The sequence below is a fragment of the Pempheris klunzingeri genome, chromosome 5 (assembly GCF_042242105.1).
Source record: "Pempheris klunzingeri isolate RE-2024b chromosome 5, fPemKlu1.hap1, whole genome shotgun sequence".
In the NCBI taxonomy this organism is placed as follows: domain Eukaryota; kingdom Metazoa; phylum Chordata; class Actinopteri; order Acropomatiformes; family Pempheridae; genus Pempheris; species Pempheris klunzingeri.
The window spans coordinates 24,689,081-24,750,028 of NC_092016.1; the positions used below are offsets into that span (position 1 = coordinate 24,689,081).

The 60,948-nt window shown below is 41.3% G+C and overlaps 1 protein-coding gene across 1 annotated transcript; it reads right to left on the reverse strand.

Moving 5' to 3' along the window:
- Positions 1–5,494: 5,494 nt before the first annotated feature.
- syt9b (synaptotagmin IXb) lies at positions 5,495–51,016 on the reverse strand. Its single transcript, XM_070830732.1, has 8 exons — positions 50,869–51,016; positions 29,886–30,061; positions 28,194–28,411; positions 27,401–27,941; positions 12,484–12,604; positions 12,178–12,349; positions 11,953–12,082; positions 5,495–5,572 (listed from the first exon to the last, which is right to left on the reverse strand). The coding sequence occupies exons 1-8, from the start codon at positions 51,014–51,016 to the stop codon at positions 5,495–5,497; spliced, it is 1,584 nt and encodes a 527-aa protein (XP_070686833.1).
- Between the last annotated feature and the right edge of the window lie 9,932 nt (positions 51,017–60,948).

Below are 60,948 nucleotides of genomic sequence, written 5' to 3' on the forward strand. Positions count from 1 at the left end.
CTGTATTATTAAACTCAGTAATTAGATGAAGCGCTCACTAGTGGTGCCATTCTTTGTCATACTGCACTTATCTTAGCATCAGAACACCTTCTGTATGAGAAATACTTCCTGTGGTAATGACACAAGTAGCTAACACAATATGTCGGTGTGTGTTTATCACATCGTGATGTCACACATTGCATAAAGTATCTTCTATGTCAGAGCTTGATTGTGTTTCTGGCGTGCTGCACTAATGAGCTGTAACTGGTTAGTTCAGGTTGCTCTTGAGTGCAGCTGCAGACTGTTGATCAGATTGGGCTGAAAACAAATGGGTGCCGCTGGCCAGACCACACAGTTTACCTAGAGGCCAGAGTAGGGAGTGTTTGGTGTGATGCCCCAGCTGCCTGCTGGATGGTCCTCATCTAGTGCTGTAAGATAATATGAGATTATTCGTGCAGCCCTAACTTGGCCAGAAAGTTTGAGAGTGACCAGAAAAAGGACAGAATCAGATGCTTTGAATGACCTACAATTATGTTTACATGACGAGGGATCTCTTGTGGTCATGTGATTAAGAACCGTCCTCTGTCCTCAAGAAAGATCAGACAGACATTAATCCTCAACGGACATTTGCCTCCCACTAATAGACATGCCAACTGCAAGGTGGTTCACACTGTCTGAAACATACTGATGCTTCAGCGCTGAGGCAGGTTAAAATGTTAGCCTCACTGAAGTGGCCATAAGATGGAAAACCTGAGGTCCAAATAGGAAACAGCCCAATGAAGGTTTGTCAAAAGCCTTACCACTTGGATCCACACTCTCGTGGTACGGGGTAGCGGGTGGCAGCATGAATCTACCTGGTACTGCAGAAAGACTCTCATAGCCACCTCCACTCTAAAAGATGAATGAACTCAGCCTGAGTCGCTGTGGCAAACGGGTCACCACCTTAGGAAATGCTAATGCTGCCTGGAGGATCTTGATGATGTTATGATTGTCGCTGCCAGATTGTGCTGCAGCTGCTGGTAAAACTGGATCTGAGAGACTGGAAATGAGACAGCTGCAAAGTCTGGGAGTGACGGAGGCAGCTGCTGAAGCGTGAGGACAAAGAAGAGTGTACTAGATAACTAGATAAGAGTACCTGCATACATTTTACTTACCTGTCGGGGCTGAAATGTCAGGCTTAAAGCTGCACTAATCAGTGGTTTTTTGTAAACAATGCATGAAATGATTGTTTTAATGTGAAAGTGATTGCTTATAATGACGAATCCAAATAGAATGAAGACCTGACTCTTTATTGTAGGGATCCAATGTCCACTTATTTATTACACCAAAGTGACGGTGTGAAAAGCTGTTGAATGATATTCATCTCACAATAAACAAACTTTTGGATCAACACCTGCCCCCTTTGTTTTGGATGTGCATGCCTACTCTAATTTGAATCTCTGGTTTTAATCCTCTCTATGTATTTTTCTGTCTTTAAACTAATTGTTTTGGTTTCACAACCCACAGCTTTACTGTTTTTCACCACTTTCATCATCCTAGTTTCCAGCAGCAGCAGCAGCAGGCAGCTATGTTAAAGAGGAAATATTCTGGTTCATATGTGTATGTTTACATGCTGTAATGTAAAAAGAAAAAAAAAGACTAAAACTATAACAAAAATTACTTTTCTCATACTGTGCATACTCCATGCTGATCTTTTCATTTCCCGTCTCTTAACCCACCCCCCCACAGAGTTTCTCCAGTAATTTTATGTTACATTACATAACTCACACACCACTTTGCGCAACAGGCAGGCTCAGAGGCTTCCAGACCCCAACAGCGAGGAGTCTTTTGGCATCCATGTTGCCTAACAGCATTGCCTAGAAACCCCTTAAACACCAAGCAGAATGTGTGCGTGATTTCCCATGTCGTAACCATAAGCTCAGGATTTCCATTTGAAGGCAGCAACAGTCTGTTGAGCTACCCAAATGAGAGCTATTTTAGCAATATGCTATATTATATACAATAATATATATGTGTGTGTGTGTGTGTATATATATATATATATATATATATATATATATATATACATATATCACCAAGTTCAACAGACTCACCTGTCAAATAAACAGTGAAACAACAGCACAATTTGTACGCTTTGCTCGTACCTTTGACACCTTATTACCAGAACTAGCGTTAGCCACTTAGCAATGGTGAACAGTGAGTGGATTCAGGTTTTCAGTGGGTGGGGCCATCAACCTGCTGAAGGGCTGAGGGACGTCACATGTTCCACAAATCCCCTGGGCACGGTCTTTCCTCATAATCCGAGGGTTCTCTACACACTGGGGACACACATTTATGTTGAAAAGACATTAATAAGTGCATTTTGTATAATATGACAATGCTTTAAGTTAAAAAGCATTGATGAAACTCACTGAGTGCCACCTGCCCAGCACCAAACAGCAGACAGACAGCTACTACCTGGTGAACATCGTGGAGCGTTTAGCTGCTGACGAGGCAGATATTTCACTGTGGAGTCAGATATTTCGTGTTTAAACAGGCAACCCTTTGCCACTCATCCCCCATTTCAACTACAAAAATATGTCACTGCTCCCAAAGTCACCAAAACACCAAGACCCATCACCACTTGTGAGACTAGCTGGTCCGGAAACAGCTGACACATGTTTAATGTCTTTTAATAAGTGAAGTTTCTACATGATTGGGCAAAATCTAAGGAGTATCATACGCATGCACACTTACAGACACGTGGACACTTCGCCTTTTGGCATCTGAGGGTCCTATGGGGTCCTATCTCTGTGTCGGCCTCGTTGAAGGTGTGTATGTGTGTCACAGAAAGAGTGTGCATGCTGCCAGAAGCTCTTCATAGGTCTTTCAATCACAGCGGCCTGTTGGGAGAACTAAAAGCGCAGGTATGAGGTGGGAAAAATGGGCCTGAGGGGGATATGTGTGTGTTTATATCTGTCAGCCTCATTCAGTCTCTCTGACTCTAGCTCACACTCCTCATAAATCAATCAATGCTATATATAGAAATATTTATTAATAACATCTGAATGGACAATTTACACAGTCTGCCTTAGGTTCATAATACATTTGTGTTTACAGTTGGATTAGTATCTCACAACAGGAGAGAGATTTCAAAAATGACTCACAGAAAAATGATGCATGCATTGTACCTACAAACACAGAAGAAATCGTCATTGTTACTTGTGAACAATACAAAGACATAAACAATACTGGTATTAATCTGAATTGCAAAAAACAAACACTGGCTAATTAAAAAGGGTGTGGTCTGAATTAAAGGAACAAACATGAAGTCCCATTCCAGTGGGATAGTGCTGCTGATAGTGTGTTTTCACAATGAAAACTAATCAATACTGATAGTCATCGTCTTCACCATCTGATGGATGTCTCTCTAAATAGGGGCTTTTTACAATGGCGAAGCCCCCATCAGAAAGGCACACATGTTTACCCACTGGTTTGATAAGAATATTGACTGCGCTAATAACTCTCAGGGATAAACAACCAGATATTTAACCAGAATGTCTATACACACTTTAGATAATACACTAGGTTCACCTTTTCAGCCTTGGATCCCCAAATTACCTGTTTTGGCCCTGTCTTATAGAAGCACGCCATTTCAAAATCTAGTTTTAAGGACCTTAAATAAATCTTATTTTGTACTCACATGGAACATGTTCCAAAGTTATGGTTGACCAAGTTGCCTCAAATTAAAACACCAGCCAGGTAGACTTCCAGCATAAGAACAGTGAGTTTCTCACTACTGCCACTAGAAATACAAACATACAGAGGTGGAGGTGACAAATTACATTTCCTCTTGTCACTGTTACAAGGTCATCCTTTGTGTAAATTCTAGGTATTATTTTAAGTAATGTACTTTTCTGCTTTTCAAAGCTCAGTTCCGAGTAAGAACTATAGTCACATGAAAAGTCTGTGTGATAAACTGTGTGAGAATGGAATAAAACGAGTGATTATGGTAAGCGTTGCTGTGCCTTGGCAAAAGTAAAAATATATTGCGTCTGTCTTAATCAATCCCTCGTTTTGCTCTCATATGTGTGTGTTTGTGGGATGCAGTTGCTGTGGAGTTTAGCTCATTCCTAAATGTCTTTGCTGACCGCCGTGCTGATGTTTTATTCTACTGCTGACTTTGTATTTGTATTCTTTACTGCTTGATTCTCGTGAGGCTACACTGAGTACAGTGGTTGGTTATTTATTATTTATAAGACGCTTTTAGCATTGGCTAAATGTCTCTGGTGAGGGAATTTATTGTTGGTTTGGATGTAAAGACTCAGTGGTGTGCTTCACACCTGGGAGTGGTGTGAACTACTGTATACTTTGACATTTAAATGCGCTTCGTTTTGTAACCTAAAGGTATTCTGTAATAATTCCATCATATTATATTGTAATTATCATATACAGTAATATATTGTTCTAGGGTAACACTACGAGTAGGTAGTTTTACTATTACAAATACTTTTTCCATCTCTGCAAATGTATTACTCAAGCTGTAATAAACCAGATTTACCCTTTAAGTGGAAAGGCCAAGACGATCATTGAGTCATTAGCAGTTAGAGATTAGTGATGACACTACCTTGGAGGAGATCAGCAGCCTGCCCCCTGCTGGAAAAACATGCTGCCACCGCCAACACCGGTGTTTCCTTTATTTTGACCACACCCTATTAACGAAGTATGACAATTTAACATGCAGTAAATAAAACACTTTATGTTCCCTCAGTCAGCTGCTTTACGTATTCTTGGAGCAAATCCTCTTCAGTTTACATCTTTACAGGAAGTGTTCTGTGAGAAAGTGGCCCATAGAAGTAGAACTAAGGTTTACAGTAAGAAAGTCTTTGTTGTTCATGTCTGCTTCAGTTGCGTCAACACAAAAAGAGCTTATCTGAACAGGAATGCCCTCTCTGTCATCTCTACACCTGTAGCCTCACCTGTCAAACCTACTGCGTCTTTGACAGCTGATCACTCACGCTGACCGCTAGTTACAGCTTCACACGTTGGCCTACAAATGAATGATTTTGGTCCACAATCTGTGAATTCCTAAAAAAAAAAAAAAAAAAGTTTGCCCTAGTAGATAAACTCAACCTGTTAATACTGTCAGTAACAACTCAAAGCGACGGATGAAAGTACTGTAGTAGTTCAGTTGGAATGTTGTTAAGTGGATTTTGGTTGTGAAGACACAAGACGAAGGAAGAAGTGGAGATTTGCCTTCGCAGCAGTCTAATGAGGCACTCTAAGCCTCGTTCAGTCTACTGACACACCAGTTTAGTAATGGCTTTTAGCTGATGTTACTACTGGAGTCGCTTGTTAGTCACACCTTGTACTGTATGTTTTAACATTTCACTTGGACCACATCCAGGCCCACCATCATCCATCATCATCATCTACCACCCTGAAGCTCTGTGTGTGTGTGTGTGTGTGCGTGTGTGTGTGTGTGCGTGTGTGTGTGTGTGTGTGTGTGCGTGCGTGCATGTGTGTGTGTGCATGGTCATGGCGATGGTGGTGCCTTCAGGGAATTGGTGGATCCTCCTTGGCTTCCAGTCCCCACTGCTCCCTGACCGACCCACTGGACCACAACAGAGAGAGAGAGAGAGAGATGGAGAGAGGAGAAGAAGAAGGTGAGCAGGTTAGTTGCACACACCTCATAGAGCACTAATGTCGACCTGTAGCTTAATGCCCTTCACCAGGGCACCGTCCCTGGTCGCTTCTCTGGGCTGCCTGGTGAGACGTGCGTAAAGCTCGCAAGATTTTTCCAGAATTTGGGGCTTTCGACTGTGTCTGAGAGCACCTGATGTTTAAAAAGCTGAATTTAGACCACATCATGACACTGTGCTGCTGTGACACATCTCATTGTAAAAGCAGAGGAAATGTTCTTGGAGGAGGAGCCAAGGGCCATCGTGAGCTTCACGATCACCAGTGGATTTCAGATTTGTCGTTTTGAAGCAACGAGCAAAAAAACTAATCTTTGCTATGTGTCCAATGGAAGGACACACAGCAAAGTCACCTGTGTTTTTAGCAGCACTCAGAGCCCAGAGTAGACTCAGAGTGTATGCTTTTATTCACATTCATATCTATGCTTGAATGTGTTCAGTAACTTCAGTGGTGAGACATTAATTAGACAGTGATTTTGTTTCAGTGGAGGTCATGATGAGCATCCAAAACAACAAAAACAAATCATAATCTGGGGACACGAACGGACACACAAGCTTTAAAATGCTGCCATTAGTTTTTGAGATAAGTTAACATTGGCTGGTCAAGTGGACATTTTGACATTATTGTGGTGCTGGATTCAAGGGAAGGGGGTCACAAAACCATTGGAATACCACGGATGTCAAAATCATGTGTCATGATGATCTGGAAAGTTGTTAAACTGAAGCGTTAGACAACCAATTAAACAAGTGACGGCATCATGATCCTTAAAATGTAAATCATGTCCCAGTCGTGTGAAATCAAATTTAACCTGGTGTAGACGCACAGGTATATTTAAGCTCAGGGTAAATATGTATGAGCGGCTTACTGTGGCTAAAGGTGGGTGAACCTGTCAGAGCAATTACACACATTCCCAGGTGTCAGCCATTTAGGATTTTCTCTAAACAGATCACAACAGTGACGGAAGCTTGCTCCACTGACCACACACAGGTGTACACGCAGCACGGTATAATGAGATGAAGTCAACTCTGTCTAAAACCTTAATTATGCTCACCTGTGTCAATTCTATATTCAAGGATAATCTGGGCTGCAGTGACAGATTATGACTTTAATAAACCTTTTTTCATGATAGACATTTTGACTTTGTCATTTGTAATTAAAGCAGCTACAAGTGCGAGGAGTCTTTAACTTCTTATGAAACAGTCTGAATTTAATCTCAACGCCTCTATATGACCTACATATGCAAGCAAGACCGTGAGCAAGAAGCCTGGCTATTTTCTGTTGTTATTCTGAATGCCTGCTCCCAGGTTCCCCATGAAATTAGATGTTAGACTGACAGCAGGGAGACCGGATGAGGCTATGTTTACATTTTCCAAGGCTAAGTTTCACAGTGAATAGTACACGAGCCAGTTGAATAGGAGGCAGGGGGAGATTTTTCTTTAGTGAATTTTATTTTAGAGGTCATATTTTGTGGATATGGCTGCTGCTGGGGCAGGATCAGCAAAAAGAAAAGACAAAGAAAAGATTCAGAATCAATTGTGAAGAATTGGCCCTCTTCCTCCTACACAGTTATGCAATATTTAGTTTATTGAACACATTGCGAGACATGGTTTTGCATCAATACTTGAATTTGAGTTTGGGGCTGAAACAAAGTTAACTAACACTTTGGCTAAGATTACTTCAGTTTAGCTAATGTTAGCTGCATTTTGACACTTCACTCCGCTGACTACCGCTTTTGTCCTCAGGACAAATCCGCTCAAATCCACACAAAATGAAAGCTCCTTGTGGGCGCTTTTATGACATTAATTAATAACAGCTGCATTCCATTTAGGTGAGCCAGTTCCACGGGCCTGCTATTGTGCATGCTGACACACTGACAAGGCATCCAGGGATCTGAGCCATTGTTAACAACATTAGTTATATCTGTGCTTTTCCCTCTAAAGGTAGGAAAGCTACACTCTCTGACAGCCTGATGTGTTGGACAGTCCAAAAATGCTAATTTTATATTAATTGTGTATGTTCTGTGTTTGTGTAGCATGAAGGGGCCACGGCTGCCTTTTGTTCTCAGGACTGCAAATCATTTTCTCCAGTAAAGACTTTTATTAAAGAGAGGGAAAAAGACTCTGAGCAAATGATCCCTTTAAGCACTCGCTTATTGTCACTTAGCTCAGTTGTTAATGGGACAATAAAGTCACACGGTTCATTTAAAAGACATGTGTGCCATTCTGTGGAGCAGACGACAGAGCAGGCTAAAAACTTTTAATGTTGCAAATACATCTAATATTCTGGGATAGCTTCGACCATTTTGGACTCCTTTTTTCCTTTGTTCCCTGAAAGGTCAGCTCTGTCGAGATGGCTTGCTGTTGGTCGACTGTTTGGTTTCTGCACAAGTTTGTGGGGCACAAATTCACTAACCATAGTAGTTCCATTGGTATGAGCTTATTTAGTTTATTAGTGTTCCAGGCCAGTGTTACAGCCATGTGTGTCTTTCTCTATGTTCTGTGTTCAAGGTGCAGCTGATGACTAATTGACGACACCTGTATGGAGTTGTGGGCAGTCCATATAAGTCCCCCACACCCTCTCTCTCAGCTCCCTGGCACCTGATTCAGATCCCAGCATGTTGGTTGTGTTCGTTTGGCTACATAAATGATATACTTTTGCACATGTCTAAGTCTTGTGTTGCTCCGTGTGATGCGGCTCATCTACAGTAGGCCTGAGCTATACTAACCCACTTTGTGAGGATGCTGCAAAAACCATTTATAATTTGATAATTTTGACCTGACGCTCTCTGATCTGAACTAAACCTGCCCTGAAGCAAGCTGACTGAACAAGTTACCATGGCAATTTAGCCTGAGCCAGCCCTGTGAGACTGAAAAGCCAGGGATATAAGCTCGCCGTTGGCTTGTGAACACTCTAACCTTGCTGCATGAGAGCGGGCCCTGCATTGTGCCTCTCTGTTATTCAACCATTCATTTATGTGACAAAGTGGAGGCAACTGAGCATTCTGCTTTCTTCATTTCCTTTTGCTTTCCGCTCAATAGCATCAGAACTGCCTTAAAATGACTATGGGGAATTCAAGAGCTTTTGTTGTTGTTGGTCTGGGTCGTGTGTGTGTGTGTGTGTGTGTGTGTGTGGCTGGCTTCAGGCCTGGCTAAAGACATCAACTTGTTGAATTATTAATGCTCTCAGACAGTGGTCAGAGGGTCAGTGAGGCTTACTCCAACACTTCTGAAAAGCCATAAAAGCCTAAAGTGAATAAGAAATGTGTGTGTGTCAGTGGAGTGTGTGTGTGTGTGTGTGTGTGTGTGTGTGTGTGTGTGTGTGTGTATGCACGTAGCAACATGTTTGCAGTTATTTCTAATCCATTAGTTATAATCTATTGCACATATTCAACATACATACTTCAGATATATGTACATATTTGTGCGTGTGTGTACTTGTTTATGTGAGTGACATATCCAGGAGGTTCCCACAGGACATCCATGTAGATCTTTTAAAGAAACACAAATAAGCCATTAGTCTGGATCTGAGGTCCTGCTGCTGTAGTCTGCTAATGGCCTCACATAAGACCCAACTAGCAGAGAGTGAATCTCAGAGTGTGTGTGTGTGTGTGTGTGTGTGTGTGTTAAAGCTACACAAATGACCCTAGAGACTGCAAGAGAGCTCCTCTAGCTTCAGAACTGTTGGCAATATCAGAGTCACTGACCTCCCAGCAACACTGGGACTCCTCTGAAAGGCACAGTGTGACAGCAAGCACTTCATTTACTTCTACAGCTTGATGCAGTGCTCAGTTACACACTGGGTGTTAACTGTTAACTGGGTGAAGTGCTGAGAATCCTGGTGTCCTGATGCAACCAAGTAAAATAACCACGTGGGTTTATGATGGAAAAAGAGCTCTAAGTGCCTCCACAACCCTCAGTGTACCAGAACAAAACCAGGTTGAGGTTTTTGTTTGCTTTTGCTCTCAGTCACACACACACACACACACACACACACACACACACACCCTGTGGGGGGGGACCATTCTATGTCACAACTACTCAGGGTCTGTCTTTGCCAGTGACATGAGGAAACAAATACTCTGCGAGGCCCTCAGAACAGCTCACTTGGTGTTGTTGAAATACTTTAGATTTGCTAAAAATATAACTGTTGTTGGTGTAAGACACCTTAAGGCAGGGGTGTCAAACTCATTTTAGTTCAGCGGCCACTTGCAGCCCAATTTGATCTCCAGTGGGCCGGACCAGTAAAATCAAAGTGTAATAACATTTAAATAACGACAACTCAACATGTTTCCCTTTGTTTCAGTGCAAAAAAGTACAAGTACATTCTGAAAACGTTCATATTTAATGAACTGTCCTTTTACAAAACACCATGAATGACCTGAAACTTGTCTTCCCTGTAATTTTTACACTTTGCAAAGTCGTCCCGCGGGCCGGACTGGACCCTCTGGCAGGCCAGTTTTGGCCCGCGGGCCGTATGTTTGACACCCCTGCCTTAAGGAGACCTAGAAAAGGTTCCACAAGTTTCAATTCGCAGTTATGGGTCAACCTGCACCACCAATGAGGAAGAAAAAGTAAAGGCGACAGTTTAGACGAGCTTTCAACTCACAACTGTTCCTTTTTCCAAGAGGAATCATTAATGTGTGTTTAAAGTTCAGGTTACTGTCGTCATGTGTGACAGTGGGGAGCTCTTAAGAATGCTGGCTGTTGTTGAAACATCAAAATATGCATCATTAGCAAGTCTGTATTATAGTTATTTTCTACAATTTCCACACTGAAACATCAAAATGACAATGTGTGTCTTGTTAAGCAGTATCAGAGAGTCACCACTAAATATTAAAATGTCAATTTTGTCACTGAGATTGTTGGTTGAATAATACTTTACTTTATACTACAAGTATAAAGTTGCACATACAATGTTTTATGTTAACTTAAAACTTTTTAGTAAAACATTTGATCTGAGGAAGATCATAAAATGCAGTTGAAAGCCTCAGAACTACACTATCAATAGCAGCACTGGTAGTAATACCTACCTACAGCACTACAGCAGAAGTCAGTAGAAGGGCAGTCTGTCAGCTCTCTCTGCCATACACTTCAAAATCAAAAGGCTGGAATTAATATGTCAAAATATTCCTAACTACCTCTTAAATACTCAACGATATTAACACTACATATGCTAAATCATATAAATGCAGCTGCATAATCCCTTTTTAAGTTCTGGAAAAAAATAGTTTTAGCTGCAGTTGTCAAGCTTTAGGATCACTTGGGGAAAGCACACACCTTACAGGATCTAATTACATACTCATTATACATTAGTTGGCCTGATTGGAGATGGAAATGTCATTAGGGTAGCAGAAGAAAGTCTGACATGTTCGTTAGAGATGGAAAAATACAGGGCCTCTCATAAGTAGCATCACCAGAGACGTCTAAAGACTTTTACGTCTTCATGAAGACCGATGTTAACGGCCACCAAGCCAAGTGTACATTTAGTGATGAGCATGACAATACATCTCTTAGCGAAGCTGAAGTGAATCTTTAAATCCTTAGAAAGAGAGATAGGACCCATGCGAGCTGGCAGGTGCTAACGCGTGTCGTAGCCGGTGCCAGGCGTTACATTTACCAGCGATCCATTTTGAAGCGTTTTATCTTCTGACCCCTTCAAGCTGAATACCAACAGATTTAGCTTTGACAACTCAACATGAATTTACATGAATCAGTCCAGCATCTGTTTGAGTGTGCTCTGTTTTTTTAATGAGTGTGGGCTGGGAATTCAGAAATAGAAACAGCTCAGTGAACGTAGCCACCTCTCAGTGTCTCTCTCTCTCTCTCTCTCTCTCTCTCTCTGTAGGCTAGGTGCCTCTTTTGTGGCAATCACAGCAAAAACAAGTCCAGTTAACATGAGGGTTATGCAGTATTTTTGTTATGTAATTGTTTCACTTCTTTTTTTTTTGTAACTGCACCTCCAACATGACATGCAGAACATAGCAACATGTTGGATTCGATTTTATTTGTGTTTCTGATGTTATTTCTGTTTTAAATGAAATTGTTAGTTTAGAGAAGCGTTTGAGCTTTTGTTCATGCACTTAATGTTTCACTTTCTGTGTATTTATTCTGTAAATATTCTCTTTTATTCCACTTTGTTTGATTTCGTCTACTATTGAAATGCAGTCTGTTCATCTTCTTTTTCTCAGCGGCTTTTCTCTGTTCCTTCGATGACACGGACTATGAAAGAGCGTTCATTAGAATTCCCTCTTCTCTACATCTGGAGAAGTGTTCCGACGCGCAGAGCGGCCCCTACCTCTATGAGGGGGTGCCAGTGTGCTATGGGTTTCCGAGGGTACGTCAGCATCTCGCTCCAGTGGTCTCGCCCCAGACTCTCGGCCTCGTTGCCCACTCTGCACACCCCGATCACTTCATTGTGTCCGACCCTGCCGAACAGAAAGAACCACACATGGCGGCTCCAAAGTGTCACATGTATGAATGTTTTGTAGATGAAACACACGTATGAAGGTGACTTACTAACCGATCATAGTCCATGACAGCTATGAGCAGGCTGATCTGGTCGATGTTCTCTGGAGGAACGTCAAACACAATGGCTTCATTGTACACCGGGTTCAGAGTGTTTCGCTTGGTTGACGTCTTTCTCTTCTTTAGCCTCCGGCCATCACACATCAGGGACACTTTCACATATGGATCTGCAGAAAGGAAACAGTTCAAGTTGTGTAACATGCTGAAATATACTGACGTGGAAAGTCATTAGACTAAATACTATACTGTGTATATCTGACTACTCCGCCTCTCAGTGGAAACATTGTCAGTCAGCGTGTACCTGAAGCTCCAGTGATGTCCATGGCTTTGAGATTTCTGGCTTTGATCATGGTGATGGTGAGCCGGCCAGCCGTGGGGAGATAGCACAATGAGAACATCAGCTCTCCCAGGTCCACGTTGTCCTGTAAAGGAACATATTACATTTTTACATCAGTGCTGTTCATTCTCCTAGTATCAACTCTTGAAAGACAAACTGTGATTCAGTTTCTCTGAAGGAGGAAACACATTAGAGGTCTGAGTGATCGTAATTATCACATGAAAACATGGATTTTACCAGGGGAAATAATGAATGACATAATGTTACATCACCTTTGACTAAAGTATTGATGTTCTAACATCATAAGATCAGGCTGAGTGAATCGATTGATTTATTTGTTTACTTTAGTAGATGAGTAGGACTTAACTGCTGTCAGCTATATACAGTAGCTTTGCTATAGCTCATCAGCGGTGAAAAGTAATCAGGTGCAAGTACTAAAGTACGGTACAATATTTTTACCCCCCCCCCCCCCCCCCCCCCCCCCCCATTTATATGACTAATAAAATGACTTTACAAAATAATATTTTACATAGAATTCATATAGAATATTTCATTTTCCTCTCCATGGTTCCATTTTTAAGAAAAAAGTTTACAGATAAGAGCAAAGTCTTGAAAATGAGGCAAATTTTCTGACTTTTTCAAACCCCTCTAAAGAATTCTGTGGCCCTTTGGGGAGGCAGTCTCTTGATGTGGTGCCACTGTTGTAAACTCCCAGACTGTATATAAAACTTTACATAAAATAGTTCAAAAACCTGCTAATGGTTAAATGCTGCTTACAAATTGATTTGTCATTTTTATCAAAAAAAATTTGATTGTAGAAGGATTTGATCGGTGTCGGATCTTTAAAGGATCTGAACGTCTTCAACCTTCGCAGCTCACGAAGTAAAAGGAGAACATCCATCTGTCTACTACATCAGAAAATACCAATGGTTTGCAGGCAACTTGACACTCAAGTGTCTATCATAGGGGCAGTAAAATGAAAACAAAACGTTGTTGTGTGACGGCCCTCTCTCTCCATCCTATTTACCTCTCTAGTTATCTCACTTGTCTCCTCCAGGAATGTCCTGATATGTGGGAGGAGCAAAAGCTCTGCTAGGCTCAGCTTTCTCTGGGCGACCTAAACATCTCTTCATGGCCGTCACTTTTTGAATGGTTTGTGCTATTTTCTTTTATTCGGCCAACATTCCCGTATTGTTTTATGAGTTGATAAATAACGATTCCCCCTTCATCAAGATAATGGTTTATCAGTGCAAGAGGACATTACCTGTGAGTGCTTTATTATTTAACAATAACTGCAATGATTTTAGTATCACACTGCAGCTAACCTCATGAACCTTGTCTTACTGATGTTTACCCACTATTCTAAGTTAGTATTAAAGCCAAGAGAACATTTAGAACTGTGGTGACAGGTGTCAAAAGGCAGCAAAGAGAAAGAAGCAACATGTAGATGGCATTGTTCACACTGGATTAGACTTTTCTTTTATTCAAACAAAAGCTTGAGTCGTCAGAAAAATTAAAAAGATGCAACAATTACATGGTCACAAAACGTCTAAAATTTGACTCATTGTATCCTGTGGAGTTTTTCTAGTAAAATACTATTTCACATTCAGTGTTTCTTACCAACAATGGTTGCTTGTATCCTTGAGGTCTAACAAAATAGAAAGATGCCCTCTGAAAAGCCAGATTTTTGAAACCTGAATTGCTGACAACATTGACGTATTATGACCTTCATGGTTTAAAGATTCACACAGAGTAATTATTTTAAAGTGTGTGGTTTATTTCATCAATGGCACTTTAGCAATGATGCTCTGTGAGAAAATGTTTTTTGGCTGCAGGGTTTTTTTTATAGTTGCAGTACTGTGGTTGGCCACTGGGGGAAACTGGCAGCACAGCATCCATGTGTAACACGTGTTACATCTGTGTTTGCTGGATGTAACACGTGTGTTACATCTATGTTTGTCTTCTTTCTCTTTGCCCTTTGGTGGCACATTACTACATTTGCACTGAATGTACTGCATAACACACAAATTAGTGGCACAAACTGTACAGCTTTTCACATTGTTTCCTTTAAAAAGCAGATATATATTGCACATTTTTTATATTTTCTCATATTCTGTATTGTAAATATTTCATATGTACAATATCATTTCATATTTCAATTTTAGATTTAATATTTATGTTTCTTGACTTGCAGTACTTGTTTTTTTTATTTCTATTCCCTTATTCTTCTCTATATTTAATGTAATGCACCAAGGCAAATAGCTTGTACTGTGAAAACTTACTGGCAATAAACCTGATTAAGATTCTTAAACTCCAGAAAATTCCAAGGTTGCCAGTTTGCCAGTCAGTGAGGACTGTTCGACAATGGTTGTGTAACGTCAAGCTTGAGAAAAGCGACAGGGGTTGAGGTTAAGCAATTAAAAGAAAGTAGGTAAAGATTTCATAAAGGTGAAGTAACACTAAAGTCAAATCCCTGATTCAACAGAAGGCACATTATAATATCTAACACAAGTCTTTGCACCATGGATTATGCCTGTGACACCTCCGGAAGAAAAAACATGGAAATATTTTTAATTACATCTGCAATGTGAAACAACAGCATGACTCATCATTAATCAGTATGGTTTTGTGCCACAGAAATGTCACGCTCTGAGCATTTCAATGATTTGAAACCTGGTTTTGGATATGTGGATGCACTTGTGGAGTTTGGCATTTTGTTTAACTACTCCGGTTTTCCTACAAGAATATCCTTTGCTTTCACAACTTATCCGCAGACACGCACATGCCAAGCTCTTGTCCCAATTAACACATCTGAAAATAACGTGTGATGGTGTGAGAGTGAGTGCTGCGTTTATGAAACACAAGCACTCACAAGGTTTCCTAGAGGGGGAAACTCTGATTTCTAGTTGTTTTTTTTTTACGCTTTCTCCGACACATCAGGCTCGCTGTTAGAAAATCTGAAATAGGAAGTGAAAAGAGCCAAAAATGAATAAACTTTTGATACTTCATCACAACAAGGGGTATGAAAATGACCACTGACAGATGTGGTTGCATCTGTTTCAGCGTCTGCAAATAGGGCATCACGTTTAAGTTTAGCTCTTCTAATGTAATAAAAACTCTGAGGTTAGCTGCCTTTTGTTTCAGTGGACACGGCAGCAAAGCAGGTTAACAAGAATGTATCGTATTGCTCTCTGTCCAACCAGTGATTAATACGCAGGATGTTAATGATTTAGTACTTAGTCTTTTTCTTGACAACCAATTAGCCAGAAAGCCTCGTTAAAGGTCAAATGTAGTGCTCATACTGGAAAATCATTGTTTCACCTACATATCAATATGTGCTCCTTCTGATGCTCATTAAGATGAATTGGAGTCTATATGGGACACACACACACACGCACACCATGTGTCTCCACACACACACACACACACACACACATATTAGGATGCTACTGCTCTGGGTCATCTGCTCAAAACCAGTGAAAATTAGTTGATTCATTCAGTATCAACATGCCTGCAAGATCGTAAGCACACACATGCTTACACACACACACACACACGCAGCAGAGCCGTCCAGGATCTGTGACATTCTGACTGTGTGATGAGTTGATTCATCAGGCAGAGGCACTGAGCCCCGGCATTAATGATGTACGGTTTATGATGCCTTCGATGGTATAACAGAAATTACAGAAATTCACACGCTGACGTACACAAACAGGCAGGAACTCACACAAACGGTGAACCTGCAAACCCTTCAGCTCTCCACAGATAATGTAATATCGTTCTCCCATCACACACACACACACACACACACAATCACAATCACAATCACGCACACACTCATCCAGCACACTTAAGTTTTCAGACTACAGAGTGCTGCTCACCACTCTTATGAGCACTCAAATCAAGCCTGCGGTCATGATTATGGTCACTTGTGCTCCGCCAATGAAATTAGGCCGGCGCTCTGAAGCTCCCCAATAAAGCAGAGGGAGAGTGTGGACAGTCCATCTTCTCCAATTATAATACTAGCACCTTCTCTCCCTCAGGAGCAGTGAGCATTTATCTACAAGCCTCTCTCCCGTTGTGTCCTTAATAATCACAGGCTTGGTCTGACTCGATCTCTCTCAATCTAGCTGGGTGTGTATGTGTGTGTGTGTGTGTGTGTGTGTTGGGCTTGTTGAAGTGTTATGTGTCACTACGAAATTAAGTAAGGCCTTAAACAAATTAGACCATGGCAGACACTTTGCAACAGTGTTTTCCAATTCCACTGATGCACCTCGATCAATCCTGTGACACACAAAAAGACTAAGAATGTTGTTATGTTGCAACAACATAGACCGTATGTAAGACGTGGCCATCATGATGTCAGCTATTGGATTGTGGACTGCTGCTTTGAAGCCTCGAGTTTGGTTTTATTGGCGGTACTCATTCCACAAAGACCACCACTGTTTGGTTAGTCACAAGCTAGCCCTGCTTTAGGGTCTATTTTCCTCTAAATGGGACCAAAATGTACTAAATGAACATCATACTGCATTGAAGACCAACCATAAACTCATTAGGACATTGTTTACTGAGGTCTTAAATCAAGTGAGAAGCAGGATCATTTTCTCATAGACTTCCATCCATTAGGACTTCTTTTTTCAAACACCAGATTACTCCCCTGCTGGCCATCAGGAAGAATGTTTCACCTTTCAGACCTGGAAGCTCACTTCTTTATACAGCTCATGGTAGACACGCTCCCTCTGCTCCCATAATGGTACAGCAGTCCATCCATCCATTATCTATACCGCTTATCCGTCAGGGTCACGGGGGAGCTGCAATCCCAGCTGACTTCAGGCGAGAGGCAGGCTACACCCTGGACTGGTCGCCAGCCAATCACAGGGCCAACACACAGAGACAAACAACCTGCGTGTCTTTAGATTGTGGGAGGAAGTACCCGGAGAAAGGGGCTTCTTGCTGTGAGGCAACAGCAAGTGCTGCTCTGGTGCAATGGTCTTGATTATTTGCAACATCTGAATGGACATTCTAGCCTCAAGTTTGGTCCATAAGCATGACAGAAGAAAATACACACTTCATGTGTAAGATCAGTGGACTGCCCCTTTATGACACGGGGCTACACATAGAACCTGTATAAGACACAGCTCAGTGATATAGTGAGCCCCAGCCTACAGCAAAAAAGCAGCAATAGTTGAAATCAAGAGGAGTTCAAAGAACCTCAGGAGTCACTTACAGTCAATGCGCTAATGCAAAGGAACTGCAAATCAAATCTCCAGTGGAAGCCAGCCACTGCCCATCCAGATGTTTATCCACCAACATGCATCTGTAGAGCTATTGGAGGTATCAGAAAAGCTTTTTTACTGTATACAATCTATACAGTGGAACACATAAGCTTCTTAATAATTAAAGCACAAAAGAACATGCTTTACTGAACGTTTATTTTGGTCTTTCTCCAACTCATTGCCTGTAGTTATCAGAAAATGACTCTTCTGCGAGCACCGCTGTCACTGACGCTATAAAAACAACATTATTCTAAAGACATTTGCGCACATTTGATGCTCCTCTTCTCACCATAGAGACTGTGCCCAAGGCAAACCAGTTACAGGTTCATGTTGTTTCACTGCATCAACTCAGTTAGCATTAGTTTGCATTGATGTTTCTTGCATTATATGTTATGGTTGCTCCAGTGTATGTTTATTGCAGTTTGCCATAGGAGTTGCTTCAGTTAATAAAAAGTAATTTTTTCTCGTTAGATGTGAATGTATAAGAGGGGACTAGACAGGATTCTAGAGGTATTATTGAAGGGAACATATTATGCGAAATGCACTTTTTCATTTCTTTTTTAAATGAATATATGAGTGTAGATGAGCTTAATATTTTTTCCTCCTTTTTGTTTTTGCATCTCCCCTTAAAAATGTAGAACAACAAACCCTCAGAGTTTGTGGTCAGAATGAAACTGTAAATAGTTGCAAGTTGTATGTTTTGGATACAATTTTTCCATTTTAATAAAGAACTGAAAGTTTGAAAAATAAAAGAACTGAAATGAGCTGACTCAGCACAACAGTGTGAGGACAAAAAGCAGGCACGAGAGTTTGTTCCACTCACTTAAACATTGCAGATCCTGTTACACAAGGGCCAATCAACTGGACAATATATGTGCCTGGCTGAACATGGTGGAAGTAAATAAATCAGTGCCGAGGCTGAACCTTAGCTGTATAGAGTAGATGAATATACCCTGGCAGAATCAGGCTAGCCTACAGGATCCTTATTTAAGAATAGTGAGACAGTTACACGCAAAGCTGTGTGGGTAGCTGATTTGTAGCACTTACAGTATACAGACATGAGACATGGACAGGCTCCATTGACTGATATTAGCCGTTATTGAAGTCCTTTGCTGCACCCTTGTTTCTCTCGCGATGCCAGGCACTTGCCCTGCATTTCCCTCCAGGCAAAGATGTGTGAGGAGCAAACATCAAAAATATTGACAATGAAAACACAACAGCTGTATGCAAGGTTGCCAGTATCAGACACCATTATGAGACAAAAGATACAGCTTTAGTGCATAAAAGAGCAAATGATGACTTTGAAGTCATCTTGTTCCGTCACATTAACAATCCCGATAGCAACAAAGGTCTCACTGCTTCGCTTTCTGCCTCTTGGCAACTAGCCAAAAAGGGCAAAGCCATGTGTGGATGCTGAACTTTTAAAAGTGTGCACACTGGGAATCGTGGAGGAATTGTTTGCAGGATATAAGAACAAATTATCCCCCTTGTGAAACAAGTTCAACCAACCGCTTTCAGTGGCAGCATGGGGGCTGGGATATTTGTATGAGCTTTTCAGCTTTACCTTCTGAACTGAAATCTGTGGATTACATGTCAATTGTTGTCAATGAGTCAACTGATGCTGCTCAAACTTTGCTATTTGTGAGAAACTTCAACGGAGACATTTTCAAAGAGGAGCTGCTGAGCCTTGAGTCACTGAAGTCCAAAAGAAGGAGTGAGACCATGTGTGCTTCTTTGAAAATAATTCTCCACAGCTGTGTACGTTCATCCTTGTTAATGATGGTGGCCATCAATAATAGGAGGAGAGAGGGGCTTTGCATCACGTCTGATGGCAGAACATTCAACTCTGAATCATTCGTCAGACTGTTGTGTGCCATACTGTCCGCTGAGAAGAAAGCAGTGATGGACTCAGTAAAAAACCTGCCAGTGCCTGGAACAGACAACCTGATAAAAGAACGAATAGATAAATAACACAAAAAATAAAGACACACAGGTTGATACTAAAGGAGTTATGGGCTTATCTGATAAATATTACTAATGTTTATTCATTATCTGCCCCCTGGCCTCTTGTCATCTTGCAAAAGTGGCCCCCGGGCAAAGCAAGAAGAGGATCCCTGATCTAGCGAATCATATTTCTCACTTAGTCAATAAGGGCAAGTGCTTGTTATATGCTCCCATTTGTCATTGTAGGGAAATGGGAACCTCACCACACACACATACAGTACACACACTGTGCATATGCACATCCTGACCCCATTTATCAAGGCCCTAATCACAGGCCAACCAGACTGCAGTCAATAGTATTGACTGGACCTGCAGGGGCTGCAGGTTACAGCGTCTCTGAGCTCTTCATTGTCTTTGTCTCCAAAAAAATCTTCAGCTGAGGAGAAACAAAACAGGAAGATGGAACGACATGACAGACGTCCAAGAGCCAATTCAATCTACCGAGTAGACAAGGTGGGAAGTCTCTTGACTCGCATTCATCTTGAAATCATTAAATACAGTATATCTGCCCCAAGACAGAACATGAGATGAGCAAACTATCCATTGGCATGTATTCAATATACTAATGTGAACATCTTCTTAAGTAGTTGTTTATGATCGACTGCACATGAACTCAGACAGATTACTGGATGGCACATGACAAGGTAAGGACTGAGCAGTGAATCAGGAGAGTTTCCTTTAATTGTGCTGCATTTTCCCATTGAGTTCCAAAGTACGAACAACCTCTAAGTTGCCACACTAGTCATGTTGAGTTCAGTCTGCTCTTCATAGAACAAACTCAAGAAATAAACCCCAAGATAATTGTTTCACCCATATGAATGCAGATGAATTTTAAAAGGTAATAAATCTCCATCAGACCATAGCCAATGGGTCCTCAACCTTTTCGACCAAAGTACACTCAAATGTGATTGGTCAACATTGTGTCGTCTATCTGTTCATAGAGATTAGCTAGCTGCTAACTGTCAGTTGCTTGGTTGCTAACTGGACAACGTGCAGATTCTTAAAAAAATGTACTTGTACCATCAACTCATTCATCAGCTGTCTGTTAACCATTCTTCTTTTGCAGAACAGTTTATACTCAAACAGAAAATGGTTAGGTAAAAACGTAAGGTACATCACAGCTAACTTCCACTTTGGACTTGAATATTCTTTATTCCCTTAAAGGGCACCGTCAAGACATTTCCATTCATCTACTAATTGTGGCAATTACTTGGAAATGGATCAATTTCAGCATAACATTTTGCCATTATAGATGCTAGTGTGAGGCCCTTACTTTATGATTTCTGTAATGGTTTTTTTGCCCCACAAGGAACTTGGGCACCTATACGTTCATTGTCAATGAGTCTATGACGACGGGACAACACACACTCCACAGAAACAATGAAGGCAATGTGGAGCCAGAGAACTAGGATCACACTCGTATGAAACAATAATTAATTAGGTCTATTTGTTTATGCCACAGAGGCATCATGGGACTATAGAGCCAAGGACAACTGCAGAGCCGAGTGGGATCCATTCCTAAGACAGCAGAGGTACATGTGGCTTCCAGAGAGGGATTGGAGTTACTGTTTTGGTAATGAATGTGTGGATCAACAGTGAGGTGCTATGGTTGAAGTATGAATCCACATGGCAGAAGCACCTTGTCATGGAAAACATAAGGTTGGAGTTCATTAAAACTCACAAAAGCCATGTGCCAATTTTAAAACTGTTTACACTAATCCATTTGTCTACGTAAGAGTACTCAGTTCAGACACCACAGACTATGTGAGGACTTTGTCAGTGCTCCAGTGACTGACCTTATAATGTGCTTCCCATAGGAGGAGCTAATTTATTTTTCTATAAGTATGCAGTTCAGATATATGAGAACATTACAGTCCAGTACATATGGCCAGGGATGGCTAGAGGCTCATTCTCTGCCAGGAGCCATGATTAATGCACACAGAGTGGAGATTGGACCAGTGCAGGGTCCCTCCCAGTAATCCCAAGGGAGCTAACCTAGTTCTGTGGGGGACAGTGAGAGAGTAGGAACATTTCTTTAGAACTCCCTTACTGATGCAAAGTGCTGGGACATAAACACAAACACAGACGTACGCGCAAGCAAACACAAATCAGATTACAGATCTGTTTTGAACTTTCACGTACAGTAAATGCTGTAGTAGATATTGTAACCACATCAGGGTCAATATCACTGTGACCATAACTCAGCTGTCACATGTAAAGGGATGCTTTTATTTCATTTCATTTGGTGTTTTGCGTTTGTTATCACAGAGAGAACCAAAAGCACAAGCTGAGGTGTAAATAAACACCAGGAACACACAGGAAGAAGCCTTTTCATGTGATTTAGAAACTAAAAGCACCAAAATAATGTATCTTGAATCATAACATGTATTTTATGCCATTCAAATTGCAAAGCTGAATATGTGATTAGTGAATAGTGTCTTGCAAGTGTCACAGTGTTGCTCAATATTCTGTACAAGTTGGAAAAGTGGAATAATTTGCATTGCTGATTGCAGCCTGTTTGGCTAAATTGATGATTAGTATGGGATTATATTTAGACAGAGGACTCCTCAGATTTGGACACAGGAAAAAGGACAGCTGTAGTTCATAAGTCTGACGCCTCAGAGGAGGTTCTAACCCATTTATACTGACCTTATTTAGCTGGGAATGCTGTTAGAGCCTGGGTGGCATTAAAACAATATTTGCGAACAAACAAGATTAGTGTGTGTGCCTGTTTGCATGTGTGTCTGTGTGTGTGTGTGCGTGAGAAAGAGGTAGGAGTGTTATCCCACCGGGCCCTTGGTCAGAGTGCTGACCCAGCTAACGATCATTTTCTGGCTTTGAACTTAATTACTTGATGATGAGCATCTGTGTTGTGTTTCAAAGTAAAAATCAAGCTGAGCAGTGGCCATACTTCAGACACCAGGGGTAGCTCCCTGAAACACTCTGTCTGATACGCCTGATTTGGGGTCCTTTGATACCATTTTCATGGCTTTTTATAAAATTCATAAAAATCTCAAGACATTTAGACATATATTGATTGTTCGAACAATTTAAGTGGATGGTGTTTCTGATTGGAATACAGAAAAATGTTCAAAAACAGTTACAGCATTGACGTTAGGACTGATAAACTAATTTGCAGCATATTAATACCAATAGACCAGACAGGTACACATGGGTACTTCATAAAACGTTGCAGCCATGAAGCTTCTATAGATGTCAATAGTGTTTGGATATCAATTTTAAGTTTATAGACATTCCTTTCGTATCAAACAAACCATTGTTTTATAGACATGTCTAATTATTATCTTGCGTGAATCTGAGCACTGAGCTGGTGATTCAATCAAATATATATAAATATCTAGATAAGTGTTGTCTGTAAACAGCCAGCCCTGTTAACCTACTGTTTGAGCTAGGTCAGGCTGAGATTTCTTTGTCTGCTGCTATATACTGTATGATTGTACTCCAGCAGCCACACATCAGTAGGCCTAGCAACTGTCACCAGCAGCATTTAGCTATTTACCATACTGACAGTGAATATTCATGCATCTTATGTGCCTCAAATCACAGTGTGAAAGATTTTCATCACAAAATCTTCAGCCAATCTAGACATTTGATGCCGTGATGCCAGTCTGGTCTATGAGAGCTGCCTGGTGACAGTTTGTGTTTCAGTACCACAGCAGCCCTCTAGTCGAAACCAGTAGGACCAGCTATTAGCGGCTACTGTTGAAGAAGCAGTATATGAATGACAGTATATGTAAGTGTCCACAAATACATTAGCCTTTTACGAATCGTGGGTGCCATGATGGGCTGGTAGAAAAAAGGAACAATTAAAGATAACAGTGAAGCTAGAAGACTTTCTCTTCTGGTGTCCTACTAAGAAGAAGAATATTATAAGTCAAAGTGCCCTGCAGTGTAATTTGTACAAAAACAGGACTAGTGTTGCATTCATGCAATGTCGGTAGAATGGAAAGAGCATTGGAAACCTCCCATTATTCTGCCTCGATGGTGTCCATTCATTATTCCAAGACTGTTCACGCCTACTCCCAGCCTTGTAGTCGCAGCAGCCTAAATTAAGCACATAACAAATGAAACAGATACAAACAAAAAAGTACGCCCCCTACTTAATTAGCTGAATGAATTATATTTGTGTAAATGTTAGACTTTATCTAGATGTAACCACGCTGCCTTTGCAGCCATTTTGCCACCGCAGTTTGCTGACACTAGTAGTTTTGTCCACAAAGAGGGAGCTATCGTATCGTCACTGACTCCTCATTATCTCTGAGTCAGAATTACAACTACTGAGTTATGTTCTGCTGTTTCTCCTCAGATGCGTGTAATATGATCTACAGGATAATATAATAATACTGGCATAGCAGTGAGCTAAATGAGCCAACATCATGCTGACGTTTAGCAGGGAGTGGTTACCATGGGAACCATCTTTGTTGAGCAGGTTCTCATGCTAACATGTGCTTATTATTATTATTATTAAACTGAGCCAGAGGCTGATGGAGTCGCCATTGGTTTTCCAGATATGTGGCCATAAACCGAAATATTGGACAAAATCAAATTCAGACTAAAGGTGGTGCTGGATTAAAAAAAAAAGTTGTCCGGAGGGGAACATGAGTATGTGTACCACATTTCAAGCAAATACATCCAATAGTTCTCAGACATTTTAAATAAAAGTAAAAATGGCAATGCATGCAAATACAGATTAAAATGCATAATAATGCAGTAATAATAGATTGTGTGCTCCAAAAGTACATTTTAGTCGTTTTAATATCATGGAGTCATGAATACAGAATACACAGCCAGCACTGAGGCCAACAGTTTTTGCAGTAGGTTAAATATAGCTGTTTTTTCCTCCATCACAGCAGTACAACAAAGAGAAACATTGATTAAATTAGTAGTGAAGAGTGCCGGCCTCATTTCTGTACGTTAATTGTTTACAGCCCCAAAGATTTCTCTGCACTTTGTATCCCCGGCCTTGGCTCAGTTGTCTACCTGATTCGAGCTGCTGTTCTTTCAAAGGGTCTTATTATGTTCAGGAGTACATTATGTAAGAAAGGAAGAAAAGACACAAGGGAATGAGTCTCCGACAAGCAGATATGGATGCTTATATGGATCATAAGGTTGCTTACAGTGTCAGTTTGCGGTTTTTTCATCCACGACAACATATGGAAATAAACATTTAAAACTACAGTTATTCTACTCGTTAACTTTTATTTCTTTCCTCCAATGATACTCTGCCTGGTGATAACCCCTCTGCCTTCGGCTTCCTGAGGCTGTTGCTGTGTGTAAAAGAAATCTTGACGTGAAATAAAAAGCCATTGTCTCTCTTTCTGTCAAACATAAAACGCAACAATCTCCTCGAGGCTGACAGCAAACTGCCAAAAACAAGCCTACGAGTTCCCAGCTGCCAAACTTAGTGTTCCTCAGGTGACCTTGTGTGGTCGACATAGTGATCAATATGACCCAGACAGACGTGATCACAATGAGCAGTTTCCAGTTATTAGTACAAAGTAATGCAAATACACACACATACAGAACCGAGAGTGGAAATGCCTCTAGTTCCTCAGAGGGAGTGCAGCTACATGATGATCATCAGGAGGAGCCCAGTAAGAGCTCTTAAGAGACACTTAACTGCACCAGAAGCCCTCTACTAACTGTAAGTGATACACTTGAATCCTCAAACAAACCCTCATCAGGTATTTTTATTGGGATAAATGTATTTGAATCAGTGCCACCAGCTCCCTGTTGCTACTTATATGGCTGCATAACTCCACAGATGACAGTTTCGATTATGGGTTAGGTTGCATGCTCCTCTAAACATTTGCTATCATTTAAACCTGCTCAAAGTAAAGTATTGCTACTGAGGTTCGAAACTTCGTCCTGTAAACAATGGAGTAAGGCTTGGATGTGGTAGAGGTGTCTCAGTAGGTGGATGTACCAAAGCAAAACAGCACATTAGGAGAGCAGCAACAGCAGCTTCAGCGCTCCGTCTGTGTCTGCACAGGATGCCTGCAGGCCCGGTGCTGATAGCACAGGTCACACATGTTTTGGTAGCACTCAGAGTCCAATATACTATAGTGAAGACAGAACAAAACACATCTGAAGCATAAAAATGAACTTCAGGTTGCAGTTCGATGTGCATAAGCGTGCTAGTAAGCGGCCTGTAAAGGAAACAGCAGATTGCATGAAAGCTTGTAACATGGGACCTGATTCATCTTAGAGGTGTTCAGTGCATGTACGAACAAATCTTCATCAGCGAAACTTGGAACTGAGCTGGCTGTATTGAACCATTATTGTCAGAGACTGGATCTGTAGCTTTCAGCTCCTCACTGGTGACTGGCACCACTGTAATCTCAGCTGTGATTCACAGTGTTACTCCCTCATTGAACACATATTGAAAGACAGCAAAGGCCACAGAAACACTCATAATCTAGTAACTCAGTCATAAATAGCAGGCTGCTTAGCTGCTAACCTTATGTACTTGTAAAGGCTTGTTTTATACCAAACTGAATGTGACATCTTGGATTAGCAGTGGATTTCCATTCTAATCCATACGTCTGGCTATTTTAAGGTCTGTAAATTCCCTAAACAAAGAGAAAGGGGGGGGGGGTACCTGCATATACAAACCACTACACTGCTGATGGGAGGTTTCTTTTAATTAGATTTCCATCTTATTATGTTCTATACTCTGGTCTGAATGTGCAGAAAAGTCCACCCTGGATTTTTCTTAATAATTAAAGTTTGTGAAAATGCTGCTATGAGTTATCTATTGTGAGTGAAATCTTGCACCTAGCAACCGTAAACTCATGTTTTAATACAGAATCTTACTTGTTTATCTGATCTTTTTCCATAAACTGATTATTTGTGATCGTGCTCATCAGCTCATGGTTACAGTCAACTGGCACTGTTTACCCATCAACCATAAAAGAAAAGTTTCATTCCCAAACTAAGCCACACCAGACTGCAGTCCTCACTGAACTACAAGACAGGTGAGCCATGAGGAATCCCCTTGCAGGAGGATCTAACTTCCTTACTGGGATACTCAGTGTACTAACGCTGTAGATTTATCCAAGTGAATAATGTAATGTAGACAGCGTCGCTGTATCTCTGTCAAACCAACCCCAGTCTTATGTCAGTGTAGATCTGGGTCACTACCCCCATGTGTTTCCTACTGCTTTCATTAAACATTAACTGTGTCTAAGTATATTTCTATGTCTCTGCCTCTTGAAAACACAGATGAGTTCCACTTGGATAGGAAATGAGATATGTCCATTAATCCATCTCCTCCCCCCTGTTGTTGTAACAGGGTTTTTGGTTCTTTTCAATTGCTTTAGCAGATTCTGGACAGACTGAGGAAGAGACATGGGATTCAGGCTGGTATGGATACTGCTGGTCTGACAGCCCTTCAGATATATCCAACTGGTCAGTTGCTCTCTATTAACAGACAACCTACCATGGTGCTGACGGTAACAAATGCAAAGCTATAAGGATAGGAAATGTAACATCAGCGGTGTCAATGAGAGGAAGAAGGAAGAAGGAAAAGTCAGAAAGTGATAGAATTTAAAAGGAGTGGATAGAAGATGGTATCTCACCGAGGTTACGTATTGTATGTCCCGGCACAGTTTTGTCTCCCGGGGAAAGTCAGCAAGGTCCAGGAAGTTGTCCACCACCACTTGGCCAATCAAATCATGGCGAGAGAACCTGTCGAAGTCATAGATGCTGAAGTGCAGCTTTCGGCTCGACAGCTCGGCGTATGCCACAGGAAAGAGAAACACCTCATCAAACACTGGGTTGAGTGTTTTGCGGTGCACCTTGGTCTGGTGCTTGGTTTTGCGGTCAGGCAGCAGATAGATCTTGACGTAAGGATCAGAGGTCCCTGAGAAGTCCTTGGCAGGAAGGTCCTGGGCCTTGTGGATCTTCACGATCAGCTGCTCCAGGTCAAAGTCAAACTTCAGGATAAAGTTGAGACGCCCGCAGCTGTCAGTGCGACGACCGTCTTCTGCGTCCACTGAGCGCTGCTTGTAGAGTTCTGGTTTGATACGACCCAAACCAGAGAGAGACTCCTGGCGCTGGAACTGAGCAGGGTTGAAGTCTGGGTTGGACAAGTTCATCTGACGACGGATGGAATTGTGCCTGTAACAAAGTTAGATATAGAAGATCATTTAAATCTTTATTCTTTTTTGAGTCATTGTTGCTGTCAGTGTCAGTGCCGCAGCCACTGCATTCCCTTAAGTCAGATGTTTTATATGCTGTCAGCTTTGTGATAAAGTATCTGTGAACCCAGAGGTCTATGTTCTGTGACTGTGTGACTGTGTGTGACCATCTGTGCTTAACCTGCCAACTCTAAAAGTTGGACAGTAGCTTCGGGGATTGATGTGTACTGACCGTACAGACGAGGTGGGCTCAGTAATCTGTCTCTGGACCCTGTCCCTGGCCAGTGTGTGGACCTGGTTTTTCTCCACCTTGGTCTGGGTCTCCAGCGGGATGTCAGGTGATGTGTGGCTTATCTTTAGGGCTGACTCTGGGACAGCCACAGCCAAGGGGGGCCCGGAGGGCTCCTTCACACAGCCATCCTCACTGTACTCCCTTTCCTCCCCGTCCACCTGCACAGCAGATATCAGTGTTATATAGTGTCAGTGAATCCTATTATAACTTGGAAGGGAGAAATAGGTTGGGGGCCTTGAGGAGTTTTAAGCAGGAGTGATATCATGCCTTAGTAAACCAATTCATTCAAGACACAAAGAAAAAAAGCTTAAACACACCATAACCATATTGAAAGTACTTAGGCTGAGATTAAACATAGTACTGAGATACTGAATGAGAACTCAACAGATCTTGATATACTAATTAATGTTTTATTTTGATATGAATACGATATGAAAGTAAGCTTGAATGCTAACCTTTCAGGTTAGATAGGTATCATGGCCTGTTACAGGTAGGCCTACGTTTAACCTACAAACTAGTTAATATATCCAGAAGAAGCAGATGTCAGTTTTTCTTTGCTAAAAGAAGAGTAACATGTGTTTTGAAGTTGTGTTAATTTGGACCTCAAGGGTGTGGCTACACACCAGGGCTGTAACAGGCTACTCAACACACTCTACTTCCTTTAACTGTTTTAAATCAAAGAAGGCTATCGAACTGCACTGAAAATGTTCCTATTCCAAAGCAGCTATAGGGTAATAATTTTATATTGAGCAACTCTATAAATGGCTCTATGGATACAAAGCTATACATCCATATATAGCATGCAGACATTCAATAGACCTTTCATCTAACTATTCATTCAAATGCTGGTTGATTGGCAAGTGAATTTTAAAAATATATGTCCCATATATGTCCCAGAGTTTGGTTCAGAATTGAAAATGTATCGAACATTGGGGACAGCAAACTCACCTTGCCCAGTCATATTAATGCTAGGCTTCAACAAGTGACTTATTCAGTGACAGACCAATAAATTGTGTGTGTCCTATGAGGCTACCGTGCCATACCTGGATGTAAACAGGGAGAAGTTTAAACTAGCTCTAGCTTATATTGATGATGCAGATATTAAGCCTAATTTAATACTGGATTTACTTTACTGAATATATTTATTCACCTTATTTATCAATAAAGTAGAATAGTGGTCTCAGCCTCCCTTGTGTGAGCTCTTGATTGGTTGTTCAGTCAATCCTATTGAATCCTATTGTTTTGTAGCTTTGAGATGCCTTCTTCACCCTTTTTACATCAATTTACTTATGTTAGATGGAGGATCGGGAGGAGGCTATTGTTAAATTAGTGTGTACTGCATAGCTGGCACAATGCCCAATATACTGTACATCGTCATTTGAAGTAATCCTAACACACTTAAAAACTAATTCATTTGCTTATTTCAGATATTCAATAATAATCTATTAAGCTTTGTGGCTGGTGAGGTGCCGTACATGGTCGCCACAGGTCTGCATCTCTGCTGTGTAAACTATCTCATAATGGCAAAATAGAGAAAGAAAATCTTTACTTTAAGCATCTATGCTCATTTGACATTAAGACAATATACATGTGCCATATCACTGTTGAGTGTGAGCCTCTTTTCCTCTTTACCTCCGTGAGGACGGGCTGTTGGTCCCCTCCCAGGAAGTGCGCCCCCTTGAGGACATCTGGGAGGAAGCGGCCACTCAGCGGTACCCAGCACAACTTCCATGACACAAAGAGGGAGACGCTGAAGAGAGCAAGACCACAGGTGGTCACCAGCAGGGACAACAGGCTTACCGATACATCTAGAGATGAAAGAGAGAGAAGAAGAGGGGCTCAGTGAACAGTGAACACAGCTCTGCCAGTGAAAAACGCTGGCACAGACAAACCTGGCTCCCCAGGGATGACAGACTGTTCATTCAGAACATTAAAAGAGATGGAAAACCTATTAAACCTCCGCCCCCTCCCTATAGGCAAAAGTTGAAAAAAATAATAATTACTCCCATGGATTATCTAAATATATCAACAATTAGACACAGCAACACATTACTAGGTGCTAAAATGCAACACAGTTGCACTAAAATTCCAAACAGCCCTCACAACCGAACAATAATCACAGGAGATTAATACTGATTATGAATTCATGTTTCCAGGGAGTTTGGCAGAATCATGAGCGCATGTCAATTGCTTTCTTTTTCGGCAAAGTCATGTTATTTTCCTTTTCATTTCAAGCTTTGTAAAGCAACTCAAAGGCAGCAAGGAAAAGGAGGAAAAAATGTAATTTCAGTGCTTAGACATTATTCTTTCCTTTGTGTTTACCGTGTGGCATGTTGACATTCAGAGAAAGGAGGATACTTATGGACACTGTAGGTTTAGAAGAGAAATGACTCCCACGTCCACCAGTACCAATACTTGAAACAAGTCTCTGCATGTGCAGACCTTTGAATTCATTGTTCGCCGTCTCATCTTGTCTGCTTTCCCATCGCTCTTCCTGCATACAGTAGATACTCTAATTGGACGACTTATTTTAGACACACAAGATGGATTGCTTCCATATATTTCACAGTATTGTACATGGCTTCACATGATTGAATGTTTGAGCACAAATGTGGTAAAGGGATGAAAGGTGCTCCATAGCAGAGACAATGTGTCTACTGGGGCAAATACCAGATCTGCTATGTGGAAGCAGCACAGAGTACAGCACATCGCAGTACATAGGCAAGTAAATCAAACAGTGCTAACTTTTGTTTTGTTGCAGCACATACAAATAATAAACAAGCTGCACGTTGGTTTCTTTAGTGATGTGGACGTGTATTCTAGGGTGTGGCAGTACACTGTGACATCACTGCTGGGTGTGGTCAGAGGTGAAACAGATGTCGAACCAGAGAACAGCTGATGAAACGTTATAATATCTAGTGTACAACTTGCAATGTGATTCCCAAATCACTCAGATTTGATTTACGGATTCTGCTGTAACCTATTACTTCTCTGTAAAGTTGCTTATTCATGTATTTTAGTTTTGTTCATTTCAGGATTTAACTCTAATTTATCTCATTTGTTGAGTTTGTTTTTGAGTTGAGCAATGACGTAATTCGTGTTAAACTAACAGGCTACTGATGTAGAGGGGATGTAGCCTGATAATCCAACTGAATTTCTTCTTTGTTTCACTTCACTCATTCTCAGCCACGCTCATTGACATCATTATTTTTCATCAATGTAACTAGGTAGCTAGTTCGCATTTCCATTTTCAACCCCGCCCACAAAGTTCTAATTGGTCAATTGCTTCTCTAATCAGGGGAAACAGCCGTCAGTGGGGAGAGTACCATACCTATTCGAATTGCTAAAGAAATCAGAGATGTGGGCAGTGATGAGGTCTGGTAACAGACTGTAGAGGATGGACCATGTCAAATCTAAAAATCAGAAGAGGAGAGAGGAAGACATACTTTCTTTTAAGTACGTATGATGTAAATAGTGCTCACAAATAGAGATGGGATTTATGGCTCTTTGAAGGGAGCCGGATCTTGAGGAGCCGTTCCTTTCAAAGAGCCGTTCAAACGACTGACTCGTTGTTATATTTACTTATTTATTTATTAGAAGTCAACCATGGGTAACTTGTTTTCATCAAGGAAACAATCACTGGTAGCAGTTGTAAAATAAGATTTGGTTCAGAATAATTCTAATTTATACATATATATTCTGAAATATTGATTATAATTTCATTTGGCTTGTGTTTTCAGTGTAATCATTCCATAAGATGGTGCCATACCAACATGCTTTGACAGTGAGATCACTATTTTGAATTTTCCCCTCACCTAAAAAACTTTGTGGCACAATAAAAACTATGCAGGCTGCAGATAACTTCCATGCAAAATAACTTTAGTGTGAAATTTTCCACACATGAACATTTTAACAATACAGAAAAAATATGAAAATAATAAATAAGTATATATATATATATATATATATATATAAATAAAACTAGAATAGAAATTAGGACATGATACAAATGTGAATGCATAATTGTACTAAACTACCTGGTGTGTGTTCACCTGAACTACTTTACAAACAGGAACTCAGCTCCTTGACTCGAATCCAACTTTTCTTCAGTCGTTAATATCTCCTGCTCCCTGAATGTAAATCTCTTCAGTCCAGTCGGGCGGCGCTCACTAATATCTCCTCCCCTAATGCTGCGCATCTGTAGCTGCGTTCACGTGAATGGAGCGTGCTGTGGACGACTCAAACTCGATGTCATTAGTCATTCAGGTGAAGGCAGCGTGGACAACTCAGACTCGTGGGGCACTCGTGGGGAACGTCACATCTCTACTCACAAAACTATAACTAACTATAAGAGAGACAGAGTCACAGAAAAACTTGTGCTCTCTTTCTTTCTCCGCCATGCTTTCTTCTTCACTTCTCTTTTTCCCTGTTGCTAGTCGCTCGAAATCAGGCTCAGCAGAGAAAAAGAATATCTTATTTTTTTTTAAGCCACCAGACTGAGTGTCCTTGTTTAGTACAATGTCTTGCAGACTCCATGAGACACTAATAATATCAATGAAACACTGAGCATCCATACGGCCTGAGGTAGGTTATTCACAGGATATTCAACAGGGCTGAGATCTCCTCTCAGTGAGACAGTGGAGAGTGATGAGGCTCTATGTGAGATATGTGTGTGAGCTCGTTTATGGACACAATTAGAGTCCAGTCCAAAAAAACAAAAAAAATCATCTATTAGTCTTCGTTATGAAACTAAAGAGATTTGGGTGCAGATTCAGAGGACTTTAGCGACCCAGATTCACTGAAAGATTCAATGAAGAAGAAAACTATGCACAATTATTCTAACTTCCACCCATATCTAACAGGGGACGTGTCATTTTTGAATATTCGAATACCCATTAAATAATAAAACAAATATTATGCGACTATCACTTTGGTTTAAAAGTATATTTCCCCACATATTTTTGCACATCCCTATTATCTAACTACCTCTGTCTGAATTTTGTTGTCTGAATAATTTGACTCATTATGCATGAAGTATGCATAGAGTATTTTACATTCAATTACAGAGGACTGCAGCACTGTAGGGAAAATAACTGTATATTATCTTCACTGATAACACACACACACACACACACACACATACACCTGAAACACAAAGTAATCAAACAAAAAGGACCTCCTATCAGTGAATGTATGGGACACAGGAAGATACTAACCTGGTACATGTTACTGTACTGCTACATATAGTGGCTTCAGACCCTTTCTCTTTTGATTAAATGTGTTTTTCAGCATTTCATTCTTCATACAAAAACACAAAACCCTTAATTAAATCTCTAAATGTCTCAGGTGTTCAGACCCTCATTTATGCTACATAATCAGCGTGAAGATACTGTGCCACAGAGGTGCCATCGACATCAAGTCAAGGTATAGAATGTTGAATTAAAGCACAAGATGTGAAAATTACAGTGTTGAATAGTGTCCATGGCAACGACTATCATTGGCTTCTCCACCAAAGCAGGTGGCTGTTTGAACATGGATGTAGGATGTTCAGGAGCTATTTTATGTCCATTTAATTCATGTTTTCATTCCCATCGCACAGTGAGGTCATCTCACAGCATCCATTAGCTGTCAAAGGCTAAAGATCTGCTGTGATCTCGCTGATTAGGGTGCTGCTAACATGACAACATGTCAACCCACAAGTGGCAGTGCACCAACAGTCCTGCTGTCTGCTTCAGTGTCAATTTACTGTCTACTGTTTTCTAAAGAAAAGCCCGTCCTACACCTGAAAATGCTAAAAAAAAAAAAAAATCCAGCTCAGCTACTCCATGTTAGCAAATGGTCTGATTCTAATTTTAAGGTCTGAATCAAATTTATATACCCATAAATGTGGTCCTAAATAAAGTAAGAGTTCAAAGCTAATCACTACTCAAGAAAACGGCATTAATTGATTTACTTCTTGTGGTACTTGGGGGCAGAGACAAGTTAAAACACAGAAATGAAATATTATTACTTTATATAGAGGATATGGTGAACATGCACACAATACTTTTTTTTTTTTACGTATCCAGCAGACACAGAAAAAACATCAGCATACATTTGGATTGTGTATCTGTCTACCTGAGCAATGTAACCCCAATATAGCTCTCTTTTGGTCTCCACCCACTCCATAGACATATCTGGCCTTTAGCTGCTAAGCTGCTCACTAACTTGCACATTATTTACATACATTGGATTATTAGAGCTCTTTTGCCTGAAAACTGCTGCCTGAACAGACTTTTGCTAGTGTGAAACTTTCACAGATATGATAGTTCATAAATGGTGGTAAATGGTGAATGGTTTGTATTTGTATGGCGCCTTTTTAGTCATAACATGACATCCCCATTCACCAATTCGCACATCATTGATACAGAAGGAATCTAAGTTGGAAGAGACTGTTCTTTGACACACATTCACACACTGTAGCTACTTCAGGAGCAAGTTGGGGTTCAGTGTCTTGCCCAAGGACACTTTGACATGCTTAGACGAGCCGGGGATCGAACTGCTGATCTACCTACCTCTACCTCTGAGCCACAGCCGACCCTAACATGTGGCGCCTCAGATTTGTTCTAGTTTTTATAACAGATAGAGATATTTGTATGGAAACATCTCAAATAAATTATATAAATACTGTACATGTTGCTATATCTTAATGACAAAAATTGGTAAAACCTAAAGGAGTCTGAATATGTTTGCAATGCAGTGCGTTGTGTGTTGCACAGTATGCTCATTCGAATTAGAGCGCTACAATATGTGAAATGAGGCAGGTAGGGCACCGCCAGCCCTCTAGTGTGCAGCTCTGCACTGGGAACCAGCTGGGATGAATTGAAAGCAGTGGAAAAATGATATACAGTGCGCGTCTCGCCTTCAGTGCAGGGCTTGTGTCTCAGCTGGCACAGATAGCGCATACAGCTTGTTCCACTGTGCTCTGGCTTTGATGTGCCACAGAGTTGATGCATTTGTTTCGTGAAAAATAGAAATATTTCACACCCAAAATTCAGCTTTTCTTTATCAAAATGAAATTATAGCTCAGAATGTTAGCAGTTTATCTTCATACAAACCTCGTTTCTGTCCAAGGCTAACGACTTCCCTTTCAAACCAGACTCAATATTTGAGTAAGAAAAATACTGAAAACATTGTTGCCCCTTCTTTGGTAAGTTAGGCTTTTAAATTGAGTAAAACAGCCCAGACAACCCTGTGGCTTCATTCAATTACTTACTGTTAGAGCCTTTTCTGAACCCACAGGGTGTCTCCGCTTTTCATGTCTCCTTGTGGGATGCAATCAAGGCACCGTGGCCTAAACTCTGTACAGCTGGTGGCAGTTAATTGGATTCAGGAGCTCCAATAATCAATAAGCTCCTTCCTCACTAAAGGAAGTCGACAATTATAATTAAAAAAAGGTTAGAGAGGTTTTGATTAGTGTAATTGTCTGTGGTGGGTTGTTTGAGTTCATGTGAATATGTATGAAGGAACAACGGGTGCAAGGAAGAGTCTAATGCTTACTGAGGTATTAGTGGTGGCTTACATCAAAGCCTAAGTGGTCACCAAGGCAGTAAAATCCATTGCGGAGTTCTCATTTGACACTTTTGGTACAAAGACAATATGATCTATGTCCAGCTTAACCACAATCTAACAAGCACTCTGAATTGTACTATCTCCACATACACGCATGGGGTAAACATGAAACAAGAGCGATGCTCGCGTTGGAGGATGTTCAATTCCAAAACTGAGAACAAAGAAGCAAAAACTGTAAGAAGTGGATTACAAATGCTACAAATGTTAGCATGCCCAGCTAACCCAATGTTACTGTACTTCCAATGCTAAGGAGCATTTCATACTACATTACTACATTATGTTGCGGGTTTACATGGCTTTAACGAGCAAACAAACAAAAAACAGCAAATATTCACTACTAGCCCAACATCAGAATCCATCAGCTATCGCGTGACCACAATGTAGCCTGCAGGAACAAAGGTTTCTGGGCTTCTGGTGTCACCAATGGATTAACAGATATCTGGGCCAGACAACCAGAAGATATTTCAGCTTATCTTTATTAACAGATATCTGCATATGGATGCAGATAAATAAAAAGCTAAATTGTCATAAAACAATGGCTGATGGGTTCCAAAGATTTCAACCAACGCTACTCGCCTCTTTTGCTCTCCACACTGACTGTTGCTCAAACACGATTGGTCAATACCGCTCAGTCTATAAACAGACACCACAAATCTTGTCCATGGCCTAAAGATTTTTACAGTTTTACAGAGATTATCCCCTTGTTGCCTGTTGTCGCAAATTTGCCTCAAACCTCTTCCGGTCTTGATGCAGCTGAGGTGGCCTCTGTATCCCACTAATGCCGGTTGATGCATCTTCTATGTATACATTATATACACATAGAAGCATACATACATAAATAAATATATATATATTCTATGTGTATATACATATATATTTTATTATACTATTGTTATATTGTACTGGTCTATGCTATGCTATATTCAAATTAACAATCTCCACTTCATTTAGCATCTGCTTGAATGCAAAAACACAAATAATTTCTTTTTTTATATAATTATAAATAAATTCAGGCAGTAAGGGGTTATACCATCAGTACCCTTTTTCACAGTTCTTGTTTTAGTCAGCTGGAGGTTTTTTTTTTTAACCACCTGATGTGGCTAAAGATAGCTAGTTAGCTGGCTAGTTTTACCAGTATCGCTGGCTGAAACATTGAGCAGGTTTTTGTTGCACACGCCTGGCTACCCTGTTGCCAACCACCAGCTACAGATGAGAATCTGCTTTTGTCTAATTGTCTGAAATCAAGGGCCCATTCGTTCTAAGATAAAAATGTAAAAGATTTTGAGTGATAAATCTGACTCAGTTATCACTGCAGACTGTCTATGTGCCACGTGAGAATCAGAAGCTTTGGCATAGTCAGGCATAGCTATGGTAACAAAGCTGAGCGAGAGGTCAGCTCTGTAATGATACTAGACTTATGGTGTAGAGTTTGACTGTAGGAAGTTCATGTGTGAGAACAATATTAAACAGTGTTTCATTTTAATCACTAATACGACACAATTCATTGTCTCAAATGCTGCCACCAAATTGTTGCATAGAATATATATGATAAAAGCAGTACCTTTTAGGTTTTTCAAGCCACTTCACTGGCAGTGGAGATTGGGTCAGCACATTGGTGGAAGAGATCAGAGTCACATTTGCATTGTCGAACAATGCGAATGGATTTTCCTGATAGAAGCCTTGGCAGAGGCCTTCTCCTGCCTCTGAAGTGAATCAAGCTTAAAAACCGCAAAGTGAACAGACACACAGATGGCTGCTTTTATTGATTTGGACTAAATCTCCCTTTGATGAGGCGTTGTATAAATCAACACACTCTAGGTTGGCTGGTTATCCAGCTATGCTGCATAAAGGCGTATTCAGAATGGGTGCATCTGAAGCAGAGAGAGAGCCAGCGGGGCCAACTACCAAACTTAAACTTCCCTGCCAGTTCCGCATGTTTAATTTACTGTGTATTTCATCGTGAGATGCACTCTCTCACAGCAGACACGCCATCACACTGTCCCCCTGTAAGAGGCTAGGAGAGTTTCCAGGCAGGAATAAGGATTTATTCATTAACCTTTTGAGTATGTGTGTATCCATCTGTCTCTTTCATGTGCTGTCTTTATTTTGCATTCATCCATAAGTCAGGTTTATAATCATGTCAAAATCAATTTATTACTACTAATTTAGCATGACTTTTCCTGGTGCAGCTTCACCTAAATGTAAATGAATATAAACAAACTACTAACTGCCATGTTTTTTTTTTCCCAGCAATGCATTTTGTGACATTACTGACTCGCTGAATGTCCGATCAACTAGAAGCTGACATTTTTTCAGGAATCCTGTAAATCAGGAGATTCCTTTGGGATTTTTGCAGGACTGGAGTCATTGTCACTATTCATTACTTGATTGGACAGGACGGGGAGAAAAAAGCAACATGAGCAGATGGGACAGGAATCATAATAACGTTGGTTGTTGGTTGGTTGCAGCGACCTGACCAGTGCGTGACGTGTGTGGATTGATGACACATGGTTCAAAATTCAATATTCAAATGCCAACAATGGAGTTGGAGTCAGATTTAGGGAAGAAAGTGCACAATGATTGATCGCACTGACAGGGCATTTGGACCTGTCGTAGGTTTTAAACAGGTTTCCTAAGAATCATGTGTGATGTTGATCTGCTTTATCTCTTAACCCACAGGAGCCTAAGACAGTAGCCTAATACTCCAAACTGGTCATCTGTTTTACATGTATGATAAAAAAAAAATATTGAAATGATATTCGATTCCTTTAGTGCCCAGACAGCACTGTAAGCACTGACCGTTGTGCAGAAGAGAGGACACACACTGCATGACAACTAGAGTTCATTGGATTATTGGTTGGAAGATGCTGAACCAGGTCCTGGCCAAGGTCAAAACATGTGACCACATCAGAGGGACTGTGTAGTCGATCCTTCAGCTATCTCTCTGTATGTAATTATTGTTAAGTGCTCTAACTTCTAGATAAAGCACTTTAAAGGTAGAATTAAGTTACTGTTAACCATTATTATGTATTATAATTATCTTGTGTTTGGGTTGCAAACAGTACAAGTTTGTACTGTTTTTTTTCTAATGTATGGGACTTGGCCTCCGGAACAAGGAGGGTGGCTGTGGCTCAGAGGTAGAAGATAAGATATTTATTTATTGATCCCTCAGTGGGGAAACTTTGCTGAAGCACAGCTTCAGTGTGAAAGAATAGTCTCCTCCAACTTAAATTCCTCCTGAATGAATGATGTGTGAATGGGTGAATGAGGATGTGATAAGAAAGTGCTTTGAGTAGTCGAAATGACTAGAAAGGTGCTGTACAAACACAGACCATTTACATTTACCATTTACATTATCTTTGTGGCAGAGCAAAACATTTAAGAAGCATTTAATCAGACTTTCCTGTGCCCGCACTAACTCAAACCTGACTTTAAAACGTGTAAGAGCAGGCCTGGCATGCCTGCCTGGCAAGGCTGCTTAAATAATATGATAAATAAAATCAACAGTTTTTTGTTCATCAGGCCATTTTAACTCAACTATTTGGTCTGTAAATCTTTTTTTAACTGAAACATTTAATATTTCAAAAATCTCTGTCAACAAGTTGAAACTTTTATCACTTAGCCCTTCCTTATTTAGCGTGCACTGTCTCTTCCTTCCACTTCAGATTAAGGCACTTGGAAGATCACTGAAGCAAGCAGCTGAGACAAGATAAAACACCAGACAATGCTCCAACCCCTTTGATGCGGCTGCCAGGCCCCTCTCCACTGCTACCTACCCTCCCTTTCCACCTCGTCCTCCCAACTCAGGGTTGCCTGGGTCAGGAGGAGGTGATATAATACACTGCTGATTTGAATTGTTTTATTCATAGTCATTCAAGTAGCTAACAGCAGCTGGGCCTTATTCGATAATAATGTCTGAACTTTTTCTCACTGAACGGGAAGTTAAACCTGGCAGTTGAGTTGAAAATCCACCTTTATCACAAGGTAGCCACGGCTCTCACTCCTAGCCTGAGGCATATTTTAGAAAACTCTCCTCACTGAAGAGCATGAGGGGGTTATTAGCACACTGGTTACAATCACAGAAAGAGCAGGGACAATCTGAGCCGAACAGGGTAATTCATAGTATTAGCACAAAGAACAGACAGAGCACTCGCAGAAAAATTCTAACATAATTAAAAAATGTTCTACAGCACTTATGGAGAGAGACACAATACACACAGACAAACACACTCTAATTCCCCACAAGCTGTACATTAGCACCATCAACATTAGGACAAATAAGTATTTTACAGTATGAAGAATTTTGTTCTATAACCATCTTTTTTCCTCAAAAGATCCACCTCCAGCAGCCACAGAGGTGAACAACTTCTTCACAAGTAGTGTGCAGGAGGAGGAGAGGTAGGAGGACAGTGGTGGCACTCTGAGGCTTAGGGTTAGTGAGTGTGAGTGCTAAAGTATAAGAACAAGCTAAAAACGACCAGTTCTCAGCTTGTGGAAGGAGATGTCAGGTGGATTGGTGCTGGATGCCAGGAAGCTGCTAACATAACCACTAACATTCAAACTCCCTGGACTCACCAGTGTTAGCTGGTTCTGATACGGCAGACAGTGCAAGTTTCCTCGCAGTGCCTTCAGTGTTTAGACAAATCCTTCTATATTTGTCAGGCCCAGTCAGTCTTTCTGCACCTGTTTTTAAATCTTTAGGGAGGTTGAAAAGTTTCTCATAAAAATGTCTCCAGCTGGTTTGCCATGTAAAGTAAAAAAAAAAGTGTTATACATACAGTGTGTATTGTCTTGGCTACTAACTACTCAGGTTTCAACAAAGCTTTCTTGCAAGCAATTTTTCACCATACGAAGAGTGTAACAGCAGGCCTGTGTTATCATACAACTGTGATACTTTCCATAGCAAAGTAAATGATATATGTACACATCAAAATATAACATTAGATGCCATGTTTGGGTGTGTAGTGAATTCCTAATACCATATTACCACTGTGGTAACATGGTATGGTATGGATTACCACTGTGGTAATATGGTATGGATTACCACTGTGGTAATATGGTATGGATTACCACTGTGGTAATATGGTATGGATTGCCACTGGTAATATGGCACTAGCAGGTAAGACCAAGGTGTTCTTGGCTCTGCCGATGTACTGGCCAAATCTAAGAAGACCATGGCAATGGAACAGGAGTATTTCAGTGGGAGTGGGATGGGACAGGGGACCTTCAATCATCATCACAGGTTTTACATCTCTGATGTACTGAATGTCTCCCAAAATATATCAAATTGTGTGATGTGATTTTCCAAAGAAAGTATCATAAAACACAGTAAAAAATGATGGCTTTGCCAAGCTACCCTGGAAAGAACACATGTTGCTAGCATGCTAACATTTGCTAATTCAGTCAGGGCATCACCAAAGTATGTATATAAGTAAGTCCTCACCAATGACCAGAAGTGACCTAGCACATAAGCACGGATCACATTCACACACACCTGGCCTCTTGTTTATTTATTATCTCTTGTCTCATGTTTTAAGTGCGAGTGTGTGCCCACAGACGGGAGGGGAATACATGTCAGCTCACTGATTGTTGAATTATTTTGTGTCCTGGGTTTTCGTATTCCCCGCTCTCTCTCCATCCCTCCCTCTGTCACAGCTCGGCCTCATTTTGTACTATGCCAGTATTATCACTGTTATCACCGGGAGGGAAAATGCCTTCCCCATGATCACATGACTGGTTCTGCAGATTGCTGTTTAAGGATTGTTTGGTGAATTCCAATCAAATTCAAAGAACATGTAAAATACACAAAAAGCCTTATAACTCTGTCCATCTTAGCTAGCTATTTAGTCTGAAATTTAACCCTTAGATGATTTTTTACACTGAAAGCCAAATATTAGATCAAACCAGTTGAAAGATTTAGTAAGAAAAATGTTTTACCTTTAGGCCCAATGAGATCTACGAGGGGTCAAAGATTGTGGTAGAGGCAGCCAGGGGCTGAACTGGATGCAGTTACTAAAGAAGTTGAAACAGACATAATACAGTCCTGCAGATGTGTGTGCAGTATTCATCAGTAACCTGGTAACAGACTTCTGCACATTCTGTGTTACATGTCGAATGCAACGACTGGTTCCATGCACTCTCAGACACAGACATTAAAAGTGGATGTGAGACTGTAAGTACGTTTTTCTGTCAGCTTTCTCATCAAGACAACTTCAATTAAAAATGGAAGAAACAAGAACTAATTTACAGGAGGATGGTGATCGTCCTGTTGGACTACGAGATGACTGATGCTACGCTACGCTACGCTCGTACTCCAAAGTAGAAGAAGACACCGAAATGAGACAATTCCAGGGCAATCAAGACTCACTTGAGGGAGGAGACCGATAAAGCAGCTGTGCCCTGCTGATAGCAAAGATTACCCACAGGCCAGCTGATGTAAAGGAAGACCTTTCATAAAGACCTCCTCAGCATCTCCCCACAGATCGGTCAAGGTGAGCATCGAGAGGTACAAAGCGAATCTCCAAAACAGCAAAAATCCAGAGATCTCTGCCAAAATTTGATCAGGACAATTTCTGACCTATAATGAAAAATGAAGCTATAGAGGTTTGCCTGAGACCTGATGGCTGTACGATGGCTGGGCTGATTTCCACGAGTTGAAGGACGATTGACATAAAAGTCAATAAGGTGACTGGGTTTATTTCAAGAGACCGAAGGAGTCAAAGAACATTTGAAACCAAAACAGACAGGAGAATTCCCAAAAGTATTGACTAGAAAAGGTTCTTCTTTTCAGTAATGGAAGATTAGGTCATATGGTCTCACCTAAGACAGGAAGTCTGTAAGGTGGATAAGATGATTACCAGACACTTGGGAAATCAAAGAATAACTGTGTCAAAAAAAGACCAGATGATTTCTAAGAACTTTGATGAGGGCAGTTTCTGGTCCATAATGGAAAATTAGGCCAGTCAGGCTCAACTGACGCAGGAAGCCCATAAAATGACAGAGGTGATAGGGTATTCACATTTATGCCCAATAACAACCAGAGGACTCCTGAAGATCTGATCCATCATAGAAGTCCAGCACAAGAATTATAACAGTAAGACATACTTTTGACCAATGACAGTCTTCTAGCTGGGCTTAAAAGTGGAGCTGTCTTCCCACATAGCCTGCTAGCTGCAACAAGGTACGTAGACAAGATGAACTGTACAGGACTTTGCAACATGAGCATAGCAGAACAGATACATCTCTTCGGCTGATTTCTTAAAACAAATCATCTCTGTGGCTGCAAGCATTAGCGGTGATGAGTGTATACAGAGGTCCCCAGTTCATTATAGGCCCAAACAACATGCTCGCAATGATGCCAGTTTATTCCTGTTTACTATCCAGCACACCTGCTCACATAATAACCAGCAATTAAACTACTGTACGGGTGTAAACATCACAGTTGAATGGCTGGTTTATTAGGGAAGCAACTCTCATTATTTTTCCATCCTACACATGAGCATTGTATTTCTGCTTCTTACTATAAATACACAATACAGCAATTAGCTCAGTGAGATATAGGACACCATTGTGAATATCCACTGGCAGTGACTTTAGCCACACTAGCTGCGGGGCTGTAGGGATGGAGATTATTGGTCGGTCGGGCTGCCAATCTACCACTGTCGTCCAAAGTGAAGCATCCGAACAACTACTAGATGGATTGAAATCAAATCGGGCAAAATATTCCCTTCCCTTTTGGAATTAATAACTTTGATGATGCCTTAGTTGCTCATCCAGCATTAACGTCAGGTCAAATTTTAATTCGACCTGTGCTTTAGTTAATGATCAATCTGACATTTCAGATAGTCTCAGCTGCAATTTCAGTTCAATGCTAATTAACTAAAGTCAGCGTAAATGTTCAGTCGAGCAACAATGAACGTGTCACGTATGCAGGCCATTAGCAGACTGGATGTGCTGCAGAATCATTTTAGCAGCTACTTCATTTGGCGTAGGGTTGTGTGAAATTTGACGTTCCTGGATTCTGCCTTTCTAGTGCTGTAACACATTCACACACCATTCAGTATCTTCCCCAAGGACACGTCAAATTGCGGACAGTAGTGTTTTGTGCTGCTTTTTCAGGGTTTTTAGCTCGCCTTTAGGGTTTAGAGCATAATTTTAAGGGTTTTGCGCTGCTTTATCATGGTTTTTTGCTTGCTTTTAGGGTTTAGAGCATAATTTTTCAGGGTTTCGAGCCTGTTTTTTAAGGTTTTTAGCTTGTGTCTAGGCTTTGAGGTTGTTTGTAGGGTTTCCAATAAGCAGATCATCAAGTATATCAGAAGTTTTTTTTTTCATTAAATACACTGTTGGCACACATTCTATTTCTGTGTAAAAGCACGTCTCATAGTGGTGACTTTGGTGCATGCGCACCACCAACACCACATGAGGTTGTCAGTTTCATTGATTATACTGGACGCATAGTGTTGAAGTAATTGCTCTGCCAGGTTTCCACATACATGACATGTGCAATGTAGCCGGCCAGTTAGTAATGTATTTTCCCTGGTTTTCTAAACTGTGTCACTTTTGGCTTTAAAAGGAGACCATTTGAAATCTCACTGCATAGTTCAATAGTACATGGTGGTCCAACTACTGTAAAGATGTGGTCAGTTTAAACCACAACAAACAAAGTATAACACAAAAATCAGCCATATTGACACCACACATACATGTAATATGCCTTTCAATATCTACAAGATGATGCAACCTCCAGGTTAATACAATTATTAAGAGCAGATTAAGCAAAGAAAGCCTATAGTTATGACCAATTTATTGTTCTCTACCTGCTACTGTCAGAGAGTGGGCCTCGGGCAACAGACATCTCATTAAAGTCTTTGATGCACTGCAGTGCTTCCTCTGGGGAGCCCGGCGCTGAGTACAGTTCAATAAGCTGCAACAGCCAAGTCAGCAGTGGGTCAATAAGAGACAATAGCTGAGGTGAAAGGGCACGGGAGTATGGGTCGAAGGGGAGGCATTGGAATAATGTCTTGGAAATGACTTTTACAGTGGAGAGAGGGGAAAGGAGGATAGCTGTGTCTGGAAAAACACCTGTACGAATGTACTTGAGAATGATGCAGAGAAGAGCCATTAACATTATGAGCTCTTTCAGGAATATCACCAGAGGCTCAAAAACTTTTAACAAAATATCCAATAATGCTATGTTGCCTAGCAACAATACCTTGAAAATGCAATCAGGGGTGTAATGAAAGCCAACCCATTTCTCCCAACATTTAATCAAAGCCTCATCTTGGAGACCTGCTTTCTGCATTTGAACTTTCCAGTGGATCACCGTAGCCACAAATACGGCTTTTATCAATTTCTTCTGAGTGTAACAATGTGAAACGCTCATGTTCGTGATAAGTCTGTCAGTTGTCAGCAATGTGTTGGAGCATTTGAAGGTTAGGCGGTCAGACGGAAGTGACTGTTGCTTGTCTAACAGTGGAATGAAACTCTGTGAGGAGGAGGAGGAGCCAGAAACACCAGCTTTTCTGAACTTCAAACTGAGTTTAGTGGGTCGCTAAATTAAAATGGGTTTCACCACACAAACTAGTTGGTTGTTAATAAATATTTACTCCCGGTATCTGCCAGGTGGCAACTGTTGAGCAGTTAACTGAGCTAAGATTACATTATGATAATAACATTGGTTAGGTTAGCATAGTCAGATATTGCAGATAAAACTGATTCTTGACTTTTGCAGCACTTGTGTTAGTAGTTCTCCAGTTGTCCTGTGATAGAGAGAGAACGTGTTCTGTGGAAAAGTTCGTAGGAATCCCTAGATGAGGTTCTGCTTTTCTCTTTCATTATACTGACTAAAACTGCACAGTGTTCAGAGATAACCAGATGTGTTTGAATTACAGTAGTTATGCCAGGAGAGTTAATCACCTTCCTCACTGATTTGTGACCAAACGTTTTAGGAGTCAGTTCAACAGCACTGTACCCTGTGGTCAGAAAGTGTTACTCACTTTGACACAGCATTTGATGTACAGTCATGATAGTAAAACTGTTTTCTATGAAAGCACGGCAGGTGCACAGCTGGAAAACACCTGGAAGAACCCTGGGTTTTTACATGACATCACAATAACTTTGCATTCTAGTAGCATAAACCAAAAGAGGCTTGGCAGCTTCTTTTTCAACAACTTCGTACAATCAGTTGGCATGTGTGCGTGAGAAAATATCATACAGTGTCACGCTGTTTGTCTCACAGGTAGGAAGAGCCAGTTTGAGTGAAAGTACAAATGAGGCCAAGAAAAAGGCTTTGCAACTGCGTCACCGATCTAGCTCCCACAGCTGGTGCCATCATGAAGGTTCACTGAGGAGCAGGCTGCACATTCAAAAATAGAGGTACAGGAAGAATACCTTTTTGTACTAAGGAGTACATTTTTCTTTCACGTGCTGACAGTGACATTTCAGCCCTTTCGGTCACCAGTGAGGGGAGCTGGAACACAATGAGTTACCGAATGAGTCAGTGAAACTTACATTACAATGAAGTGCTCTCAGTTTGGCTTAAAGTTGTAAGTGTTAAAGATTAGTCTGTACCGAATGGCTATACTAGGTGGCGCAAAAAAAAAAAAAGAAAAACACGCAATAATATCTCCGAGATTCAAGTTTGATCTCGGGCTGTGGTGCTTTTGCTTGGACCCATCACGCACATTTGGTGGTGGGAAGCTGGTGAGGGATCAGGTCTTTGTCAGGGCTCTAGCAGTTCCCATTTGTTCCATCTACACTTTTCCCCAACGGTTGACATTAGCAGCCACAAAGACACGGTGTAACACATGGGAAGCCAACACTGTCCTTCCCAACCTACCTCTCCCTAAAGACTGAAAATCCATTTAAGTTCAAAAAAGGTTGAAACACTACAGAGTAGGTTTTTAATTACCTACTCTACTGTTTTATGAAGTGGTAACAATGATCTTCTGACTGATCACAGTCTTCTGTGCTTCTGTCTCTACCGACATACTTACTTATAAAGTGGCCTAAGTCATTTAAATGTTTTCTCTGACTGATGGTTGATCCTTGTTAACGGATCTTTGACCGCTAATCACAAAGTTAAAAAGTTCTATTTAGAATGGACAAATGTCAGCGACCCATTCAAAATATCATTAAAACAAATATTTTTTCCATAAGAAGAGGTTTCTTTTTGCACAAAACACTTGTTGATGTATCTGAAGTAGGAGCTCCTCCCCTGTGATGTTAGGGTTAGGCTTCCATTTTTGCGCTTTGACAAACTTTGGATCTCCTCCACATGTTCCATATTTTCTAGGCTACTATCTGCCTCCATTCTAGCTGTGCGTCCCTGCCGGCTGCAGCTGCCACCGTGGGTTCTCACAGCAGGGGACAGTCGTTTGTCCCACATTGAAGTGCTGTGCTGCCAAAGGTGCACACTATCAAGCATCTATGACAGCAGCGAAATGGTCCACTTTTTAACGCTGGTGTGTGGAGAGGTGCGCAAATCCTACATTGTGTCTTGTAACTTGTCTTAATTCAAAGGGCCCATGTTACACAAAATGTACTTTTTAATGTCTTTTCGACATGAATATGTGTCCCCAGTATGCCTACAGACTGCCAAACTGACTGAAGACCATCCTCTCTCTTTTTCTCCTGCTCCATCTTTCAGCAAATGTGTGTGAAAACACGCTGTTTAGATTTGGCTCCCCTTATGATGTCATAAAGGGATCTCTTAATAATGCGACCCCCTCCACCCCTTCAGCAGGCTGACTCTCCCCGCTCACGGAAAACCTCCGGCCTCCACCTCACTGTCCGCCATTGTTTTTTCCTCACCAACTCCATCTACCAGTAACACAAAGATGTCAAAGGCAGAAGCAAAACATCAGATTCATGAAGACACATGAAGTTTACTGAATTCACGTGTGCAAGCACTTTTTTTTTTCATTGTTATTTATGCATGATGTGTGTTGCATTCTGTTAAGTTTTGAAAAAGTGTACTGAGCCACAGCTTCACACACACACACACACACAGCTTCTTACAAGTGACACTATATATTATCCGGAGGAAGACTTCTTTATGTTTACTTTAAAATGTACATATGTGTGTATTTGCTAAAGATTTATGATGAAGTTATCAGTGAGGAGATACCACCCTGTAACTCTTTGGTCGTCTCTCCCTGTTCTTCATACGTGTAACTGAGGATGGATATCACTAATCAATACCTTTAGCGGAATGAACAAAATAACCCAGTACCAAGTGCAATAGAAACTTCCCCAGTTAAAGGATATCTGGGCTTGATTTTCTTTTATACCCTGATCTAAAAAAAAAAGCCCATTTGTATGGTTTTGCTCACAGCCAATCACCACAAGGATTCTTCAGTTTAATGAGATGTATGATTGGCCCACTACGGCCCATACAGTCTGTGCTGTGTGGGGAAGTCGAGCGTGAGTTGACAGTTCAGCGTGCCAATATGCCACTAAAGCATTCAAAAGTATGGCTACATGCCTGTAGTGGGGATTCATTATCCATACCACTTATCCTTCAGGGTCACAGGGGGCAGGAGCCAATCCCAGCTGGTGTTAGGTGAGAGGCAGGGTGCACCCTGGACTGGTCGCCAGTCAATCATACGGCTGACAGACAACCAGTCACGCTCATATTCACGCCTACAGGCAATTTAGAGTCACCAATTAAGCTAACCTGCATGTCTGTGGACTGTGGGAGGAAGCCGGAGCACCCACAGAGAATTCACGCAAGCACGGGGAGAACATGCAAACCCCAGAACCTGGAACCTTGTTGCTGTGAGGCAACAGTGCTAACCACTGCACCACCATGCTGTGGTGTTTCATAAAAGTAAATGCATAAAATGTATGAATAGATTCTTTCTGGAAAAAAAACAGGAATACGAGTAACATGGCAAAGCATCTAATAAAGCACAGAGAAAACTTCAGCCGCACCATGACAAAAAAAAGGTGTCACGTCAAGTACTTCATTAATGATACAGGTACTCATATCGGTATTGTCATTTTTGGATTCCCAGCCCTTTGTGTAACACAGGCTAAGGGCATGATCCCTAACTGGCTTCCCCTCCTGCAACAGAGGGCAGCTAAATGTGCAACCAAACTGAAAGTATGTTAAATCTTGCCTCTCCATTCAAGGTAATTTGATCTATATAAAGTTTTCAAGGCAGAATATTTGCAAATCCAATATTAAGATAAGAACAGAAGTAAATAGTCATTGGTAATAGCCTACTACAACTCTACTGGATTGGTGTTGATTTGTATCTTAGTGATCAAACACTATTTTGTACATTTGGGCCCATTATGTGTCATGTGTTACGGTGCTCTACGGGGGTTCTTATCTTTGTGAGCCCACTTCTTTGGGTGGCTCAGGTGGATGAGGCCTTTTTGAAACTGTTGCAAAAAAAATGAAACCGCCAAAGCCTCAGAGTATCAGAGGGCAGTTATCCCTCCTCTCCACTAGGAGGGATAATTGTTTGTTGGAGATCAAACTGTGTGTGTGCGTGCGTGTGTGCGTGCATTTAGAGCAGTCTAATACAAGAGGAAGTGGGTCACAGCTCCTCAGGGAAACCACTCTGGTAGCTTGAACTTCCTCTTCATCATACATGTTTAATGATAGATTGTAATATGTTTACAGGCACCGGCCCAACCACAGCTGCTATTAACAAAAACCAACATACATGTAAACTCTCTCTCTCTCTCACACACACACACACACACACACACACACACACACACAAAGAGGGGGAGAGAAATCCTGTATGTACTCTTTAGATCATATATGCATGAGAAATATCATTTAATAGCCTACAGCTCAGATCTACAGTATGTAATTAATGCACACCATCCTCTTACACAAAACCACACATGCATACATGCACGCACGCTGTACTGAACAGTAAGTATAGAAACCATGACTGGTTTTGTGGAATTCTACCTCACAGAAATAACAGCATGTTCCTGGTGTTTAGGGGGCATCCCTCACTGGTATTATTTCTAATATTCCTACAATTTTATTGGGGATTTTTGCTATCAAATATCTATACTTTTGATTTTTATAGTACAGATAGAACCTTTTTAAAGTTTCAAAGTGTGCAAGAATGTTTTTCAGACCAGTTTCTTTTCAGCAAACTGCTCCAGACTGACCAGAACACTGTTTCTAATGCCAATATTCATGAAATTCCAGCCAAGTAGTCCAGGCTGGGAGTCTAAAATGACTGGATTAGATCTCAGGTCTTTGTTTTGCCAGACCCACGTCTGCAAAGAGCTGAGAGCTGAGGGGAATATCGGGTGGGGCTTTCTCTCTCTCTCTCTCCCTCTCTCTGTCTCTCCTGTGCTCCAGACCAAAAGAGAAACCAAACCAACGCTCATTCAGTTCAGTCTGTTCGAGGAGGATGAAGGATGCTGTAGTGGACATGCAAACACACACACGCACACATGCTGTATAGATGTGAAATGCGTTGCCGTTGTCTCCTGGTGCTAATGGATGCAAGCAACAAGTTCACAGATCACACTCTTCTCACATTTAGTGAACACAGTGTGGTGTGTGTGCAGAAAAGCAGGTTTTTCTCTTCCGCTCTGACTGACCACTGAGGGACGGAGAAAACCATCTATTACCGTGTGGGAAGAAACTTGCATCTACAAATTCATCTCTCACTTTTCAAAGCAGGAGGATAGATTGTAGTTAAAGACAGTATAAGTAACATTTAGTGCTTGAATTTGGTTTCTTAAAGTCCACATGTTTTATATTTATCTGTAATTCCAGTGCATAAACTTCAAGAGAAGCTGTGTGTAAAAAGGAACATGTCTGTTTGAGATGAATGTGTGCTGAATGCTCTTCTAAAAATAGAAATTCTTTTTTAATGATCCCCTGGAGCTCACAATCAAACTATCAATTTAACCATAGACTGCTAATTTTAGAGGGTTTTTAGGACAGCCTCCTTCCCACGTCCCTAGAATAAAACTGCTGCCTACTTTAAACTTTCAGAGAGAAGATCGTGGACCTGACCTGAGTCCGTGTATCGCGGTCTGGCCAGGTCCCTGAAGTAGTAAATGAAATCCAGGCAGTTGTCGTCCTGCACCTCTCCCTTGGAGCACAGGTCGGAGAGCAGTTCCAGCGCCTTTCGACAAATCTCATCCTCTCTTTCTGCAGGCATTGCCCTCCAGCATCCTTCTGACTGGTCGGCCACTCCGGCTGATCCTCCACCAGCTCTGGCACACACACACACACACACGCTCACTCACAGCCTGTACCAGCGCAAAGACGCACGGCTACACCCTCTGGATAAGTCCGGTGCGCTCGACGCATCCGCGAAATCTAAATTTAGTGGAAATTCACTGGAATTCAGGTGAATTTGAAGAAAAGCAGCAGGTTTTAGCTGACAGAGGAGAAGTTTTCAGAGGTTTAATAAATCCTGTTTGGCATGGTTTTGTTGTTCGGCACTGAAATACCGACTCCAATCCAGCGCGCAGCTCTCGCTCTTCTCCTCCTGCGCCCCCTTTCTCTCTTCCTTTCCTTCTCCTCTTTTCTTTCTGTCTTTATTTTCCCCCCCTCCTCTATCTCCTGTCCGCTGCTCCGTGGTGCTGCTAAATCACTTCTGAGCCCCCAGGCTTCAGCAGCGCCGGTCAAGGTCCCTGAATGAATGCTCGGCTTTCACTGCGCTCATTTATTTCTCAATGCACTGGGATGCAGAGAGACAGACAGGAAGCTCTGCCTCCATCAACCCCCCCCCACCACCACCACCACCACCACCCCTCCTCACCACCACCACCACCATCACCCTGCTATCAAAGCAGCAGCCTTCCCACCGCACAGAGAAGTCTTCTGAGGAAAAGCCAGTAGAGATTTCAGTGTTCCTCACCTCTTTCTGAACACAGAACAAATGCCATGAATCCCCTCACTGTTCCTCCTTTGCTCTTTTGTCTAATGAGTAAAGTCAGATCTGATTCCTCTCACCGGCTAAACACATGAGTAATGAAGTAATATCCCCATGTGCTCCTGGGTAGCAGATGTTTAAACAGGATAAGGGGCCCAAACACCTGAGAGGGCCCACATGCAAGAGGCTGACCTTTACTGATGGAGGTAATGAAAGGCGAGAACGACAGATAAATGTCACATTAAAGCCTCGGTGAAGGAGCTAATAAAGGCCTCCCCGCCTCAGTCTCTCTGTCTCCTTCTGTGTGTGTTTGTGAAGTATTTGCACAGAACCTTTAAGTGTATCAACAAATAGCTCCAAGCAACATAAAAATAAATTGACTGCGAAGATTTTGTTATATTTTCTTGCAGTGTTTCCTCTAAGAAGTGTATTCAAAGCTGCATCAATCAATATTTATATATAAACAATTGGTCAGATGACTGTGTGTAATATAAGAGGGGTTCCTCATAGTGACAAACCCACAGAGAATTATCACTGACTGCAGCCCCCCTGCCCCCCCCACACCCCACCAGCTCCACAGAGCTGTAGCTTCTTTCATCTCATGAAACCCACGGTGCAGAACCTTCACATAAATGTGAACATTAGACACTCAAGCACTCACCAAACAAGTTCACACAGTGCTGATGAAGCCTGTCGCCACCAGGTTCAGGTATCTGGTGCACCAGTAGTGACACATTTCACATGCAATTTAGCTTTTGCTTTTTATTTCCTTATCTTTTTAGGTATGATCTGTGCACTACCTCGAGCTTACATTGCCTTTTTACAGTTGTTGGAATCATAGGTTGGAGTGGTACATCTGTAGCTTACTAACTTAACACTCAACTAAGGGGAATTCAACCAAGAAAGAAACATTGCTGATGGGGGACCAACTGTAGCAATAAGTAGGCTGTTGCAACAAGGCACAGTTAAGAGGCATCCAAGAAAAGCTTCTGAGACGATGTTCAGAGGAAGGATGACAATCAGAAGTTGAAAGCAATCAATGGCAACGACACAGGCAAACATTAAAAGCATCAGGTTTCATCAGGTGTAACCTCTTCGATTCATTTTCATCAGGCTGTTTTCAGCTAAGAAACTCTAAAAACACACGGTGACAGACAAAGTTAGCCACTAGCAAACACAGCGAAGCATTAAGCAGCCAAAAATACAGTGACCAGACGTCCCAGTTTGTTCTGGACTGTTCTGGTCCCAACAAAGACCTGTAAAACACTCAAATGTCCCAGAATTCAATTCATTTATCACCAATTTGTTCCAGTTTTCACCACAATTGGAATTATTATAATACTATATACTTGTTATCAGCGCTTACAGAGACGTTCATCATCTTCTGTCCCACTTATTAACAAAATGTAAAATCTTCCTCTTCAGTTTCTTAACGCCTTTTCTTAACAGTGTCAATGCAGCTCTCAACACTAACATACTGCTCAAACAAAGTGGGTGTTATATAAATATATATACAGTAAACATGCTGCCAACAGATATTAAGCTGGTGAATAAGCCAGATACAGTCATAATGTTGAAAGGAGTGTTTAGTCAACTGCTGACCCAGAAAACAGCAAGACAGCTATCAATACTGCACTTTGTTGATGGAATAAAATATAGATAAGAGAGTCTACTGTGCAGGGAAGAAATAGACGTGCAGAGTAAAAATGCCACAGAGGAATCATCAGAGCTTTACTTTTCCACTCTCTAAAAATGTGCTAGTATAGTGCAGCTCAATTCTTGCAATAATTTCACAAATCAGTAACTGAAACAAATATTGTGAGTACCGACAATTTGCACATCAGTGTCACTTCTGTAACATGTGGTTTCGATGCAAAGCAAAGCTCCATGACTTACCTTGGTGCTGGGTAATACAAACAAACTTCATCACTACATTTTCAGTGCACTTACAGCCACGTGAGTTTTTCAGCAGCTTTTTGTCAGCCTATGTGATCGGTTGTGCTTTTCATCTGTGCAACCAAAATCTCAAGGCACAAACATACATGACCAGCAAATGTTTGCAATGTTGGTGACCAAGGGGGGGGGGGGTTGCGCAAACCAGGCTGAGCTGTAATGACCGACCACATGAGCTCCTTTCATCCCCCTCAAGAACAGCAACAAGTGAAACGGAGGGAAAGAGACTTTAGACTTTAGACTTTTCTTTATTTGATCCCCCATAGGGGGAAATTCTCATGTTACAGCAGCAACAATAGTACAGGGAGAGTGAAAAGAAGCAATAGTAAAATAAATATAAATATAAATATATGGCTGTGTAAGAGGCTGATGTCTCTGACAGAGAGAAAAAAAATCTTCCTTAAGTTCCAAAATAATAGAAATACGCAACACCACATATGCCGTCAACAGTAGAATAAAGAGTTTAAGTAAGAGTTAGTCTCTTTTAGCTCTGTTTTTGATCTCTACCAACTCCTGAAGGAAACATCTGGCTCTTTAGCTGCTAAATGTTCACCAGCTAGTCGCTAGCAGTGTCTGTCTGCTGTTTGGCGCTGAGCAGGTGGGATGCTAGAGTTTTTTTTTACTGCTGCCAAAAACGACGCTATGAGAACTGTGGGGGTGAAGCCAAACAGTAAAGTTGACCTGACAGCTGAGCCATGAGCTGAAACTCGCTCTAAAGCTCAGCTAAGCCGAGGGGAGCTGCAGATTCAGGTGATAACTCTCCGAAGGTTCAAACAACTCCTTTCACACTGTCACATTGATTTCATATTGTCATTTGATACGTTGTTATTATACAAATATAGACTGTGGCTGCAAAGAGAGAGAGTCAAAAACCCACAAGAACTTTGTGGGAAGCATCTTCAGGATTCTCTGTGTAGACAACTGTGGTTTGATTCGTATGACTGAGATGATTTATTTCACATGACTTACCTCATCGGGGCACTCAGGGCATTTTCTAGCTCGCGCAGCTGATGTAAGAGTATAGAGGTCAAACACTGCTGTTAGATCAGGCAAAGTGTACAGAGCGGCTCTCTGGAATACAGCTGACACTGCCAGCTAGACTCACTGATGTAATACTCATCTCAGGCTCGCACGGGTCAGACAAGCGTCAGAGGTGAGCTCGCCTCCACTGGTAGCCAGGTAGCCATGACAACTACGTGAACTTTTTTTTTAACAATCATTTCATTTTCAGCTAATGGATTTTTGACAGGGATAAAGAAATCCCATTATCTTTCAAAAACTAGAAGTGACAGATGGGGACTGACCAGCAATCGCTGCACCAATTTATCCGCAGCATCGTGCATCAACGCTGTCTCTTAGTCTGACCCCAGGGTGCCATTTTTGATTCACTCGCTACGTTGATCAAAATGCTAAAAAGCGCATCCAAGTCTCCTCCAGGTATTATTGTGTTCTCACAGCATTTGGGGCTTTGCCTCTCAGGCTGCCTCACCTTCTTGGTGGCCTGTGATTGCAGAGTGCAGACACTGTTCATGCCGAAAGAAGCCTTTTACCTTTGCATTCTGGGATAGAAAACACCACTTAGCTGTTTTTGTTTGCAGGTAATTCTCCTAAAAATACAGTAGAACTGATCATCAGTCAGGATAGTGAAGTGAGAGACAATGCTCTTTCTAGTAAAAATAGAATTAAACATTATTTATTCATTGTTGACGTTGCAAATAGCATTTTGAATTTTTTGTCAAATATTTTTTCGACATTGCAATATTCATCAGAAAACATAAGGTCTTTACAGAGAATGTTCTAGATTAGTTGCGGCAATGTTTGTGGCATTTTTGGTACATCAGCATTAAACGGGCTGCATTGTAACCAGTTTAATCCGAATGTGTTATCTGCCAGATGATGTACACTCTTAGAAATGAAGAAAACGACTCCATTGTGCCCCACTTGTGACACCAAACCTACACCCTTGGCCTGACCTGAACTGGATCCAGCTGTCTGGTAATAATAGCATCAGTGAAATGACTTCAGCCTGTACCGGCTCTCTTTAGCAGATCGACTTAGGATTCATCGGAGGTCATGGGAGTCGTTCGCAGCTCTGAATGAAGCTCACCAACTCAGGGGGACTTCATAATGAAACATACAATCACTTTTTCACTGTTTGAAAGAACATGTTTTATTTTTGAAAAATCAATCGGCCGATTATCTTAAAAGGCAGGACACACCATTACCTAGTGTACAGTGATGTTATTGATGCTGACATGTCGTCATAAAGAGGCTGCAGCCACGTTTGAAACTGCTCCCATGTGACACTACTTTTGATTTTTTGCAAACAGCCCGAGGTCATGGGGAGTTTTTTCAATACTGAATACCTCAGCATGAAGACATATTACTTTAGCTCCAGCGCACGCGCACACACGCGCACACACACACACACTGCTAGTGGGATTTGGACAGGCATAACAGAGCAACAGCTCATCCACTGAAGTGATCCCTCACAGTCTTATCTGCTTATGAGCCAGATGATGTAATCCTGTCAGCTTTAGTGGTCAGCAGCTCCAAAATATCAATACATCATCAAAAAGCAAGAGCCGTGCATGTTGATGTGGAGCTGTTGGTTCAAAACCAACTTCTGTTCAGCAGTTTGATGCGTGTGTGTGTGTTTGTGTGTGTGAGAGTGTGGGAGTGTGTGGGGGTGCGTCTGCTCCTGTGTTGTTTGCATATCTATACACATGTGCATGTTTATTTGCTCTTTTCCAAGTGAGTGTGAGTGACAGTCTTTGCGTTCGAGTGAGCGTGTTGACACATTAGTGCATCTGTGTGTGTGTGTGTGTGTGTGTGTGTGTGTGTGTGTGTGTCACCCTGGGCTTTTGGACGTGGGTGAGTTTGTTTTGTATTATCTGGGAGGATTCAGTCAGGCTAGGAGCCAGCCCAGCTGCCTTGGAGGAACAGGGGGCATCTGTTCAGCCTCCACACCGGTCGCTCTGTTCTTAAACGTGTCTCACAAAGCAGCATCCACATAGAAACTCCTAAGTAAGGTTAAAGGGCTAATCGCAATGATTTTCACTATACCGTGGCTCACAATGAAAATCATAACATATCCGCTGGGGTTTGTGGTGTGTTTTAATACCACTGATGTCATGGTTACTTTATGTATGCTGGTGGAGGTTTCTGCCTCTCTGTTCTTGCTCTGGGATCTGTGCTTTGAACAAAAAGTGTCCCGTCATTGGGATGTTACTGAAGTTGTGGTGACCTGCAACTGAACTGGAACTGAGGCCAATGGCATTCACAGATTTCACAGGTGGACGTCTAACAGAAAAACAAAGAGATATTGTAGCATTCAGGACATTTTCAGTGTTCTCTCAGCCTGGTCTCACCAAATGGCGTATGAATAGTACTGCTTTTTAAGGACATTTTGTGTGTCAAATAAATAAATAAAGATTGATTGATTGTCATGTTTATGGATTTATACTTATACTGTGTGGAGACAGGGTGACATATGCAAATGTCACAGAGAATAATAATGAACAATGCGAGCATAGCGAGAAAGTGCCTGTAGGGAGCACAGGACTTTCACACAGGAGGCCGGAGTTCGTTTCCTGTGTGAAACCAAAAATCTCTTTCTTTAACTTACATGACGTCCATAATGTACATAACTTCACTTCACAACTAACAAACTTATTTTAACCCAAACCATCATCTGTTCCTTAGTTTTGGCACCTTAACTTAATGAAAATGTGACCGTAACTTGAAATATTTCTCAGCAAGCTTTATTTTGAAAAAGTAAATAAACTTTGCATTTTTTTTATTGCTAACTTATAGGTGGAATGAGAATGTGTAGTTTTGACAACTAGGCAAGGGAAATGGTGCTAAATGACATGCAAATAGCTTAAAATGCGTGGACATGACTCACAAATGTCCTTAAAAAGGCGTTCTATTTATACACTACCCCATGAGATCAGCTTGGTTTTCTAGACTGGTGTTGGACTGGGCAATGGGAGATGTCCCATAATGCATTTGTGACCATAGGCAAGTAAACTCAAACTTTAAGCACTCACTCCTAGACACCACTAGGAGTGAGTGACAGAAAAATCTCATTCATTCATTCATTCATTCATTCATTCATTTTCAAAAGTCCACAGCAGACTCATTTATATTTGAGACAATAATGACTGGAGAAAAAATGCACTGACTTTGAAGAGTATTTGAAGAGTATCTACTGGAGTTTGGACTGATGAATTTTTCTGGTGCCAGCATCTAGTGACCATCAGTTCTGCATATTGAAGGAAGAGTGTGATACTTTTGGAAATATGCTCATTGCTCTCTGGCAGAGAGTTGGATGAAGACATTGCTACCACTGTCAAATCTGTCCATTAGCTAGCCAGCATACATTAGTATAAAGACTGGAAACCATCCAAAGGTCCATCAGACCCAAGGTAACAAAATCCGCAGTAACTTCCTGGTGTCTTGGCTGGTTGCCCGGCAAATTCTCCCAGCCAAGAAATCACCACAGCAAACATGCATTGAGTTTTTATTTCAAAAAGGAAGTTGTAGTTTTCTTGTAGCATTTGTGCGCTGATGGAGCCCTTCAAAGCTGCAGAACTTGATCCTCCAGCAGAAAAAGCTGAAAACCTTTGGCACTTCCCTGATAACTGAAGATTGTGAACTCAATTATCCATAAATGACCACTTCATGAGATGAAAAGATTACTAGTTAGACAGGATGATGTTGCAGTAGTTCCTCACCCAGAGCTGTGTGTGTGTGTGTGTGTGTGTGTGTGTGTGTGTGTGTGTGTGTGTGTGTGTGTGTGTGCTTCATATCACCTCCCATAAAGAAAATCAATGAAACACATTTGGGTATACAACACTCTGTCCAATCTGCATACTAATTGTATTGAACTGCAAAGCATTGTAGTCTCAAAGACCCTGTAGTCGCATCCTTTATGCATAAAACCTCAGTCTGATCAATTTAATGATAAGGGAGGGTTTGAAAAAGTGCCAGTGCTACCTCAGCTCACTGTGGGTGAGCAGAAAATAGATTCCCCTGCATTTCCTTGTGGTTTTCAAAAGGTTTTTCTTACTTATCTGCTGATTTTCTTAATATTGTCTATTCATCCGACATCTGTCTGACAAGGACAACAAGGGAAATGTGTGTACAGTTTAATATTGAGAGGAGGAAACATGAAGAGGAGACAGTCGCTGGGGAAAGAGGGAGGAGAAAGTATTGAAAGAGGGGAACAGTGAGGTAGTATTTAGAGGAGGGCAGGAGTCATGGCGCAAACAAGTGAATCTTTGAAAGCCTTGGCATTTGACTGGAGGACGCGAGACAGAAGAGAGAACGGTGCGAGGAAAAAAGTTCATTTGGATTTTACAATAGAGATAGAGTAGTCTGAGAGGACCCTTGGACCTTTTTCTAACCGTCCTTCAGCCTGGAGCTTTTACCACAGTCACACATCAACAAAACTGTCTTTAGAATCAGAAGTGTCGAGGCATGAAATACAAAGTCTAAATACGGCTTCTAAAGTGAAAAGTTTGATTTTGTCATGAGGCCATGGACATCTAAGTGCATTTCTGAGTCATTTTCATATTTGTTTTGCTATGTGATACCAACAGCTAATATAAAAGAACGATGATTCAACCATAGCAACTTAACTCAAGGACTGTAAATACGCTGCTCTCTGAGTCAGCACTGGTCGTTGAAAGGTTGAGCAAGAAATATGTGTCACGATCTTTAATAATGCTGTCCCGTATCACACGTATCACACGATCATGATGGTTTAATTTCAAATTCTGAAAAACACAAAGCAACAGAAGGTAAAAGATTAAAGGGGTAATGCAGCAATTATTTTTTTGCATTTCCTGTACAAAAGGCAAATGGAAAAAAACAAAAAAACATTTAGATAAAGATGGTCAGTATTTGTGCAGCTCCATGCTGGATGCTACATTGCCAGCTATCAGCCTTGAAAGTGTGTTTTCATTGGATTGTGCTTCTTTTGAACATTTTGAGGAAACATTTCTAATTTAACATGTCTGACAAGTAGTAAAGCTGATATAGAATTTGTCTGTCAAATGTTCACTGACAGTGTATTTAATTTGTTGTCCTACAATATCCAAAATTCAGTCAGTGACAGAACACGTTTGCTTTCATTCTTTTTAAACAACGATGATTCTTCTCTATCCTTAAAGGACCAGCAGGTAGGATTTAGTGGCTTTCTGAAAAGCCCTGCTTGTCTGTTCTGGGCTACTGTAAACACATGGCTATGGAACATGGAAAACTCTAGGCTATTAGAGGTAAAGGTATTCTAGGGTAAGGACAACACAACAGTTCTTAGTTTGAGGTGAATCACAATCATTATCAACACTTTATTCAGTAATAGATCCCCCAAAATCTTGCGCACTGCACTTCAAATCAAAGTACACTTATTCCTTAGATGAAATCACACATGAGATACACATCTATCCTGCAAGTCAGAGACAAAATTGATGCATTCATGAGATGAGAAACACTGAGCTCTGGGGAGGCACAGATATACTATCCCAGCTCACATGACCGTGGACATCCGATCTGAGGATGTACTTAAAGAAGTAGCTGCTTCTCACCTCCCTGCGCTGAGCCAGCACTTCAGCTCAGACTTCTCTGATCTGATGGCTGATGTGTGTGACTGGGAATGTGATCGTTGTGCCCCATCTGCAGCAGCTTCAAGTGCTCTCATGCTGCGTTCACGCCACCAGCGACAGTGTTGTCATGCAAGTCAGTTTCAATGGAAGCCGGCGACGTGGAGCTACAAACTGACAGCCGGCACTTGTCGCTATGCAGCACCGGGCTGGTCTCAACTTTATTCAGCGCTCCGAAGACATGGCGGGGCATCAACTAATCATGTGTTTTTGATTCACCATTGCAGCTAGCCAGCTTCCTGTGCTACTTAATCCTACCAGCTTATTTCCAGACACTAGGCAGCCTATTGCAGGAGTAACATTCATGTAACAATACATACATGTATGTAATGTACATTTTTAAATCAGCAACCATTACTCCAAGAACTGAGAAACTGTGTAGTGATGTCTCACTATTGTCATTGCAAATGGCAAGAGAGAGCTGAAATTGTGCAGGACAAATGTTATACAGACAGTATGAAAACGAGGGTTAACTGAGTAATGAGCAGGGTTGAGACAGGAATGTCTCTAATATTTCTGAAAAACAGACCTGAGCCGGCTGTGTGAGTGATAGATTTATGATTTATTATCAAACAGTACATTTCCCTAAGG

What these genes read in the sequence shown, in the direction of transcription:
- syt9b (XM_070830732.1), bottom strand. Translation starts at nt 51,016, where the DNA reads ATGCCTGCAGAAAGAGAGGATGAGATTTGTCGAAAGGCGCTGGAACTG. An exon ending in AACAGCCCGTCCTCACGGAG is followed by an intron (nt 28,412 to 29,885) that starts GTAAAGAGGAAA and finishes TCTGCTGTGCAG; the next exon opens with GTGGACGGGGAGGAAAGGGA. An exon ending in GGACATCACTGGAGCTTCAG is followed by an intron (nt 12,350 to 12,483) that starts GTACACGCTGAC and finishes TCCTTTCTGCAG; the next exon opens with ATCCATATGTGAAAGTGTCC.